Below are 72,089 nucleotides of genomic sequence, written 5' to 3' on the forward strand. Positions count from 1 at the left end.
CTTATCAATCTCTTGAACATTAGAGTTGCTATCATTGTATTCATCATCAATGTCTTCCCACTCATTCTCAGTATCCTCGAGGATCAGGGAGTTGACCACCGGAATCATTTCAGAAGCCTGAAACGGTTCACCAAGTACCTCTGGAGCAAGCTTCTCTAAGATTGGTACGATGTTGTCTGTTTCTAGCCTGTTCAGTGGTTGGTCCTCCATGGTATCCGCAACTGCGATCTCAGTTTTTATTTTGGAGTGCGCCATCTCAGAGCTCCCGCCCTTCTCAGTGTCCAGCGCGGTCTGAGCGTCCCCCCGTGACTAGCTCGTCATTCCTTCCAAACCACCGGAGTAGTGCTTCTTAGGCCTTTTCATTAAGCCCTTTGCTCCTGCAAAAAAGATCAGCGAGCAGTTCATATTGGTCTTCATCTGTCTCACCTTCCACGCCATTGCTTTCCGCATCCTCTTCGAAGTCTGCAATGATTTCTCCTGTAAAATACAACATTGCACACGGAATTATGTGTTCACTCAGGAGGTCGCCAAGTTCAGCATTGAGTTTGGCTGCCGAATGTTTGCTTAACACTCCACGCTGTGGAACTTCAGGAGGACTGAAGAAATTAAAGAACGATTCATTTGGTACAGTTTTTGTACTGTTCTGTGAGTGCTTCAACCTTTGTGCTTCGGTTTAGTTTCAATTGTTTTCAACGTGACATTTCCCCCCTTCCCCAGTCGATCTTACAGCCTGTGCGCCCCATGATTTCTGGTTCATCAAAAAATGATTCAAGCGGCCGCGAATCCATCTAATGTACTTTTGTGATCACCTCGTTTGTGAAATGCCCATTGGGCTCGAGCTTAAATTGCAGAGTGAAGCTCCTCGGCTTCTCACGCTCTGAACATTTAACATTCACACCTTGTCGGACGTAGATCAGGAGCTGCAGGAGGTAGAGGAAGCCTCAGTGGGGGAGTTGAAGGATAAGTGGGAGGAGGAGCTGGGCGAGGAGCTGGATGAGGGCTTGTGGGCCGATGCCCTGGGCAGGGTGAATTCCTCCTCATCATGTGCCAGGCTCGGATTAATCCAGTTTAAGGTGGTGCATCGGGCACATATAACGGCGGCAAGAACGAGTAGGTTTTTTGGGGTGGAAGACAGGTGCCCGAGGTGTGCGGGGAGTCCGGCGAATCATGCTCATATGTTTTGGGCATGCCCGGCTCTTAATGGATTCTGGCAGGGGTTTGCGAGGGTGATGTCTAGGACTTTGGACGCTCAGGTGAAGGCGAGCCCAGCGGTAGCGATATTTGGGGTGGCGGAGGATCCGGGAGCGCAGGAAGCGAAAGAGGCCTTTGCCTCCCTGGTAGCCCAGAGATGGATTCTGTTAATGTGGAGGGAGTTGAAACCCCCGAGTGTGGAGACCTGGGTTAGCGATATGGCGGGGTTCCTCAGCCTGGAGCGAATAAAGTTTATCTTGAGAGGGTCCTTGATGGGGTTCTCCCAGCGGTAGCAACCTTTCCTTGACTTTCTAGGGGAGCAGTAAGTGTCAGCAGCAGCAGCACTCCTGGGGGGGGAGGGGAGGGGGGTTCAGTGGGGGGGGGGGTACTGTTGATAGATATAATGTGAGTTGGGCATGGAGACAAAACCCACCTTGTTCTGTTTTTTAAAAAAAATTCTGTTGTGTAAGTAGTTTCATTGTAAGCTTTGGGCTATGTTTATTGTTATTTTCTATTACAATCTGTATTTCTATTTTTGTTATGAAAAAACGCTCATTGGAAAAACTTTTATAAAACATTTATTAAAAAAAAGCATTCACATCTTGTAGATGCTGTAATGTAGCCATCTGGGATGGGCACTTACAGAGGATCCCGGGAAATATGGCCATCTGCAAAGGACCATGGGAAATATAGTCAACCCAGGATTCAGACGCTCAGAGCTTATGTATATTGGCAACTCAGATAACTAGACGCTATCGAAACCCCCATCTACTTTGCATTCTAATGGCCCATTTCCCCAGAACAAAAGACCTGTACTCAGGTAACAGATACAGAAACAGACTCATCGGCGCCACTCCCTTTGCTCAGGGAGCCCAAAACGTCAAGGTCAATGACCGCTCAGGACACGCCCTGCCATCAAGGCACCCGCCCCTTTATTGGCCAAAATCGAAGGCAGTAATCGAAGCCTGCCGAATTATTGGGTCCAAAGCTAAGGACCGCCCAAAAGAGTGCGAAATCCCAGAAGGATAAAGAGAGACACAGCCATGTGTTCGGTCTCTCTTGGCCCTGGCGCTCGGTCTCTCTTGGCCCCGACCTACGCCTAAAACCAAGTGTAGCATCACGACCAGAAGACAAGTTCAAGACCAACAATCGCTACCAGACGGATGAGCCCAGCAGGAATGAAGTCACTTCTCCAGACCCAGCCACACAAGATCCGAACAAAGGCCTTGTTTCTCTGCATAAAGCCGGGTGCCTGAAGTTAAGTACAGATTGTTGTAATGTTTTATGTTGCATGTCGAAGTAATTCTTGTGTGTAAATAAACTATCATTGAACTTGAACTAACTAACTGGTTGTTTGGTCTTTGATCGATATCCAGTAAAACCTTGTGGTGGTATCATTTGATACCTGGCGACTCTGAAAAGCAATATCATCATTAATAACTGTCACATCAGTATCCAGTTAAAAGAGCAACATTATTGTTGTCTCCGGTGCGAATTGGCAACAGTAATATGGGCTCGCCATGCTCCTGTATCATGCCACAGTGCACATGCACGTTCTTGAAGATTGTTAACCAGAATTGCGGAATGTTCGCTGGCTCTTCCATCTCTTTGTCGGATTTGTCGTCCTCCGCCTGGATCTCTTCTAAATCATCACATGTGCACACTCTGATATCTTGTAAGGATCTGTAGTATTCAGCTGGCCACCAGTCTTCTGGGAGACACAGTCGCTTAATTAATTTCAGGGATTCACATGCATCCCTTTCCTTTTTTTAAAATAAATTTAGAGTACCCAATTATTTTTTCTTCCAATTAAGGGGCAATTTAGTGTGGCCAATCCACCTAACATCTTTGGGTTGTGGGGGTGAAACCCTCACAGACACTAGGAGAATGTGCAAACTCCACACAGACAGTGACCCAGGGCCGGAATTCGAACCCGGGTCCTCAGCGCCGTAGGCAGCAGGGCTAACCACTGCGCCACCATGCCACCCATGCATCCGCTCCTATGATGGACTCAATGTCCATGTCTATAATATAAAACAGTAACATGTACCTCATGTCGCCACGGAGATCCGAAGTTCACATTCACCGAAAGTCTCCATCTTTTTTGTTCCGTCGTACACTGGCAGTCCTGCACGATCAGCGACTTTCAGCTGCACGTTTAGCTTGTGAAAAGCAGGCTCACTGAGAAGGTTGGCCCTCGCTTACTGTCAAAGTTGCATCGTAATGATAGCTATTTAGCAACATCATCGATTTCCATCTGGTTTTGATGGTTTCCGACGAGTTCTTACTAGCTTTGTTCTTTTTTGAAATTGTGTCTTCATCTTTTTTGTTCAGACTCTTCTGGTTCTTCGATGTAATGAGATCGATGAAGAGCTGTTCGTCCGGATGTATCGCATCAACCATATTTACTTATATGGTCCATTGTAGGATGCGCAAAACACTATTTCGCAAAATGCCTAATATGGCCGCACCTGGAACAGACTATTTCAAAGGCCGGACATTGCCATGGGCCATGTCGAGTGCCACACTTTTGGCACAAGATGGCAGCTCCTGCCAGCAACTTAAACTGGCCGCCCACACTGATATGTTTCTTCATGACGTGCGTCACAGCACTAATGGCACTGGCAACTTCCTCCGAGGTGGCACCAAACTATTCCGAGCAGAATGTGCTGCTTTGCTGTGCAGCTACCTCGCTCGCCTGGCAAATCTTTATTGCTTGTTCCAATACCAAATCTTCATCCCGCAGCAACCTCTCACACAGCTCATCATTTGATACACCAAAGGCAATTTGGTGGCGGATCAGAGAAGATTTCAGGCTACTGAAGTTTCATGACTGGGCCTTCAGCCTCAAGTCAGTGACAAAACTGTTGAATGATTCACCAGGTTTTTGGGTACACGTATGGAATATGTAACTCTCAAATGTTTCATTCTTTTTGGGGGAGCAATGTTGATCAAAGTACCCAATGACTTCATCGTATCTCTTGCTATCGACTTCATTGTCAAAAGCAAAAATATTATACGTGTCAATTGCGTGTGGATCTGCTACTGTTAGTAGCAACGCTATTCGCCTTTCGTCAGTCTGCAGGCCTAGGTCTAAAACATATAATTTGGACTGCTGTTTGAAGAGTCGCCAGTTTTCGTCTACATTACCGGATTCTTAAAGCTAGTGGGGGCTTTCAGTCCGTTGAGCTCGGGTTTCAGTGTCTTTTACTGTGTTGAGTCGCCAAAGGCTGCAGTTCACCAGGTCAATCCTTCTGCCGAATTCTTAAATTTGTCACTGCCATCGTTATCTTCAAATCTTCAGCACTCTGGTACCATGTTGTGTACGGTGTTTGATGTCTAGCAAGGAACGACTTGTGACTTGTCCAAATAAAGGAACTTTATTAAATCACATGTGGTAAGATAACGATCTGATACAGAGCAATTATCATGGAGTTTCTTTATACTCCCCTGGAACTACCCCTATGCACGACTGTCCTCATGTACGTCTTGTAACCATCTGTCGATCACCGGATGTGCCCACACTTACATCTGAGTGCCTTGTCACGTGACCACTGTCTCGAGACTGCATGATGGATCTGTAACGCCACCTGCTGGTTGGAGGTCGCACCACCAGCTATCTACAATATTGCTTACAGGCATATTGCCACAGGAAACGTCTGGAGTGATGGTGGGGGAGGGTGGGGGGAGGGAGGGCTGTTGGTGAAGGAGTTGTTAAACAATAGTATTATGAAACTGGGAAAAAGTAACAGGATGAACCACTATAAATCAAAATAAAACAACCTTGGAATATAAATATCCTCAGTTTTCATTCTAGTTTGTGAATGAAAACAACTCAAAGGCAATTTGTGGAGACCAGCAATTTGTGCCCATGTCCTGCCCAATACTGCCATGAACCATTTTCTTTTGCAGTTGTAGAATTCAGCGAGAATTCTGGAGATGGCCTACTGTGGAAAAACTTGCAAATGTCAGATTAGCAGCAGGCAAATGTACCCCCCTTCGCCACCCACAACAGGATTTCAGAAAACAGGAAGGGCCCAATGACTTTGTGGCCAACATTTATCCCTGAAACACACTGCTGAAACAAGTTAACTGGTCATTTATTTCATTCCATTTGTGAAATCTGGCCGTTGGGTTTGCTACATTTCAAAAGCTACACTTGATTGTCTGTGCAGCACTTTGGGATATCGCAAGGACAGGAAAGGTCTATATACACGGGTGTCCTTTCCTTCCGGTGTGGTATCAATATGCTTCAAAGAAATGGTGAAGGAGTGTGTCATAATATGCACCCATGCACATCAGGAGGTAAAAGCAGGCAGTGACAGACACCCAGGTGAGCCAATCAACATACAGAACAGAACACGACCAATCAGCAGACAGAACATCAGAGGGGGGCTTCCAACTATAAAACACACGAGGCATCACCACTCTGCCTCTTTCCACTGGTGACAACTGTAGTGACAGTCAGGGTGTACAAATCATCCAACACCTTCTACACGTGGATCAGAGCTAGCCTGGTCTAGATAGTTAATGTCAGTTTACTTCGAGTAGTAGAGAGTCAACCCACAGGCAGCTGTGTGCTTCGTTTCTGAAGTTCAATAAATCTTATTGAACCAACGCCTACGTTTGGTGTATGCGTGACCATTTAACTGCATGGTGTTGCAGTCTGTGTTACCCCAGGGTGAATAACACGACAGAGTGAAGGTGGGGAGAAACGTCTGTTTTAACTTCAGGTGCCTGACATGTTAAAAAAAAATCTGCTGAATGGTCACCATGATCTGAAATATTAATTATCTTTCTCTCCACGGATGCTGTCTGACCTGCTGAGTATATCCAGCATTCTCCATTTCCAAATTACAAATTTTAGCTCCCAGCCTGTTTTTTAAAAAAGTGACAGCCAGAAGGCACTGCATCATTTTTTTGTTGGAGAGCAGGTTACACCAAGCAAAAGTGGAAATATACACTGAAACAGTAAAGTCCTCAGTGGCTTGGAGGGAGTGGGGGGGGGGGGGGGGCGGGGGGTGGAGAACAGAGAATGATCTAGAAATGCTGATACACAATTCTTTAAAAGCAGCATTGCAGATGGAAAAATCAATTTGGAAAAAATACAAATGACACGCAGGCTTTTATATAGAGATACTTTCTATCAGCACCCAGCTTTGGAAAGATCACAGTGGGAATACTGTATTATGTTTTACACACCATGTTGTAAATTTACTAGGATTACAGGATGAGAGATTATAGTTAACACAAAGGATATGGAAGAAAACAGAAAGCAAGGGTTGCCTTTGCTGCAGGAGGGAAAGTTAAGGATAATCTAATAGATTGTTCAAAGGACAAATCATGGCGGATCAACATTTCTGCGGGTCAGCAAATCGATAACAAGAAGCCTCGCAAAAAAAAATTAAGATCAGTACCAGAAACTTGAAAATGTTTATCATGCAAAGGATTATTAGTGTACAGAATGCATTAGTGGCTGTTGAGCTGAGTCAGTTCTGACATTGAAGGGGCGGGTGAGGAGAGGGGAGGGGTGGGGGGGAGGTGGAGGTGGTCAGATAAACGCCTGGAGGCAAATGTTGACTGGGGCTTTCCGAGGTGGGGGAGGATAGGGGATGGGATGTGGGGCAGCCGGCGCCCGCACACGATGTCCGGATAGCCTCCACTTGCCAAATTATGCACGGCTCTGTGGCTGCCAGACAGGAATGAGGGTCTCGGGATGCGGGGTGCGTTGGGGAGAGGGGTTGGGGTGTAATTGTCGCCCTAAACAACCTGCACCTCCCCCCCCCCCCCCCCAAATCTGGCTTTGGTTAGCTGTGAAGCACGGCCGTTCTTGCTGCTGGGTGCGCTGAAGTGCCCTCATTGCCCCTGCTGTACACACGTGTAGCATTGCGCAAAAGACAGAGAGAGAGAGAGTGAGGAGAGAACAGCAATATCTCTGGCAACGCTCTCAGCCCCGAGGTGGTGCAGGGGGGCTTGACAAGTATGTGGGAGGAGGCGTTGGCGTGGGAGGAGGGAAGTGTAGCAGGAGGAGGGTAATGTAGGAGGAGGGTAGTTTAGGAGGAGGAGGGTAGTGTAGGACTAGGGTAGTGCAGGAGGAGGGTGGAAGTGAAGGAGGAGGAGAGAAGTGTAGGACTAGGTTAGTGTAGTAGGAGGGATTGTGTAGGATGAGGAGGGTAGTGTAGGAGGAGGAGGATAGTGTAGGAGGAGGAGGGATTGTGTAGGATGAGGAGGGTAGTGTAGGAGGAGGAGGGTAGTGTAGGAGGAGGAGGGTAGTGTAGTAGGAGGGATTGTGTAGTATGAAGAGGGTAGTGTAGAAGGAGGAGGGAAGTGTAGGATGAGGAGGGTAGTGTAGGAGGAGGAGGGAAGTGTAGGAGGAGGAGGGTAGTGTAGGAGGAGGAAGGTAGTGCAGGAGGAGGAAGGTAGTGCAGGAGGAGGAGGGTAATGTAGGAGGAGGAAGGTAGTGCAGGAGGAGCGTAGTGTAGGAGGAGGAGGGTAGTGCAGGAGGAGGAGGGTAGTGTAGGAGGAGGAAGGTAGTGCAGGAGGTGGGTAGTGTAGGAGGAGGAAGGTAGTGCAGGAGGAGGAGGGTAGTGCAGGAGGAGGAGGGTAGTGCAGGAGGAGGAGGGTAGTGTAGGAGGAGGAAGGTAGTGCAGGAGGAGGAGGGTAGTGCAGGAGGAGGAGGGTAATGTAGGAGGAGGGAGGTAGTGCAGGAGGAGGGTAGTGTTGGCGGAGGGTAGTGTAGGATTAGGGTAGTGCAGGAGGAGGAGGGTAGTTAGGAGGGGGTAGAGGAGGAGGGGGCAGAGGATGAGGAGTGGGTAGAGGAGGAGTGGGTAGAGAAGGGTAGGGTAGGAGGAGGAGGGTAGTGTAGGAAGAGGGATTGTGTAGGATGAGGAGGGTAGTGTTGGAGGAGGATGAGGAGGGTAGAGGAGGATGAGGATGGTCGAGTAGGAGGAGGGTAGTAGAGGAGGAGGGTAGTGGGAGATGAGGAGGGTAGTGGAGGATTAGGAGGGTAGAGGAGGATGAGGATGGTCGAGTAGGAGGAGGGTAGTAGAGGAGGAGGGTAGTGGGAGATGAGGAGGGTAGTGGAGGACGATGAGGGTATTGTCGGAGGAGGGTTGTGTATGAGGAAAGTGAGATGAGGGAAAGAGCGCCTCTTCCTTTCCTTTAATACACATAAGCCATTTAATACGTCAATCATGCCACCGTTGCCGTGGCAGCGCCTGACGTCAAGTCGCCCTGCAGCTCATTGGAGGAAACCCCGTCGCGCCGGAGAAGCCGTTCAAAGAATCAGCTGTGAGGGACGGAGGGAAACAAATCCGCCCGCCCGACCCACCACAGCGCAAAACCAAAATCCGCCCGCCCGACCCACCACAGCGCAAAACCAAAATCCGCCCGCCCGACCCACCACAGCGCAAAACAAAATCCGCCCGACCCACCACAGCGCAAAACCAAAATCCGCCCGACCCACCACAGCGCAAAAACAAAATCCGCCCCGCTCCACCCACCACAGAAATAAATCCGCCCGCCCGCCCGCTCCACCCACCACAGCGCAAAAAAAAAAATAACCCACGCCCCCCCCCCTCCTCCCCGGCGTCAAGTGAGGCGAATCGCGGCGGCTCCTCCTCACTCACTCTCACTTGACTAGAGCGGCAAGAGCGGCCACCGTGCAAGAGGCTCACTCGGACGCGCCAAGGTAGAAGGGATTAATAAAGGTAGCGGCGCTTTATGCTCATTCATTCGGGGCGGGGTGGCTAAACGGAGGCTTTCGTCGGCGGCCGGGCCTCGGGAAGGAGGGGTTTTTTTTTTGTGGGGGGGGGGGGGGGGGGGGGGTGTTGGCGAGAGGAGCCCCCGCGTGTTGTGCTCCGCTGGAAGAGCCTGGGCGAGAAAGGGAGGAAGACCCTCCTCCTCCCCCCCACGACGCCCCGCCGGTCCCCCCGCAGACAGGTGGGCTCCTCTCCACTTTGATCCCTGTGAATCGGGACCCCCCTCCCCCTCCCCCTCCCCCTCCCCCCTTGACGAGGGGGGGTCTCAGTACTTCTTAATTGTGGTATTCATCCCCCCCCCCCGCCCCCCAATGGGGAAGGGACCGAGCTTCCCCCCCCCCCACATCTCTCCCCTCTGATGTATGACTGGGGGGGGGAGACATTTTATTTTCACTTCAGCTGAATAAAATTCTAACCAAATTATTCCTCTTTCTCTCCCTCCATTTTCTTTTTCCTCCCTTTTTTTTTTTGCAGACAGTGTTGAGAGCGACAGCCAGACAAGCGCACAGACAAGACGAGCCGTCTCCTTTTTCTCTCTCTCTCCCCTTCCCCACCCTCTTTTTTTTCTTCTCTCTCTCTCTCCCTCCCTCTTGTCACACACTCACACTCTCTCTCTCTCTCTCACACACACACACGCCAGGCTCTCGCTCGAACCCTCCGCCACCGACATGGACAAGAACGAGCTGGTGCAGAAAGCCAAGTTGGCCGAGCAGGCCGAGCGCTACGACGACATGGCGGCCTCGATGAAAGCGGTGACCGAGCAGGGCCTGGAGCTCTCCAACGAGGAGCGCAACCTGCTGTCGGTCGCCTACAAGAACGTGGTGGGGGCCCGGCGCTCCTCCTGGCGGGTCATCTCCAGCATCGAGCAGAAGACCGAGAGCAACGAGAAGAAGCAGCAGATGGCCCGGGAATACCGGGAGCGGATCGAGTCCGAGCTGAGGGACATCTGCAACGATGTGCTGGTGAGGAGGGAAGGGATGGTGCCGAAACCCCATGGTGGGGGGGGGAAAACATTTGCATTGCCTGCTTTTAATCTTAAAATGTTAATTACATCTCATCCAATATGATGGGGGAGGAGGAGGGGTGTGTCTGTGTGAGACTGAAGCCTTTCACCCACTTAGCTCGCATGTGTTTCTAACCATATAAAATATAAGACACAGGACATGTCGCCATTTACAACCCCTGCACTCCTGTATACATGTCTTCTTGCATGTGTCTTGGGAGGCTTGACGGTTTTGTGGCTGGGATGGGGGGGGGGGGCTGCCTGTCTTGTTAAGGGTTTTATATAAATGGTCTGGAAATGATGCAGTCTCTGTTGTTTTAAGTGCTCTCCCTCTCTCGTTTCCCTTTCTCTCCCTAAATGGAGGAAACCTGCGGTGGTCTCGGTGTGATCCTCGTCTCCAGCTTCGGCGGGGTGGGGGGGGGGGAGATGTTACAATCCTTATTATCCAGCGACCGCAGCATTTATTTGTCTCCGCTTTGACCTTGTTCCTGCCAATCTGAACAATTTAACGCTTCCTCCGAGGGATCTGCCACTGGGATCAGCTGAATCGGACCGTATTTTTTGTGGGTGTGGGGGTGGTTTTGGAGGGGGAGGAGGAGGAGGAGGCTGTGGATTTAGGTGAACGAAACGCAGCCAGATTTTTCTCTTTGGGCGTTGCCGGCAATTAATGTCGCTGCTGCCGGCCTGGGCCTTGCAGTAAACCGCCTCTGGGCCGCGATTTTAAATGCTTTGTTTCCCAATTCAAAAGTGTTTTACAAAGAGATGCCTTTTTAAAGGGGGGGGGGGGGGGCGAATTGACAACCCCTCCCTCGCCCACTGATGACGCTGAAACTTTCCCTATTTAATCGGATTGGATTTTGTAGCAGCAAAACTAGCCCCCCCGTGCTTAACTTCGCATCTTGGCCGTCTTTAATTTTCATACATTTTACTGCTTTATTGGCAGTGTTAAGTTTGGCTTTCCTTGGGCGTGTCTTTGAAGGCCGTTGATAACGATTTCTGTTAGGTGACTCTATATAGAGAGATAATAGACTACTACGGCTGGAGGATTATTACAAATCAGTAGTTGGCTTAATCTCTGCGGCTGGTTTGTAAAGGGTGGGGCAGGGAGAGGTGACTTTGCAACCACCCTGTTTCTTTATCTTTGGATTCAGGTGAACTTTTCCTTGCAGGGTTGTTGTTGCAGTGGAGAAGTGGAAAGGAATTCTTGCATCATGAGGTCATTTCCTGCTGCTTCCCTTGCACTACCCCTGCTTTCATTGTAAAGTGCATCGGTTAGTACTTGGATCCATTTCCAAGTAGCTGCATCTGCAGCATTTGGAAAGTGAGATATTTGAAGACCTAAACAACGCGTTGTCTATCTCTTTTTCTCTCTCTCTCTCACCCCCCCCCCCCCCCCCCCCCACATACCAGAAGAATTCCATCTCCCACATGGAATATGCATAATGTACCAGAGATTGATTTGGTCTGTCCTCCGAGCTGTCAGTGCAGGTTAATTAAATGTGTTTTACATTTTTTTAGAAAGATGTTTGAAGCTAATGTCAGTGCCCTTCTCTGCTACGAGTTTCTAGCTTTTAATTTCTTGCACCTCCGGTTTCTAGCGATTACTGGTGATACTGCATCAGACCTAAACCTGAATCTGCATGGATGGTCCAACAGTACATAGAACATACAGCGCAGAAGGAGGCAATTCAGCCCATCGAGTCTGCAGTCCAAAGATGTGTAGGTTAAGTGGATTGGCCATGCTAAATTGCCCTTAGTGTCCAAAATTGCCTTTAGTGTTGGGTGGGGTTACTGGGTTATGGGAATAGGGTGGAGGTGTGGACCTTGGGTAGGGTGCTCTTTCCAAGAGCCGGTGCAGACTTGATGGGCCAAATGGCCTCCTGCACTGTAAATTTTATGAATAGTCTTTCTTTAGATTTGTTTGATGTCACTAGATTTATGGCTCATTGGTCTCAGCCCACCGCGTCTGCACTGACTCACTTAAGCCCTCGCTTCAACGCTATCCCCTTAACCCAATAACCCCTTCTAACCTTTTTGGACATTAAGGGCAATTTAGGATGGCCAATCCACCTAACCTGCACTTCTTTGGACTGTGGGAGGAAGCCCACACCATTCGAATGGACTTTATTTAGATTTGTTTGATGTCAGTAGACTTATGGCTCATTGGTCTCTGCACAGTCATGCTGTACTTGCAAAAAAAATTATATGTTGTATAATCAGCATTGTACTTTTAAAAATACTTTTGGATCAAAACTAAGTGAAGTGTTAGCTGGAATAATCAAGGTTGATTTTCTATAAGTTTTTAGAAAACATCAATTTAGGATTTAGCACTTGAATGGGGATGGAAGATTTTGTGGAACTTTGTCAGTTTTTAATTTAGCCGGACTTCTAGTTAACAGTGTACTAAAAGATTTCGGCAGCAGTACCCAGGAAAACACTGCTTGGTTCTCATTAAGCAACATTGAACAAAGAAAAAAGAAAATTACAGCACAGGAACAGGCCCTTCGGCCCTCCCAGCCTGTGCCGATCCAGATCCTTTATCTAAACCTGTCACCTATTTTCCAAGGATCTACTTCCCTCTGTTCCCCGCCCGTTCATATATTTGTCTAGATGCATCTTAAATGATATCGTGCCTGCCTCTACCACCTCTGCTGGCAAAGCGTTCCAGGCACCCACCACCCTCGGCGCAAAAGCTTTCCACGCACATCTCCCTTAAACTTTCCCCCTCTCACCTTGAAATCGTGACCCCGTGTAAGTGACACCCCCATTCTTGGAAAAAGCTTGTTGCTATCCACCCTGTCCATACCTCTCATAAGTTTGTAGACCTCAATCAGGTCCCCCCTCACCCTCTGTCTTTCCAACGAAAACAATCCTAATCTACTCAACCTTTCTTCATGGCTATCCCCCTCCATACCAGGCAACATCCTGGTGAACCCCCTCTGCACCCTCTCTAAAGCATCCACATCCTTCTGGTAATGTGGCGACCAGAACTGCACGCAGTATTCCAAATGTGGCCTAACCAAAGTGCTATACAACTGTAACATGACCTGCCGACTCTTGTACTCAATACCCCGTCCGATGAAGGCAAGCATGCTGTATGCCTTCTTGACCACTATATCGACCTGCATTGCCACCTTCAGGGTACAATGGACCTGAACTCCCAGATCTCTCTGTACATCAATTTTCCCCAGGACTCTTCCATTGATCGTATAGTCCGCTCTTGAATTCAATCTTCCAAAATGCATTACCTCGCATTTGCCTGAATTGAATTCCATTTGCCATTTCTCTGCCCAACTCTCCAATCTATTTATATTTTGCTGTATTCTCTGACAGTTCTCCTCGCTATCTGCAACTCCACCAATCTTAGTATATCTGCAAACTTGCTAATCAGACTACCTATACCTTCGTCCAGATCATTTATGTATATCACAAACAACAGTGGTCCGAGCACGGATCCCTGTGGAACACCACTAGTCACCTTTCTCCATTTTGAGACACTCCCTTCCACCACTACTCGCTGTCTCCTGTTGCCCAGCCAGTTCTTTATCCATCAGCTAGTACACCATGAACCCCACACGACTTCACTTTTTCCAACAACCTGCCATGGGCAACTTTATCAAACGCCTTACTGAAGTCCATGTATATGACATCTACAGCCCTTCCCTCATCAATTAACTTTGTCACTTCCTCAAAGAATTCTATTAGGTTTGTAAGACATGACCTTCCCTGCACACAACCATGCTGCCTATCACTGATAAGTCTATTTTCTTCCAAATGTGAATAGATCCTATCCCTCAGTATCTTCTCTAACAGTTTGCCTACCACTGATGTCAACCTCACAGATCTATAATTTCCTGGATTATCCCTGCTACCCATCTTAAACAAAGGGACAACATTAGCAATTCTCCAGTCCTTTGGGACCTCATCCGTGCTCAAGGATGCTGCAAAGATATCTGTTAAGGCCCCAGCTATTTCTTTCCTCGCTTCCCTCAGTAACCTGGGATAGATCCCATCCAGACCTGGGGACTTGTCCACCTTAATGCCTTTTAGAATACCCAAAACTTCCCCCTTCCTTGTGCCGACTTGACCTAGAGTGTTTAAACATCCATCCTTCGCCTCAGCATCCATCATGTCCCTCTCCTTGGTGAATACCGATGCAAAGTACTCATTAAGAATCTCACCCATTTCCTCTGACTCCACGCATAGATTTCCTCTTTTGTCTTTGAGTGGGCCAATCCTTTCTCTAGTTACCCTCTTGCTCCTTATATACGAATAAAAGGCTTTGGGATTTTCCTCAACCCTGTTAGCCAAAGTTATTTCAGGGCCCTTTTAGCCCTCTTTCTTGCGCATTTGAGATTTATCCTACTTTCCCGATATTCCTCCAAAGCTTCATCAGATTTAAGTCGCCTAGATCTTATGTATGCTTCCTTTTTCATCTTAGCTAGTCTCTCAATTCCACCCGTCATCCATGGTTCCCTAATCTTGCCATTTCTATCCCTCATTTTCACAAGGACATGTCTGTCCTGCACTCTAATCAACCTTTCCTTAAAAGACTCCCACATTTCAAATGTGGATTTACCCTTAAACAGCTGCTCCCAATCCACATTCCCTAGCTCCTGCCAAATTTTGTTATACTTGGCCTTTCCCCAATTTAGCACGCTTTCTTTAGGACCACTCTCGTCTTTGTCCATGAGTATCCTAAAACTTACGGAATTGTGATCGCTATTCCCAAAGTAATCACCGACTGAAACTTTAACCTCCTGCCTGGGATCATTCCCCAATACCAGGTCCTGTATGGCCCCTTCCCGAGTTGGACTATTTACATACTGCTCTAAAAAAACTCTCCTAGATGCTCCTTACAAATTCTGCTCCATCTACACCTCCAACACTACATGAGTCCCATTCAATGTTGCGAAAGTTAAAATCTCCCATCACGACCACCCTATTGCTCCTACGCTTTTCTATAATCTGTCTACATATTTGTACCTCTACTTCACGCTCGCTTTTGGGAGGCCTGTACTAAAGTCCCAACAATGTTAGTGCAGCCTTCCTATTAGCTCTACCCATATTGCCTCAGTGCTTGAATCCTCCATCGTGCCCTCTTTAATCATAGCTGTGATATCATCTCTGACCAGTAATGCAATTCCTCCACCCCTTTTGCCTCCCTCTCCATCCCTCCTGAAGCATCTATACCCTGGGATATTTAGTCGCCAGTCTTGCCCTTCCCTCAACCAAGTCTCCGTAATACCAAGAACATCATATTCCCAGGTACTAATCCAAGCCCTAAGTTCATCTGCCTTACCTGCTACACTTCTCGCATTGAAACAAATGAACCTCAAACCACCTGTCCCTTTGCGTTCATCATCTCTTCCCTGTCTACTCTTCCCCTTAGTCACATTGAGTTTATTATCTAGTACCTTACTAACTTTAGTTGCTGCCTCTTTACTGACCTCTAACTTCCTAATCTGGTTCCCATCCCCCTGCCACATTAGTTTAAAACCTCCCCAACCGTGTTAGCAAAAGCACCCCCTAGGACATTGGTTCCAGTCTTGCCCAGGTGTAGACCATCTGATTTGTAATGGTCCCACCGCCCCCAGAACCGGTTCCAATGTCCCAAAAATCTGAACCCCTCCCTCCTGCACCATCTCTCAAGCCATGTATTAATTCTGACTATTCTTGAATTTCTACTGACTGTCTCGTGGCACTGGTAGCAATCCTGAGATTACTACCTTTGAGGTCCTACTTTTTAACTTATCTCCTAACTCCCTAAATTCTGGTTGTAGGACCTCATCCTGTTTTTTACCTATATCGTTATATATGGTGCCTGTATGCACCACGACAACTGGCTGTTCACCCTCCCCCTTCAGTATGTCCTGCAGCCAATCTGAGACATCCTTGACCCCTGCACCCGGGGGGCAACATACCATTCGGGAGTCTCGTTTTCGACCACAGAAACGTCCGTCTACTCCCCTTACGTTTCACATTTGGTTGTCACAATTTTATTTATTGGAGGTTTTATTAACTAAATAGTCTAGTTGTAGTAACCAAGCGACTTTGCTTAATTCTAATTTTGATCCCTCGCTACAAGCTGAGAATTCAGTGTTTCAATCTTCATATTGATGAAGTTGTAATTTAATTTTGTGTTTTCCTGCATGCTGGAGTCATTTGGTGCATTTTGAAATTGCTTACTGAAATGTATTGTGCTGTATCACTAGATGCCAGCATTTAGAGCTCTATAATTAATTTAACTCCGCTTCTGGGGAACTATTCAGTACCCTTTTTGAATTTTCCTATAGGTATTGAGTAATTTTATGATTGGTTAGTGCTTCTTTGTATAATTTATTTCAAAACTATTTACGTATAAGTTTTGGGCTTCCTCCTATTTCTGTAGGCCTCTCATTCTACTTGGTCATGTTCCACAATTCATTCTAATCATATCAGATATGTACCTCAACCCAATTTACCTGCTCTTGATCCATACTTCCGTAATAGCCTTATCTAACAAAAATCTATTTTTAGTCTGACATTTCAATTGACTCAACTTCATAACCTTTTGGCAGTAAAGTTTTCAGTTTCCACTACCTTTTTGTAAAAAGGTAGCATTTTCCAGTTCACTTAACACAATAGTAATTTGGATTTGTATTATTGAGAGAATTTTACTGTTTTAATCATGTTTGCTTGAGTTCTTTGAGCCTTACGTTGTACATGAGCTGAGTTACATTGATTTCTCCCCTGCCCCACTTCTAATTTCTCTTTCAGCATTTTACCTTTCCCCAGAAGCTGAGTATAAAGTCTTAATTGTTGACCGTTAGTGATACTGAAGCATTGACACAGCTTCTCTATCACATCGGCGGTGCTTTTACCCTGGACCATCTCTTAATGAGACGAGGCCCAGGCTCCTGGTCGAGTGAATAGTTTGTATAAACAAGATTCCACTTCTACAGTATTTAACGTTTTCAACCATGACTTTGCATAAAGACTCTGCAGCTTTTACCAACCATGCCTGCCGAGGTCCATTAAAACAATCCGGACTGATGGGCAGATCAAATTGTAAGACGCCAGTTTTGGATATTTTTGTGCCTGTGGTACAGTAGCTCTTGTTTGGAAACGCCAATTTAATTTGGTAAACTGACGGAACCAACTCTCCTTTTATGATCTATTTACCTTGCTGCACAAGCCCTGAAGTTGTAAAACTGGCCTCTTCAGAGTGCATTTATACAAAGCTTTTAATGTGGCAAAATATTCCCCAGAGCTTCACAGGACCATTGTCAAACAAGTTGGGGCAAATGAGAAATAGCTTGGTCAAAGATAGATGAGAAGAAAGAGGGTCAGAGTTGGATGAGAAGAGAGGGGCCGAGGGGTTTAGGGAAGGAATGCCAGAGGTTGGGGCTGTAAACACGGTTCCAGCAATGGAAGGAAGTAAATCTGGTTGATCAAGGCGAGAACTGAAGCACCGATCTTGAAAGGTTGTAGGACTGAAGGAGCTTGGGGTGAGGAAAGGCAAGGCCATGGAAGGATTTGAAAACCAGGATGAGCAGTTTAAAATAAAGGCCATATGACCTGGAAGATGGTGTAGATAATGGGTGAATGGTACCTGGTGCAAGTTGGGATGCATAGAATCCCTACAGTGCAGAAAAAGGCCATTTGGTCCATCGAGTCACCACATACCCTCAAAGAGCACCCAACGTAGGCGCACTCCCCCATCCTATCCCCCAAACCCCACCTAACCTTTAGACAACTAAGGGGCAATTTAGCATGGCCAATCCTGCACAGCTTTGGACTGTGGTAGTAAACTCATGCAGACACTGGGGGAATGTGCAATGTCCACAGTCACCCGGGCCGCTGTCATGCAGCGATGTTGACCACTGTGCCGCCATGAAACCCATACTAACAGAGTCTTTGGTGAATTCGGGATGCAATACAGTAAGTCTTGAATATTTGAATCGAGGTATCAAAGGGGATGTGGATTTCTGTCCGTGTGGGTCTCTTCCCCCACAACCCAAAGAGGTGCAGGGTAGCGAATTGACCACGCTAATCTGCCCCTTAATATTGTTTTTTAAAATGAGATTTCAACAGCCAATGAGCTTGGGCATGGTTTGTGGTGGATTAAGTTGGAGGTAGGAGTGGAGTAGATGGTGATATCTTGGGAGAGTTGATGCAGAGTCCGAAGTTCATCTCTGTCAAGTAGGATACCATGGTTGAGGGGCCTGGCTTAGCCAGTGGCTAGGGAAATAGGATAATTCTTGGGGTTTGGTGAGGTGCAAATGATAGCTTTGGGTTTTTTTAAGAGGTTCACTGGAAAATGTTCGTTATCGATTTGCTGATTGTTGAAGCATGCCAAATTGAGGCAGGCGATAGGTCGTAAATTAATGAGGTAGAACTAGGTGTCAGTGGCATACCCGTGGCAGCTGATGAAAATGTGTGAGGGGAAGCATGTTGGGCCATGTATAAATCTGGGTGGGAGGAAATGTGTGGCTGTTGCAAAGAAGTTGACTGCAGGTGATTCTCTGCGTATGACAACGGATGGAAATTATTAGATGAACACAATCTTACTCAATTGGATAATGGGTCAGATTTTATTTCAACCTCTTGCATTTATAGACACTTAAGGTGGAAAGCTTCCCCAAGTGCTTTATAATGTTGTATTCTCATGATATGGACACTTGTCAAAAATAAGCATGTTAGATGGGGAGGCAAAAACCTGGTTAGAGTTGGCACTCTAGAAAATCTTGATGAGTCGAGGGAGATTTGGACATGGACTTCCAGAGCTTGGGAGACCAGATGGCTGTAGGCATGGCTATCAAAAGTTTATGGAGGAGAACAACTTTCTAGAGCAGTGTTAAAATGAAGGAGACAAAGGCATGGATGTGGGTACAGGCAGCGGAGGAACCTTGGCAGGGGTAGAGGAAGGGAAGGCAATTTTATGGAGGCAGAACGATTACCTTTGTGATAGCATGTGGCATCAAAAGTTCAGCTTTGTTGGCTGGGTTGCAAACAACTTGATTCAACCCAGGAAAAGAATGGAATAGATGGCAAGTTCATAGTTTGGTGGAGCCTGACGATGGTTACTTGGGTTTGCCGAATGTTTGAACTGACACAAATAGTGGCTCATCCTAAACTGGATATTAGACAACAGTTTGGCAATAGATGCAGCAGAGTGGGCAAAAAAAAATGGTGGCGAGGTAGAGCTGAATGTTGTCACGTACACATGGAAACATGATCCCATGTTTTCACAGACCAAGATGGTGAAAAGCATTTTGGAAGGATAGATTTTTGATGATCTTGAGTGATTGGAGATGAAAAGAGAAGCAATTGTCTGAGGTACTTTTTCCATGTTTACCCAAGTAAAAGGCCTAGCAATTATAAGACAGTCAGTTTAACCTCCGGTGGGAAAGGTTTTAGAAATGATAATTTGAGACAAAATGTAACTTATTTGGACAAATGTGGAATATGATGGACAGCATTTGATAAAGTGCCGCATAACAGGCTTGTTAGCAAAGTTAAGCTCATTCAAATGTTTTTACAACAACCGTCTTAAGGTCATCATTAGACTTTTAATTCCAGATTTTTATTGCATTCCGATTTCACCGTCTGCAGTAGTGGGATTCGAACCTGGGTCCCCAGAGCATTACTCTGGGTTTCTGGATTACACATCCAATGACATACCACTGCCTCCTCGAATATATCATTTAACGTATTGATGCATACTGATACATATCAACTCCTCCTGATGTATATTAATAATCCAGACCATGGTGGACAGGGAACAATGGCAAAATTTGGACATACAAGTGCAGAGTGTGTGAAATGATTCCTTTTGGTAGGAAGAATGTGGGGAGACAGTATAAAATAGAGTACAGTTCTAACGGGTGTAGGAGCAGAGGGACCTGGGTTTATATTTGCATAAATTGGTGCCTGAGTTTGAGAATGCAATTGGTAAAGCGTTCAGATCCTGGACTTTATTAATAGGGGCATAGAGCACAAAAGCAAGGAAGTAACCTGTATAGAATACTGGTTTGCCCTCAGTTGTAGTATTGCATCCAGTTCTGGGAGAAAAGATGTGCAGGCATGAGAAAAAATTCACAATGGTTCTAGGGATGAGGCGCTTGCAATTATGTAGATGAAGTTGGGACTGTTTCTCTTGAAGCAGAAAGTAGATGGGCGATTTGATAAAGGCATTCAAAATCGCGAGAGGGCGGGTGGGTAAAAGCCGTTCCCATTGCTGGAATTAAGAACAAGAGGGTGCCGATTTTAAGTTAACTTGCCAAAGGAAGCAATGGTGACTTTTTAAAAATAAATTTAGGGTACTCAATTATTTTTTTCCCCAATTAAGGGGCAATTCAGCGTGGCCAATCCACCTAACCTGCACATCTTTGGGTTGTGGGGGTGAAACCCACGCAGACACGGAGAATGTACAAACTCCACACGGACAGTGACCCAGGGCCGGGAACCCGGGTCCTCAGTGCCATAGGCAGCAGTGCTAACCACTGTGCTGCCCTGGAAGCAACGGTGATATGAAGAAAATCTTTTTCAGGATGGTTGGGATCTGGAGTGCAATGCCTGAGTTTGGTGGAGGCAGTTCAGTCGAAGTATTTGAGAAGGAATTGGATTATTTCAAAAGGAATAATGTGCAAGGCTATGGGGAGAGTGGCACCAGATGAATTGCTCCTTCGGAGAGCCAGCATAGTCACATCAGGCCAAATGGCCTCCTGTTTGTGCTGTAATCATTCTGTCGAGTTGCAGGGAAAGTGGCACCGATTTTAGAACTTTGAAGAGGAAATGGGGGTTGGGGTAGAAGAGCAGAAGCTTGCAGACAGAGTGGCTAAGTTGGCTATTTTTCTGAACCAGGGAATGATGGTTAGACTGCAGTTTGAGAATGGTCAAGGGAACTAATTTCATAGAATTTACAGTGCAGAAGGAGGCCATTGGGCCCATCGGGTCTGCACTGGCCCTTGGAAAGAGCACCCTACTTAAGTCCACACTTCCAACCTATCCCGGTGACCCAGTAACCCACCCAACCTTTTTGGACACTTAAGGGCAATTTAGCATGGCCAATTCACCTAACCTGTACATCTTTGGACTGGGAGGAAACCGGAGCACCCGGAGGAAACCCACGCAGACACAGGGAGAACGTGCAGACTCTGCACAGACAGTGACCCAAGCCAGGAATCAAACCTGGGACCCTGGAGCTGTGAAGCAACTGTGCTAGCCACTATATCGTGCTGCCCTGGAACTAGAAGGTTAAATCATGAAAATGATGAGTTAACTTTGAGGGGAGACTTCAGTGGGGTGGGTATGATGTGCCTTTACAATGTGAGGGATGAAAGCAAGTGTCAATGGGACAGGTGATCTCAATGTCTGACAATCATGAGCTTGGATTCGGATGGGAGAATGGCTATAAACAGCAGTGGGTTAAATATAAACGTTAATTTTAGAATGGAGGTTGATGCAGATTTGGTGAGGAATGGTTAAAACCTCATTTTGGAAGTAATGTGTTGAGGTTCCAGTTTTTGGTTGTGAAACCCCATATGCAGTCTTGGGGCTGTGTAAAAGATCCCATGACACTATTTTGGAAAAGGGAATGGTTGTCCTGACTATTTATCCTTCAGCCAGCTTCCCTAAAATGCATCTCTATAACATTCTGTTGTGGGACCTTGCTATCTGTAAATGGGTGTTGTCTCCTACAACAGTAGCTCAAACATCATTGACTGACTGTAAAGCACTCTGGTACATAATGAAGTGGTGAAATATGCTATAGAAATGCAAGCTTTGTTAAAAGTTGTTCACCAGATACACTGCTGGCATGCCTGGGACCTGAAGAGTGAAGATGGGGGCCATACAATGGGAAACCCCAGAAAATGAGATAGGGAACATATTATTGTCTGTACTATAGTTTGAAAACATTGGAATGGTAAGCATATTGTGTTTTTATTTTTGTACCTGCCAATGATAAATGTGGTGCCAAAGACACCACTTGGATTTACAACTGTATGTAATCAGAGTGATGGATGGGTGAAGAAGGAAGAGGGGAGGGGACATGTTGGTAATGAGGATAATGGGAAGTGGCAAGTGGCCTTTTCAGTAATGCCGGCCATGCTGGTAGTTCAAGTGAAATCCCTTGGTCAAATGGATGGCAGTGAATATGGGTGTAAGACATTATTTGAGAAGTGGAAGATGGGGCTGTCAAATCAGAGGGCAAGATGAGTTGAGATGAAAAATAAAATAATTGAGAATTAGTATGGCTCATCACTGAAGCAAAGGGACGAAAGAGAGTGGAATATTTTAGGTTGGGATGAAAGGGGAGTATGATATTTTGGGGTGGGAATGAAGGTCAGTGGTTCACAATACATCTCCATGTTAACAAACCAAACGTCCATGAGAACTTTTATGGCTTAAGCATTAACCTGTTAGGGTCTTAAGTGAAGCCCTGTTGCTTGGTCTCAATCTAGATGTAAATGAAAACCGCCAGGGTGTTAAAAATGATCCAAAAATCGAACAACTAAATGCGATTTGTGATTGGCAGTGAAATGTAATAAGATACACTTGATATTATTTATTCTTGGGCAGAAGAAGCCAGTCTTTGCATTAATATACACATGATCCTAGAATAATTTAGTGCTGACACTTGCAAAAGTAGTATAATTTATGTCCATACAGTAAATCCATTTTCTAATATTAACACTTGTGATTGTGCTTTGCTGGAGGAGTGTATAAAATCTTAAAGGCCTGTGGGTGAATGGCTGTGCAATTTAATGTGGGGAAGTGTAATGTGCTTTGAGGATTAGGTATCCTATGGTCATCTGTGGTTATATCTACCCGTAATTTCATAACCTCTACTTATTTCTTTCCCATATGAAAGCACTAGCTCACCTTGGGAATCATTGGGTAACTTTGCAATATTTCTCCAAGTGGCTTTTTTTCATGACCTGTACAGGTTCTATCACCGCTAAGCCTGATCATATACTTGTACATCCGTGTTGAATTGGTGCAGCTTGCAATCGCAAACTGACTACTTTTCGAACTAGGGTGTCAATATGCTTAATGCTGTTGGAGGAAATCCAGTTTCCAGTTGAGGATGGCAATCAGGAACAAATTTCTTATTTTATTTTCTACTGTTTATTGCATCGCATAATAACTGGCTCATACACTTATTATGGAAATTGAGCTGAATATTGGTGTACTGCCTGACAGGTCAAGTGGAACTGTTTCCCCCTGCCCCCCCCCCCCCCCCCCCAACCCCACCGTCTATCGTGTGAGGCGCCACCCTAGTCCTTGGACTCCTCTTAGATGTTAGAGCAAAGTCCGAACAAGTGTTTCTAGTTCCATGAAACTCGGTTTAGAGCATACAATAAAATTGTGAACATAGTCTCTGTGGAAAATGCAGAGAAATGTTGGGAAGTGAAAGCACCATCCCCCAATCTAAGCAAAATGTCTAATCCTAAATTGGAAGCAGTTACTAAAATCCTGTTAAATGTCTTTTAAGTGTGTTCTGGTGCTCCAATGCAAAGGGCCGCAACAACAAATTTATAAGAGCTCCTGATTCTAGTAGTGATCCAGAACTATTACTAGACATTTGAGAACTGGAAAATAGAGCTAGCACATCCAGACATTGCTGATGCCTTCCAACAGTCAAAGTTGCATGTAAAAGTATCTTTCTCTGTTGAAAGATCCAGGGTAGCATGGCTCTCTGGTCAAATCCATTATATTTTCCCCAATTTTGTCATTTGTTTTTATTTAAACTTGGAATTTTGCTGGCTAAAGTATCCAGTTTGTCCCTTCCTGCCCTTTACTGTAACAAATAGACAGGTAAGCGATTCCACAACAAACGCCTCAGATCTAAGTTCTGCAGTCCAGCCACATCCAGTTGTGAATGGTGGTGGACAATTAAACAACTCACTGGAGGAGGGGACCATTAATATCCCCATCCTCAATAATGGAGGAGCCCAACACATAGTACAAAAGACGAGGCTGAGGCATTCGCAACAATCTTCAGTCAGACGTACCGAGTGGATGATCCATCTCGGTCTCCTCCGGAGGTCCTCGGCATCGCAGGTGTACGTCTTCAGCCAATACGATTCACTCCACGTGATATCAAGAAATGGCTGATGGCACTGGATATTAATAATAATTTTTATTATTGTCGCAAGTAGGCTTACATTAACACTGCAATAAAGTTACTGCTGAAATCCCCTAGTCGTCACACTCCAGCGCCCGTTCGGGTACACGGAAAATTCAGAATGCCCAATTCACCTAACAAGCACATCTTTTGGGACTTGTGGGGAGAGACCGGAGCACCTGGAGGAAACCCACGCAGACACGGGGAGAACGTGCAGATTCTGCACAGAAAGTGACCCGAACCGAGAATTGAATCTGGGACCCTGGCGCTATGCAGCAACAGTGCTAACCACTGCTGCCCTACCGTACTGCAAAGGCTATGGGCCTTGACATTATCCCAGCAACAGTATTTTTCTTTTTCTTAAATAAATTGAGTACCCAATTATTTTTCCCAATTAAGGGGCAATTTAGCATGGCCAATTCACCAACTTGCACATATTTGCGTTGTGGGGGTGAAACCCACGCAGACATGGGGAGAATGTGCAAACTCCACACGGACAGTGGCCCAGGGCCGGGATTCGAACCTGGGTCCTCAGCGCCGTAGGCAGCAATGCTAACCACTGTGCCACCGTGCTGCCCCCTAACAACAGTATCAAAGAATTGTGCCCAAGAACTTGCCGCACCCCTAGTCAAGTTGTTTCAGTACAGCTACAATACTGGCATGTACCGAGCTCAGGTGTGTCCTGTACACACGAAACAGGACAAATCCTACCCAGCGAATTACCGCCCCGTTAGCCTACTCCATCGTCAGCAGTGATCGGAAGGAGTCGCCAACAGTGCTATCAAGTGGCACTTACTCAGCAAAAACCTGCTCATGGGCACTCAGTTTGGGTTCCGCCCGGGTGACTCGGCTCCTGACCTCATTACAGTCTTGGTTCAAACATGGACAAAAGAGCTGAATGCCCGAGGTGAGGTGAGAGTGACTGCCCTTGACATCAAGGCAGCATTTGATTGAGTTTGCATCAAGGAGCACTGGCTAAACTTGAGTCGGTGGGAGGAGGAACTTTCCGTTGTTGGAGTCATAACCTGGCACAAAGGAAGATGGTTGTGGTGGTTGGAGGTCAATCATCTCTGCTCCAGGACATCACTGCAGGAGTTCCTCAGTGTCATATCCTAGGCCGACCATCTTCAGCTGCTTCACCAATTACTAAGACCTGGACAATATCCAGGCTTGGCCTGACAAGTGGCAAGTTACTTTCGTGCCAGGCAATGACCATCTCCAAAAGAGAGGATCTAACCACCACTCATTGACAATCGATGGCATTGCCATCGCTGAATCCCCCACTATCTACATGGGGGGGCGGGGGGGTTACCATTGATCAGAAACTGAACTGGACTAGCCACATTAATGCTGTGGCTACCAGGGTAGGTCAAAGACTAGGAATCCTATGGCGAGTAACTCTCCACCTGACACCGACACCCCCCTCCCTCTCCTCTCAAAAAACCTGTTCACCATCTACAAGGCAAGTGAGGAGTGTAATGGAATGCTGTCCACTTGCCTGGATGAGTGCAGCTCCAACAACACTCCAGACGTTCAACACCATAAGAGGACACTGCCCGCTTGATTGCCCCCCCCCCCCCCCCCTTCCACAAACATTTAAACCCTCTTCCACCAACGAACGTGGCAGCCATGTTTCGTAGCTACAAGATGCATTGCAGTGACTCACCAAGGTTCCTTAGACAAAATCTTCCAAACAACTGCCACCTAAGAAGGGTAGAGCAGCAGATACCTTGGGGACCCCACCACCTGGAGGTTCCCCTCCCAAGTAACCACCCTGACTTGGAAATATATTGCCATTCCTTCGCTGTCGCTGAGGCAACATCCTAGAACTCCCTTCCTAACAGCACAGTGGGTGTACCTACACCACCAGGCCTGCAGCGGTCCAAGAAGGCAACTCACTACCACCTTCAGAAGGACTTCTAGGGATGAGCAATAAATGCTGGCCTAACCAGTGATGCCCACATCACGTAAATTAATTAAAGAAAAATTGCCCTGTCCATTACTTGCTATTTGGCGGACAAGTAATCCTGTGTTGTAGCTTCACCAGGTCGACGCCTCCATTTTTCGGTATGCCTGATGTTGCTCCTGGCATGCTCTCCTGCACTCTTCATTGAACCAGGGTTGAAGACTTGGCTTGGTGGAGTTGGGGATATGCCAGGCCATGAGGTTACAGATTGTGGTTGAATAGAATTGTGCTGCTGCTGAGGACCCACAGCGCCTCATGGATGCCCAGCCTTTGAGTTGCTATATCTGTTTGAAGTCTATCCCATTGCCACACAACACGATGGAGGGTCTCCTCAATAGAAGACTGTCTCCACAAGGACTGTCCGGTAGTCACTTCTATTGATACTGTCATAGACAGATACACCTGCAGCAGGCCGATTGATGAGGATGAGGTCAAGTATGTTCTTCCCCCTTGGCTCCTTCACCACCTGTAGTCCCAGTCCAGCAGTTCTGCCCTTTAGGGCTCGGTCTGTGGTGATACTACCGAGCCACTCTTGGTGATGGGCATTGAAGTCCCCTACACCGAGCATAATCTGCACCCTTGCTACTCTCGGTGCTGATTCATCAACGGATGGTGGCCAATACGTGGTAATTAGCAGGACGTTTCCTCGTCCATGTTTACCCTAAAGCCATGAGACTTTATGGGAACTAGAGTCGATGTTGAGGACTCTCCTGACTATATACTATTGTGCCGCCACCTCCATAGATACATAGAAGATAGGAGCAGAAGGAGGCCTTTCGAGCCTGCTCCGCAATTCATTGCGATCATCAAACTCAAATTAGCCTAATCCTGCTTTCTCCCCATAGTCTTTGATCCCATTCTCCCCAAGTGCTATATCTAGCCGCCTCTTGAATATATTCAATGTTTTAGCATCAACTACTTCCTGTGGTAATGAATTCCACAAGCTCACTACTCTGGGTGAAGAAATTTCTCCTTATCTCTGTCTGAAATGGTTTACCCTGAATCCTCAAACTGTGACCGCTGGTTCTGGACACGCCCATCATTGGCAACATCTTCCCTTCATCTAGTCTAGTCCTGTTAAAATTTTATAAGTCTCTTGAGATCCCCCCTCATTCTTCTGAACTCCAGCGAGAACAATCACAACCTAGTCGATCTCTCCTCATATGCCAGTCCCTGGAATCAGTCTGGTAAACCTTCGCTGCACTCCTTGAGAGCAAGAACATCCTTCCTCCGAGAAGACCAAAACTGCACACCATACTCCAGGTGTGGCCGCACCAAGGCCCTGTATAATTGCAGCAACACATCCCTGCTTCTATACTCAATCTCTCGCAATGAAGGCCAACATACCATTAGCCTTCTATACCGCCTGCTGCACCTGCATGCTTGCCTTCAGCGACTTTTGCACAAGGACACCCAAGTCCCACTGCACACTCCCCTCTCCCAATTTACAACCATTCAGGTACCATTCAGGTAGTAATCCACCTTCCTGTTTTTGTATCCTAAGTGAATAACCTCACACTTATCCAAATTACACTGCATCTGTCATGGATTTGCCCACTTGCCCAACCTGTCCAGATCATGCTGTAGGATCCCTGCTTCCTCGTCACAATTCACCTTCCCACCTAACTTGGTATCATCTGCAAACTTTGAGATGTTACATTTTGTTCCCTCAATTTTGTTCCCTCATCCAAATCATTAATATATAGCTGGAGTCCCAGCACCGATCCCTGTGGTACCTCACTAGTTACTGGCTGCCAATTTGAAAAGGACCCATTAATCCCTACTCTGTTTCCTCTCTGCCAACCAGTTTTCTATCCACCTCAATACATTTCCCCCAATCCCATGCACTTTAATTTTGCACAATCTCTTATGTCAAACGCCTTCTGAAAGTCTAAATATACCACACCAACTGGCTCCCCCTTGTCAACTGTACTGGTTACATCTTCAAAGAATTCCAATTTATCAAGCATGATTTTCGTTTCATAAATCCATGCTGACTGACTGATCCTGCCACTGCTTTCTAAATGTTCCGCTGTCTCGTCCTTGATAATGGATTCAAGCATTTTCCCCCACTACCGATGTTGGGCTTACTGGTTAATAAATCCCTGCTTTCTCTCTACCTCTCTTTTTGAATATTGGAGTGATGTGAGCTACCCTCCGATCTGCAGGTACCCTCTGCAGGGACTGTCCTGCCAGTGCATCAGGTCATACCCAGGAACGGTGATAGTGGTGTCTGGGACATTGTCTAAGGTATGATTCTGTGAGTACGACTGTCGGGCTTGAGACAGCTCAACTTTTGCACAAGCCCCCAGATGTTAGTAAGGAGGATTTTGCAGGGTCTGGATTTGCCTTTGTCCTTTCAATGCCAGGTGATCCGCCGGTTTCATTCCTTTTTTGTGTTTTCGTAGCGGCTGAATACAACTGAGTGGCTTGCTAGGCCATTTCAGAGGGCATTTGAGTCAACCACATTGCTGTGGGTCTGGAGTCACATGTAGGCCAGACCAGGTAAGGATGGCAGATTTCCTTCCCTAAAGGACATTAGTGAACCAGATGGGTTTTCACAACAATCGACAATGGTTTCACGGCCATTAGAATTTTAATTCCAGATATTTTATTGAGTTTAAATTCCATCACCTGCCATTGTGGGATTCGAACCCGGGTCCCCAGATCATTATTCTGGGTTTCTGGATTACGAGTCCAGCGACAGTACCACTATGTCACCGCCTTCCCAAAGTAGGGATTGGCAATAAATGCTGGCCTAACCAGCACCGCCCACATCCCATAAATTAATTTTTTCTTTTTGTTTATTACATTTGGAGTACCCAATTCATTCTTTCCAATTAAGGGGCAATTTAACGTCTAGCCTGCAGATCTTTTTGGGTTGTGGGGGCGAAACCCACGCAAACATGGGGAGAATGTGCAAACTCCACACGGACAGTGACCCAGAGGCGGGATCAAACCTGGGACCTCGGTGCCGTGAGGCAGCAGTGCTATCCACTGTGCCACCGTGCTGCCCTATCCCATAAATGAATTTAAAAAGCTTTTTTAAATCTGCTTGCTCCCAAAATATTAAATTACCATTTTATTCACACCTGCTTTTAACTAACATGCCCTATACTAGCAGTGGTGTGATTGTGAACTATGACAACTGTTTTAGACCATTTTATCAACAGTGAGTATGCTGATGAAGTTTCATATCTTTAGTGAGTTTATTTATCTTCATTGCCATACAGTACGAAGCACATAGGCGCAATATTAAAAACAAGAACAGTAACAACGGCATCAGACAATATATACTATGTTTCAAACAAATATTTTAAATAAGTCCCAAGTCTGGGATATAGTATGATTTATAGAATGATCCTTTAGAATTAGACAACCTCATGGCGTGGCTCTTTTCACTTGTTAGTGGTAATTGATTTTACAGTCTGTCCCCTAAGATTGCGTCAAAGAAAACTGCTTTTCAGAGCTTTAACATCAAATCCAATTTGGGTAATTTTAATACATGGGTGATTAATGGGCCACTGATAGAGCTTGAAGGTTGCATTCAAGTCATTTTTCAAACTAGTTTATCTCTTTTCTCTCCTCTTCTTTCTCTTTCCCCCCCCCCCCCCCCCCCCCCCGGGCATTCCACACCACTGTAATGGCTATTGTCCTGTTATGGATATAATAAAAGTTGCAATTCTCTAATTAAGTTGGAATCAACATTTGCTTGAGGAATAATTAATTGCTCTTTACGTTGTAGAATGTGATGCAATTTGTAATGAGTTTACTTAAAGCAAATGAAATATTATTTGATCAGTGGAATTTTGAACCAGTCTGTGTTGATCAAAGAATTAAGAATCTTGTTTATAAACTCATTCAAGGTATTGGGGTAGTTTCAGTGGTACGGTTTTGAAAATAAAATTTCAAGCGGGGTGGTATAAAGAGTCTCTATGGACTGTACTCATTATCTCGCATAATATTTGATGAGAGAGGGTTTTTATCAGTTTCTATGACCAAGCTAATCCAATGCCCTTTTAAAGCGTAACAAAATAGTAAGTCTGGTGACGTTGATTCTCTTTTTTTTTTTAGAATTTAGAGTACCCAATTCATTTTTTACAATTAAGGGCAATTTAGCATGGCCAATCCACTTACTCTGCACATCTTTGGGTTATGGGGGGGGCGAAACCACGCAAACACTGAGAATGTGCAAACTCCACATGGACAGTGACCCAGGGCCGAGATCGAACCTAGGACCTCGGTGGTGTGAGGCAGCAGTGCTAACCACTGCGCCGCTGTGCTGCCTGGTTGATTTGTATTCTCAATCACCTTATTGTCACGTAGGAAGCATGCAGCACAACTTGTCAATTAAATTCCAAAATAGTATGAGCTTTATGAAACTAAAATACTGATGTAATATTCATTCTATTTAAGTGACAGTTTCTTGTCATCACACTACTTTTTGTTTTTCTGGTGTACCAGAGTTCTCTTCCTGTACTTGATGTGTTCTGACAGATTTGCAAAGATCAACTTTGCATGGCTCCGTACAGAGTTCAAACTTTCCAGTCACAACTAATGAAATGAGCTTGCAGAGGTGTCCATCGTATTGTCCATTTCTCAGTTCTGCTTTGGGACTTGTACTATATGTCTCCAAGTGCTTCAGAGATTGAACTTGATACACCAAGCTAAATAGAACTTACAAGAAATGAACAATAGCATGCCTGAAAAGTCATTCTGAGCAGGCAAAAGAAGAAAGGTAGCAGAAGAACTTGAGGGAGGAGTTCCAGTCAATAGGGTCAACAGCAGTAATAAATTAAAATTAACCTTGTGGTGGTCGTTCAGTTTTTTTTTTTGTGAAGCTATTTTGAACTCTGTTCTGAAATAAATCTGGTAAATTATTGTGCCTGTTGGGGATACCTTCAGTAAGTCTCAGAAAATCAATGTAGTATGTATTTTGGAGCAATGTAATTTAAATGCTTTCCTAACCTAATGGTTTACAGTGCTTCATGCTGGGTTGACTGCAGCGTTCTGGATGCAGTATCTTCTAAAATTTGTGGTGCCAATGTCATAACTGCTTAAAACGTAGGGAGCAGAATATTGCTGGGCATGCTTCACAGAAAAAAAAATCCAGCCATGTAAATCTGTCATGTGAAGTCTTAGATCTTTGTTTTGCATTATCCAAAGATCTCATGGCATTGTTCCTGAATGTCAGTGGTAGAGTGACAACTGTTGAATTAACCTGCACTGGCTAATGGTTGCACCATCCAGTTCTCACCGATAAATAAGCAGGATTCCTAGTAATGAACTAACAAGGAAAACTTGGATTGGGATGTTTTGTCCATTGATGGGATTGGCTTAAGAAGGAACTTGTCAACTATTGCATGGAGTCAGCTGATTAAAGTATTGTCCTTTTTATAGTGGTTCTGTATTACACTTACTATTTCCAGTTCTTTGGTTAGTACAACCTGGTCAAGTGGCAACTATTCCCCAACTTTTGGCGGAATGTTTGGCTAAGCAGTCAGTATGCAGATGCGTACTGCATCTGAAAGCATGTGGGGGACAAAATGACCTTTCACATGGCAATTAATAGCTATCCGAGGTTGTACCAAATGAGTTTGTTTCCAGCTCCCTTACATTCTTTTCTTTTCCATAGCCAACAGAGTTGTAATTATTTACTCCACCCCCCTCACCTTTTTTGATCCAGAGGAAGTCAATACAGTTTACACTTGTGCTGCGTCTTTTAGGCCAGGGTACATTAAATCGAGACTACGAAAAGCAATTTGTCCACTTGGTCAAATGTTTCCTTTGGGGATCAGAGCACCCAGTCTGTTGTGTTAGAGGAATACTGTAAACTCATTTTATAAATGACAACTGGTCAGCATTAATTTGTGTGCTTAGTATACTGGCCAGTTTTATTAAGATGACGAGTACTGCTATCTTCCATCCTCCTCTTGTCTGTCATAATTGCCCACCTCCACCTCCAATGTTTAGCAATTTTAACTTTGCAAAAGAATCCAGTAGCTTCTGTAGATAGATTCTTTGGTGTTAAATAGAGTGCATATTTTCTCTACCTTAGCCCTTCTACCTTCTAGTTCTTTCCTATCCAGATTTGATTTGCTACTGAATTATGTTTGAGTGAGATGACAGATTGATCGCGGAGGAAGAGAATGAAAGGGGTGGATTATTCAATCAGCCAATATTTTTTGTTTTGAATGGCCAATGAGTTTATACAAGTGCACATGCAGTGCAGACAACTGGTCAGGATAGTGCTTGCTTAGCTGAAATTTATCCCAATTATTCCCCCCCCCACCCACCACCACCACCACAATGCTTCTATGGTATGACAGGCTCTCCTGGTAGTAAATGGTTAATGGTTTGCACAGTACTACAGTACATCTTCAATATTGCAGTACTAAGAAAGAATTGAATGGAAAATTGATTAATCTTACAAAATTTCTCATTTCTTTATATTTGGATTCTTCATGAAATGTAGAAACCTGTGTAAAACATTGCTCTTATACGGTGCTACATTTTAATCTGTCCTGTACTTCAAATTAACAGAATCTTCTTGACAAACACTTGATTGCCAATGCCAGTTCTGCAGAGAGCAAAGTTTTCTACTTGAAAATGAAGGGAGATTACTTTCGTTACTTAGCTGAAGTGGCTTCTGGGGATGACAAGAAAGGTATGTTGAAACATGAAATTATTTAGTTGGAGTATAGATCTCGTCATACTTGTGTGACCATCGACTGGAAATATGCTCTCTAAACATTTTGCATGGAGAAGCTAATTATAACTTTCAATTTAAGAACTAATTTGTGCTCGCAAACTAAATGTTTCATGTGTTCTTTAATTTGTCTAAATTGTTAACTTGACCGATCAGTGTGGATGTGCAATGCATAAAATGTTGAAGTAAGCATTACATTTCTAATTTCCAGTCTTGTGACTTGGGGATTCTAATTCTGAGATACTTAAAAGAAGCGGGAGGAATGTGTTCTTGTGGATCCATGGCTTTCCCCCTTACATTTGTGATCTATTCCTATTAATGAGGTTAAGGTGTTTGTACTGGTTTGTCTCAATGTGGCTACTAAATGGGTATCCTGGAAAATAGTGCTGACCTGATTCTGGCAACCTCTCCCAAGCCCATCCCCCAGTGAAATGTGCTGCTTGTTGATGAATGGTTTTGCAGATATTCATTCTGCAGGACACCTGACATGTCAAACTAGATGGTGAGTTTTGGGAAGCTACTAAATTGTAGAACTTGAGATGCACAAATGTATCTTTTTCAGCTGGTATCACTAGATAACTTTCTGCACTCCCCTCAGATCCAGGCTACTGGATTGAACTTTTTGTGCCAAATTTAAGATTAAGATCAGTAAACTCAGATTAGAACTCTGGGTGTATATTGATCACTGAAAAAGTGAACCTTGTTAGAAGGAATGAATGGCCCTCTGCCAGGGCCCATTTTCTTTGGAGAGGAGGGGCATTTACTCTTTCACTTCAGGATAATTGTTGTGGCAGAGGCCCAAGCTCATGGACAGTTGGGTGAGTGGTGAGATTGTAGTTGTTAATGGTGTTGGGTTGTATTGATGACTTTAGGAAGAATGCTTGGGGGTTTTAACTTAATGCTTCAATATTTTGATATGTTTACAGTCCAGTGCTGCTAGGTCACAGTAATTTATGTGAATCTCTTCTTGAAGATTCATCATACAGCCACTTGCAGCCTCGGCCTTCGGGGACAATGAGTTTCAATTTTCTTGGCATTGAAAGCTTTTACAAAGGGGAAAGTTTGAACTAATTTGGATAAGACTGGTTGGATCATACCTAACATAAAGGAAGAAAGCTGTGGTTGTTGAAGGTCAATCATCTCTCTTGAGACATTGATGCAAGGATTCCTCCAGAGTAGATAATGCCCGGAACATCTCAGCTATATTTTATCAATGATCCTCCTCCCATCATAAAGTCAGAAGTGGGAATGTTCACATGTTCAACACCATTCGTGACAACTCCAAAGCAGTCAGTGTCCATATGCAGCAAGTGCTAGGCAACATACAGGCTTGGGCTGATGTGACAAGTAACAACTCAGGACAATTTAAAAAGAGCAACTTGTAACTCATTCCCAGTGAGTTCTCCCAGTGAGCCAGAGAAGACACAGCCAGAGTGAGACAGAACCAAGAGTGAGTTTGGGAATTTGAATCTAAGTGGGAATTCGAAGCTGGGTGGGGAGGAAGTGCTTTTTATCCCAGGTAAGTAGTTTTTCTGGTTTTTTTTCTTTTCATTGGTATAGTTATTTAATTTTTCTTCAATGTTTATTTGTTTGTTTATTTATTTATTTATTTATTTAATTTGTTTGGGAAATTGTAATTGTTGAAGTTTACCGAAGGTTTAAGACATGGCAGGAGATCTCAGACCCTTGTCATGCTCCTCGTGTGCGATGTGGAAGCCAGGGACACGTCCACTGTCCCTGGCTCCTTCCCGTGCAAGAAGTGTGTCCAGTTGCAGCTCCTGTTAGACCGTTTGATGGCTCTGGAGCTGCGGATGGACTCACTTTGGAGCATCCGCGATGCTGAGGACGTCGTGGATAGCACGTTTAGCGAGTTGGTCACACCGCAGGTGAAAGGTACTGAGGGAGATAGAAAATGGGTGACCAAAAGACAGAGCAAGAGTAGGAAGGCAGTGCAGGTGTCCCCTGTGGTCATCTCCCTGCAAAACAGATATACCGCTTTGGACACTGTTGGGGGAGATGGCTCACCAGGGGAAGGCAGCAGCAGCCAGGTTCATGGCACCGTGGCTGGCTCTGCTGCGCAGCTGGGCAGGAAGAAGAATGGCAGGGCTATAGTGATAGGGGACTCAATCGTAAGGGGAATAGACAGGCGGTTCTGCGGACGCAATCGAGACTCCAGGATGGTATGTTGCCTCCCTGGTGCGAGGGTCAAGGATGTCTCGGAGCGGCTGCAGGACATTTTTGGGTGGGGGAGGGAGGAGGGACAGCCAGCTGTCATGGTGCACATAGACACCAACGATATAGGTAAAAAAAACGGGACGAGGTCCTACAAACTGAATTCGGGGAGTTGGGAGTTAAACTTAAAAAGTAGGACCTCAAAGGTAGTAATCTCAGGATTGCTACCAGTGCCACGAGCTAGTCAGAGTAGGAATGTCAGGATAAATGGGATGAATGTGTGGCTCGAGAGATGGTGCAAGAGGGGGGGATTCAAATTCTTGGGGCATTGGAACCGGTTCTGGGGGAGGTGGAACCAGTACAAACCGGACGGTCTGCACCTGGGCAGGACTGGAACCGATGTCCTGGGGGGGGGGGGGGGGGGGGGGCGGTGTTGGCTAGAGCTGTTGGGGAGAGTTTAAACTAATGTGGTAGGGGGATGGGAACCGATGCAGGAAGTTGGAAGGTAGTAAAACAGGGACAGAAATAAAAGGCAGTAAGGGGGAAAGTGTAAGGCAGAGAAGCCATAGTCAAAAATCAAAAAGGGCAACAGTACAAGGTACGGTGACTGAGGGGAGCTCAGTGAATAGGACCAGGAATACTAAAAGGAATAAAGCGGGAAGTGAAAACATTAAAAGTTAGCGACGCGGCAGGTTGTTACATGAAGATGTGTTCAACGACAAGGAAAATTAGGAGAAAGGTTAAGAGGAAATATAACTTAGGAGAGGTTACTGATCGAGGTGTTAAGATTCAGAACAGAGGTTTAAAAAAAAGCCAACATGAGTGTACTTTACCTGAATGCTCGTAGTATTCGGAATAAGGTAAATGAGTTGATGGCGCAAATCATCGTGAATGACTGATTTAGTGGCCATTACTGAAACATGGTTAAAGGATGGTCACAACTGGAAGTTAAATATCCGAGGGTATCAAACTATTCGGAAGGACAGAGTGGATGGTAAGGGAGGTGGTGTAGCTCTGTTATTTAAGGATAACATCCGGGCAATAGTAAGGGATGACATCAGTGCTATGGAGGATAAGGTTGAATCCATTTGGGTGGAAATTAGGAATAGTAAGGCGAAAAGTCACTGATAGGAGTAGTCTATAGGCCACCAAATAGTAACATTATGGTGGGGCAGGCAATAAACAAAGAAATAACTGATGCATGTAGAAATGGTACAGCAGTTTTTAATACCAAGATGGCGCCGGAGCGAGGCGACTCTCTGCGAGCTCTCCCAAACAGATCCACTTTTTACTTAACCTATACTCGTTCTAATCTTTTAAAAATTAACTCTAAAACTAACATTATTACTTTTCTTTTATTCCCTTTTCTTCTCATGTACTTAATGATCTGTTGAGCTGCTCGCAGAAAAATACTTTTCACTGTACCTCTGTACACGTGACAATAAATAAATCCAATCCAGTTATCATGGGGGATTTTAATCTACATGTCGATTGGTTTAACCAGGTCGGTCAAGGCAGCCTTGAGGAAGAGTTTATAGAATGTATCCGCGATAGTTTCCTAGAACAGTATGTAATGGAACCTACGAGGGAACAAGCAGTCCTAGATCTGGTCCTGTGTAATGAGACGGGATTGATTCAGGATCTCATAGTTAGGGATCCTCTCGGAAGGAGCGATCACAATATGGTGGAATTTAAAATACAGATTGAGGGTGAGAAGGTAAAATCAAACACTAGTGTTTTGTGCTTAAACAAAGGAGATTACAATGGGATGAGAGAAGAACTAGCTAAGGTAGACTGGGAGCAAAGACTTTATGGTGAAACAGTTGAGGAACAGTGGAGAACCTTCCAAGTGATTTTTCACAGTGCTCAGCAAAGGTTTATACCAACAAAAAGGAAGGACGGTAGAAAGAGGGAAAATCGACCGTGGATTTCTAAGGAAATAAGGGAGAGTATCAAATTGATTGGAAAAAGCATACAAAGTAGCAAAGATTAGTGGGAGACTAGAGGACTGGGAAATCTTTAGGGGCAACAGAAAGCTACAAAAAAAGCTATAAAGAAGAGTAAGATAGATTATGAGAGTAAACTTACTCAGAATATAAAAACATAGTCAAAGTTTCTACAAATATATAAAACAAAAAAGAGTGGCTAAGGTAAATATTGGTCCTTTAGAGGATGAGAAAGAAGATTTAATAATGGGAGATGAGGAAATGGCTGAGGAACTGAACAGGTTTTTTTTTGGGTCGGTCTTCACAGTGGAAGACACAAATAACATGCCAGTGACTGATGGAAATGAGGCTATGACAGGTGAGGACCTTGAGAGGATTGATGTTACCAAGGAGGTATGATGGGCAAGCTAATGGTAGACCAGTCTCCTGGCCCTGATGGAATGCATCCCAGAGTGCTAAAAGAGATGGCTAGGGAAATTGCAAATGCACTAGTGATAATGTACCAAAATTCACTAGACTCTGGGGTGGTCCCGGCGGATTGGAAATTAGCAAAAAAAATGACACCACTATTTAAAAAAGGAGGTAGGCAAGGCCAAGGTAATGGCAATGAGAATAGAGGAATGTGTCCCGGGGGTGGTTCATGAGGACCAAACTGGGTTTGTGAAGGGGAGACAGCTGAACACTAACATACGGAGGTTGTTAGGGGTAATGATGATGGCCCCACCAGAGGGTGAAACGGAGATAGTAGTGGCGATGGATGCCGAGAAAGCATTTGATAGAGTGGAGTGGGATTATCTGTGGGAGGTGTTGAGGAGATTTGGGTTCGGAGAGGGGTATGTTAGATGGGTGCAGCTGTTGTATAGGGCCCCAGTGGCGAGCGTGGTCACGAATGGACGGGGATCGGCATATTTTCGGCTCCATAGAGGGACAAGGCAGGGATGTCCTCTGTCCCCATTACTGTTTGCACTGGCGATTGAGCCCCTGGCGATAGCGCTGAGAGGTTCCAAGGGATGGAGGGGAATACTTAGGGGAGGAGAAGAACACCGGGTATCTTTATATGCGGATGATCTGCTACTATATGTGGCGGATCCAGCGGAGGGGATGCCAGAAATAATGCGGATACTTGGGGAGTTTGGGGATTTTTCAGGGTATAAATTGAACATGGGGAAGAGTGAGCTGTTTGTGGTGCATCCAGGGGAGCAGAGTAGAGAAATAGAAGACCTACCGTTGAGGAAGGTAACAAGAGACTTTCGTTACCTGGGGATCCAGATAGCTAAGAATTGGGGCACATTGCACAGGCTAAATTTGACGCGGTTGGTGGAACAGATGGAGGAAGATTTCAAGAGATGGGATATGGTAGCATTGTCAATGGCAGGGAGGGTGCAGGCGGTTAAGATGGTGGTCCTCCCGAGATTCCTTTTTGTGTTTCAGTGTCTCCCGGTGGTGATCACGAAGGCTTTTTTCAAAAGGATAGAAAAGAGTATCATGGGTTTTGTTTGGGCCGGGAAGACTCCGAGAGTGAGGAAGGGATTCTTGCAGCGTAGTAGGGATAGGGGGGGGCTGGCACTACCGAGCCTAAGTGAGTATTATTGGGCCGCTAATATTTCAATGGTGAGTAAGTGGATGGGAGAGGAGGAAGGAGCGGCATGGAAGAGATTAGAGAGGGCGTCCTGTAGGGGGACCAGCCTGCAGGCTATGGTGACAGCCCCATTGCCGTCCTCACCAAGGAACTATACCACGAGTCCGGTGGTGGTAGCTACACTGAAGATTTGGGGACAGTGGAGACGACATAGGGGAAAGACCGGAGCACTGGGGGGGGTCCCCGATAAGAAACAACCATAGGTTTGCCCCGGGGGGAATGGATGGGGGATATGGAATGTGGCAAAGAGCAGGTATAACGCAATTGAAAGATCTATTTGTGGATGGGAAGTTTGCGAGTCTGGGAGCGCTGACCGAGAAATATGGGTTGCCCCAAGGGAATGCATTCAGGTACATGCAATTGAGGGCTTTTGCGAGGCAACAGGTGAGGGAATTCCCGCAGCTCCCGACACAAGAGGTGCAGGACAGAGTCATCTCAAAGAAATGGGTGGGGGACGGTAAGGTGTCGGATATATATAGGGAAATGAGAGACGAAGGGGAGACTATGATGGACGAACTAAAAGGGAAATGGGAAGAAGAGCTAGGGGAGGAGATTGAGGAGGGGATGTGGGCAGATGCCCTAAACAGGGTAAACTCGTCGTCCTCGTGCGCCAGGCTAAGCCTGATTCAGTTTAAGGTATTACACAGGGCACATATGACTGGAACACGGCTCAGTAAATTTTTTGGGGTGGAGGATAGGTGTGCGAGGTGCTCGAGAAGCCCAGCGAATCATACCCATATGTTTTGGTCATGCCCGGCACTACAGGGGTTTTGGATGGGGGTGACAAAGGTGCTTTTGAAAGTAGTAGGAGTCCGGGTCGAACCAAGCTGGGGGTTGGCTATACTTGGGGTTGCACAAGAGCCGGGAGTGCAGGAGGCGAAAGAGGCCGATGTTTTGGCCTTTGCGTCCCTAGTAGCCTGGCGCAGAATACTGCTAATGTGGAAAGAAGCCAAGCCCCCAGGGGTGGAGACCTGGATAAATGATATGGCGGGGTTCATAAAGTTAGAGCGGATTAAGTTCGTCCTAAGGGGGTCGGCTCAAGGGTTTACTAGGCGGTGGCAACCGTTCGTCGAATATCTTGCGGAAAGATAGATAGGGGAGAACAAAGAAGGCAGCAGCAGCGGCCCAGGACTTGGGGGGGGTGTGGCCTGAGACAAGGCAGTTGCCAATTAGGGCTAGTTTTTATTTTTTGTTATTTAATATTTATTTATTTGTTGTTGTTTTTGTTTAAATTTAAAAAGGTCATTATTATCTGTATTGTTACAATGTTGTGTAAAGGATGCACAATGTACTGTGTTGGTTGACCAAAAATTTTCAATAAAATATTATTTAAAAAAAAAAAAAAAGGAGGTAGGCAGAAAGCGGGTAATTATAGGCCAGTGAGCCTACCTTCGGTAGTAGGGAAGATGCTGCAATCTATCATCAAGGAAGAAATAGCAAGGCATCTGGATGGAAATTGTCCCATTGGGCAGATGCAGCATGGGTTCATAAAGGGCAGGTCGTGCCTAACTAATTTAGTGGAATTTTTTGAGGACATTACCAGTGCGGTAGATAACGGGGAACCAATGGATGTGGTATACCTGGATTTCCAGAAAGCCTTTTGACAAGGTGCCACACAAGGTTGCTGCATAAGATAAAGATGCATGGCATTAAGGGGAAAGTAGCAGCATGGATAGAGGATTGGTTAATTTATAGAAAGCAAAGAGTGGGGATTAATGTGTGTTTCTCTGGTTGGCAATCAGTAGCTAGTGGTGTCCCTCAGGGATCAGTGTTGGGCCCACAATTGTTCACAATTTACAGAAATGATTTGGAGCTGGGGACCAAGGGCAATGTGTCCAAGTTTGCAGACAACACTAAGATGAGTGGTAAAGCAAAAAGTGCAGAGGATACTGGAAGTCTGCAGAGGGATTTAGATGGGCTAGTGTCTGGCAGATGGAATACAATGTTGACAAATGTGAGGTTATCCATTTTGGTAGGAATAACAGCAAAAGGGATTATTATTGAAATGATAAAATATTAAAACATGCTGCTGTGCAGAGAGACCTGGGTGTGCTAGTGCATGAGTTTACAGGCGATTAAGAAGGCAAATGGAATTTTGTCCTTCATTGCTAGAGGGATGGAGTTTAAGACTAGGGAGGTTATGCTGCAATTGTGTACGGTGTTAGTGAGGCTGCACCTGGAGTATTGTGTTCAGTTTTGGTCTCCTTACTTGGGAAAGGACGTACTGGTGCTGGAGGGTGTGCAGAGGAGATTCACTAGGTTAATCCCAGAGCTGAAGGGGTTGGATTACGAGGAGAGGTTGAGTAGACTGGGACAGTACTCGTTGGAATTTAGAAGGATATGGGGGGATCTTATAGAAACATACAAAATTATGAAGGGAGTAGATAGGATAGATGCGGGCAGGTTGTTTCCACTGGCGGGTGAAAGCAGAACTAGGGGGCATAGCCTCAAAATAAGGGGAAGTAGATTTAGGACTGAGTTTAGGAGGAAGTTCTTCACCCAAAGGGTTGTGAATCTATGGAATTCCTTGCCCAGTGAAGCAGTAGAGGCTCCTTCATTAAATGTTTTTAAGATAAAGATAGTTGTTTGAAGAATAAAGGGATTAAGGGTTATGGTGATCGGGCCAGAAAGTGGAGCTGACTCCACAAAAGATCAGCCATGATCTCATTCAATGGTGGAGCAGGCTCGAGGGGCCAGATGGCCTACTCCTGCTCCTAGTTCTTATGTTCTTATTTGTGGCACAAGTGCCAAACAATGGCCATTCCCAAAAAGACAGCGTACAACCATCTCCATGACATTACCATTGAGTCTGCCAGTCAACATCCTGGAAGTGATCATTAACCAGAAACTTAATTGGACCAGCCATATATTTACTTTGGCTGCAAGAGCAGGTCAGAGAGTGGGAATTCTGCAGAGCGTAATTTTTTTTTAAAGAAATATTTTATTAAGGCATTTATACTTTTATAACATTCTAAACAACAGAGCGGTCCAGCACATGCAAAATACTCACAATAACATACCCAACTAGCACGGTAGCATTGTGGTAGCACAGTTGCTTCATAGCTCCAGGGTCCCAGGTTCGATTCCCAGCTGGGTCACTGTCTGCGGAGTCTGTACATTCTCCCTGTGTCTGCGTGGGTTTCCTCCGGGTGCTCCGGTTTCCTCCCACAGTCCAAAGATGTGCAGATTAGGTGGATTGGCCATGCTAAATTGCCCTTTGTATCCAAAAAAGGTTAAGTGGGAGTTATTGGGTTACGGGGATAGGGTAAATATGTGGGCTTGAGTAGGGTGCTCTTTGTAATGGCCGATGCAGACTCGATGAGCCGAATGGCCTCCTTCTGCACTGTAAATTCTATGTAACTCCTAGCTACCCATATATTAGCTTCCCTGTCGTTATTCTTCACTTCCATTCTCCCCCCACCCCTTCCTGCTGACGGTCAGTTTTCCTTAAAGTAGTCGATGAATGGCTGCCGTGAAAGGAGCGAACCTCTTAAGGCAAATTTAATCTGCTCTAGCCTAAGAAACCCTGCCATGTCACTGACCCACACCCCCGACTTTGCAGGCTTCGAGTCCCTCCATCCCAGTAAAATCCGTATCCAGACCACCAGGGAGGGCAAAGCCCCCCCCCACCCCACCCCCCCCCCCCCCCACCCCTCCCGGGGCTCCTGGATCTTCCAACACTCCAAATGTTGACACCTCTGGACTCTGCGTCACCCTCCCTTCCCGGCCCAAAACATATGTACATGATTCGCTGGACTTCCCTCTGCACCGCCCACATCTGTCCTCCATCTCCTCAAAGAAACTACTCATCCGGGCCACAGTCATATGAGCCCTGGGACCACCTTGAACTGGATCAAGCTGAGCCTGGCACACGACAAGGATACATTGACTCTCCTCAGGGCCTTCTCCCATAGCCTGACTTCCAACTCTTCCTCCCACCACTTCTTCACCTCCCCAATTGGGACCCCTTCCCACTCCATCAGTTCCTTATATATTTCAGAGACCCTCCTTTCCCCATCTCTTGTTTTAGACATCACCTTATCCTGTAGTCCCCTTTACAAGGAGGCGAGGGAAGCTTGGAACTTGCCTCCGGACAAAATCCAGTACCTGCAGGTACTGGAATCCATTTCCACCTGGCAGCTCAAACTCCTCCTCTAGCTCTTCCAGGCTTGGGAAAACCTCCTCAATGAAGAGATCCCCAAACTTCTCAATCCCTGCCCGCTGCCACCTCCGGAGAAAACCTGTGATTATCACAGATCGGTGACCATACTGGCACTCCCTCCAGTCTCATTTGCCTCCATTGCCCCCACACTCTTCAGGGCTGCCAGTACCACTGGACTTGTGGAGTAACAAGCCGGTGAGAACGGCAGAACTGCCGTTAACAGAGCATTCAGACTTGTGCAGTTGCAAGATGCTGCCTCCACTCGTTGCCACACCGATCCCTCCCCCACTACCCATTTCCCACTCATCTAAATATTGGCCGCCCAGTAATAGTTAATAAAGTTCGGAAAGCCAAGCCCCCCTCACCGCGCCCCAGCTCAAGAAGGACCTTCTTCACCCTTGGGGCTTTCCCAGCCCATATAAAACCAGAGATTGCCATGTCCATCTTCCTAAAAAATGCCTTGCGGATGAAGATTGGGAGACACTGAAACACAAAACAGCAATTTCAGGAGCAATGTCATCTTCAGTTTGTACCCGCCCTGCCAATGAAAGCAGGAGCACGTCCACCTACAGAAGTCCACTTTCATTTGCTCAATCACCCTGCTTAAATTTAGTTTATGAAGCTGACCCCAATCCCTTGCCACTTGAATCCCCAGGTACCTAAAACTCCTTCCCACTACTTTGAACAACATCTGCCTCGGTCTTCTCTCCTGCCCCCTTGTGTGGATCGCAAAAATCTCACTCTTGCCCATCTTCAGTTTGTGACCTGAGAACCGGCCAAATTCCTCCAGTAATCCCATAGTTCCCCAGGTCTTGTTGGGGTGGAGGTCTATTTCGCCAACCTGTGCCTCGGCTTGGCGGGGGACCTGCTGGAGTTTTTGACCCGAGCGAAGGGACCTGCTGAGGTTTTTCACTCTAGCGAAGGTGAAGTTCGAGCTGAGGAGGGGTTCTATAACTTTTGGAGTTTGTTTATCATGCACTTTTGGGAGTTGGTTACCGGATTGGGGGTGGTCAGGGTTTTTTTTGTTTCGTATTGTGAAAATGCTGAAAATCTGTCCAATAAAAATACTTTTTGAAAAAAAGTGTGATCCACTTATCTGGATGAGTGCCGACCCAACAACACCAGAAACGCGACACCATGCAAAACATAGCCCACTTGATTGGCACCCAAGTCACCACCTTCATTCACACCTTCAGTCACCAATGTACAATGACATAGTGTGTACCATCTCTACAAGAGGCACTGCAGCACCCATCAATGCTCCTCCAACAGCACCTTCCCAACCCACAACCTTTACCATTTAGAAGGGCAAAGACAGCAGACACATGGGAACACCATCACCTACAAGTTAGTCTTGAAGCCTCTCACCATCCTGACTTGGGAACTGTATTGCTGTTCCTTCACTGTACTGGGTCAAAATCCTGGAACTCTCTAACACCATTGGGTTTACCTACACCACATGGACTGCCAATGGTTCAAAAAGTGGTTCACCACTACCTTGTCGAGGGCAATTGGGAATAGGCGAAGGAAAATGTCGGCCTAGCCAGCAATGTCCATGTCCTTGTGGGGGAGGGGGGGGGATAAAAAAGTTAATTGAAAATTATTACTGCTTGTTTGGAGGAATGGGGGAGGATACAAACCCCTGTTATGTAGCAAACTGCTACATTCATGAATGTCACTGTCAAAATGGTGTGTGACTTCAGAAGTTGTATGGTCTCATTCATTAACAATTTATCCATTTGTTCAGATTTATCTTGATACCAGTATAGTGGTGTAGCAAAATACTGGAAAACAGTATGAACTCTATTTTTAGACTACTTAAAAATATTCTCAGATGGTCTGCCATTTCACATGGGAACTTTGGGAGACTGGTTTAGACCATAAGACATAGGAGCGGAAGTAAGGCCATTCGGCCCATCGAGTCCACTCCACCATTCAATCATGGCTGATTTCAACTCCATTTACCCCTCTCTCTCCATAGCCCTTAATTCCTCGAGAAATCAAGAATTTATCAACTTCTGTCTTAAAGACACTCCACGCCCTGGCCTCCACCGCCCTCTGTGGTAATGAATTCCACAGACCCACCACTCTGGCTGAAGAAATTTCTCCTCATCTCTGTTCTAAAGTGACTCCCTTTTTTATTCTAAGGCTGTGCCCCCGAGTCCTAATCTCCCCTGCTAATGGAAACCACTTCCCTACGTCCACCCTATCTAAGCCATTCATTATCTTGTAAGTTTCTATTAGATCTCCCCTCAACCTCCTAAACTCCAATGAATATTATCCCAGGATCCTCAGATGTTCATCGTATGTTAGGCCTACCATTCCTGGGATCATCCGTGTGAATCTCCGCTGGACCTGCTCAAGTGCCAGTATGTCCTTCCTGAGGTGTGGGGCCCAAAATTGCTCACAGTATTTTCTTGGTTGGTGAGATTTGCCACTGGTCTTTCATGAACAGACTCTTCCTTCAGGTATTATGTCCCAAAAGATTGTTGTAGACTATGGACTTCCATTGGATTGGCCCATGGTTATGCTTGGCAAAGTACTACAGTGGTTTGCCCATGAATAGCCTATGAATAGGAAATCACACTGCACCAGTGTCATATTAGGCTTTTTTGGTTGCTGGCAAGCCTTGCAGCTGCAAGCCAGATTCAAGTTCCACAATGTTGCAGCACTTCACTTGTAAATGTTAATGTTCTTGATGTAAAGGATCAGTCAGCATTTCAAAGCAATCCTTTGAGTACATATACATAGGTTAGAATTTGAGACCCTTTAGGTTTCTAATCTGGATTTTTTAAATTGCTGTTCCTGAGGAAACCATAACGGCTATTAATATATTTATATAGCTTTAACATGGAAAAATATATCTCAACATTTTGCAGATACAAGTAAGAAAGGGTATTAAACCAAAGAAACAACCAAATACTTAATCTGAGGTATTTTTTTAAAAGCATAATAATAATAATCGCTTGTGTTGCAAGTAGGCTTCAATGAAGTTACTGTGAAAAGCCCCGAGTCGCCACATTCCAGCGCCTGTTCGGGGAGGCTGGTACGGAATTTCAGAGACTAATCTTGGAGGAGTGACGGAAAGCAGAAAGATTCAGCGTGTGTATGACCTGAGCATGGAAATCAGTGGTGTGGTGAAGGGTGGGGCATGCAGAAGAGATCTGAATCCGGGCACAGTTCCCTGGGTGGGGCCAGGGTTGGAGGAAGTTACTAATGCTAAAGGGCAAAGTTTTAACTGGTTTGAATTTTTTTTTTCCATGATTCCTTGGTAGAACCTGGAACTAGGTCAGTGAGAATCGGGATGATGGACCACCTTAGAGTGGCAGAGTTTTGATTACACAATGGAAATCAGGAGGCAGGCGCAAGCATATGAATAATCAGTATATCAGTATGGGGGTGCCAGAGCCGAATATTAGGGTTTCAGTCCAATTGGGCTGTGGTGGAGTATGGTGGCCTTTATGATGAAGGTACTGAGACTGGAGGAATGTTCAATTTGCGGTTGAACAGATATTAAGTAAGTAGTGTACCAAAAGCAGCTTTAATCAATACAGGGTCTAAACTCTGGGTCTAATCTCTGAAGGCAACGTGCTTGACTTGCTAGGCCTGAGTATGTCTGGGGTGCAACGTTCCTTCAATTTGAACCCGTTGTCCTTATCTGAGGAGCAGACATTTGAATTTCAGGGACTAACCCAAAACTGTTCACTGGAGTGCTGCATCTTGAATGATGACTTGAGCATTCGACTAATCCACTAAAGCTTCATTTTTAAAAATTATGTATTGTTACATCTGCAGAAGGTTGCCACCACTTGGAGCTGGTCCGATGACACATGTTTCCTCTATATTGTGCAGCGCCCCAAAAGTCCCCACACAGGCCACGCACAAATCTGTCCTTTACTGGGCATTTAATTTTTGCTTGGTCGGGGTTTTTTTTTTTCTCGTGCAGGTACGCTGTTGGTGATTGTCAGCCGTACATAAATAAACATGCGCTCCATTTTATAGTGTTATATGCTCCAAAGGGTTGTGGACCAATCATAAACTTGTGCTTGATGCAGTGTGGTTGGGGCTACTCTTCAAATCTTAGGATGATTATGCACAGAAGACTGATTGTGAGCTTTGAAAAATGGATATTTGTTCCCACCTTTACTAACCTAGATCGCAAGTTTTGATGGATTGCTGGATCAAAGTATATTTTCATCGCCTTTCCCTTCCCCTTCCCAGGGCTCAACGGCAAAGGAAACTGACAACTTGCTTAACTATAGATAAAGTGATCTGCTAAATCTGGTCCGGTGATTGAAAAATGTTGATTGTGGATGTCGGTTGTGACATTTTAAACAAGTGAAGCCTTCTATCTTCAACCTTGTATTTATGATGCAGTCTTTCAACTAGGGTTTTTGGATCCTAAGTGGGCCTGTGAACAAATCCCCTTTGATCTGCACGATGATCTCTTTGCTCATTCTCTCTTTCCCCTCCCCACCTGTCTCCATGTGATTTACCAGTCAATACTAAATAGTATTTGTACATTTCACTCAATTGGGAAATAGTGTATAAAGTGTTAACCATGAGCATTTAATTTTTTGGTGTTTTGAGTACTGGGCAGTCCTAGTATGTTTGACCATGGCACAGTTATCTGAGAAGGTGCTGTGCCATAGGGGACGTCTTGGTTCATAAACCTGTACAGTGGTTCCATCGGTTGTGGATGGGTGAAACCAGTGAGCAAGTTGGGTAGAAAAACTTCTGTTGGGAAAATTGCACTCACTATGTGCTGCTCGAGATTGCTATAGTGCTGGGCAAAACTGGTCTAATCATGGTCATTGCTAGATCCATTTATTGTATTGATAGCTTCAAGGGAAGACCATGCTTAATCCAATGCTTTCTTTTACTACATTTCAATAGGCATCTGTGGAATAGAAGTGACCTTTTTGTCACTTGTGAGCTTTACAGTTAGTGTTGATAGACCTTTTGGGACATGAAGCACATGAATTTGGGATGGGTGAATAGTGATCAGGGGAAGCTCCCTGACATGCGTTCTCCCATCAAAGTGTATGATGCTGCAATAAGTTTTTGTATAATTCTGTTGCACCCTGATTGCCAACCACCAAAACAGTGAGTGCTTCAAATTTGGCTCTTCAGTCCAATAAGTAGTTCTGGTGTGGTCTACCATTGAAGCATCCCTATACTGAGATATTTGACTCTTTAGTCTTCTCTATGAGAATTATTCATATTTTTAATAGTATCCATGTTCTTCCTGTCCAAGAACTAGGCCCAGACCCCGAAGAGAAGCTAGTCTTTTTTTTAATCCTCGCCACAATGGGGAATTCAAATTGTTTATGAAAGTTTAAATTCGATTAATTAAAGTGAATAAGTAGTGAGTTTTGCTGGCCTTTCACCTCTGGGTTCATATCTGGGCTAATTTGGTTGGATTACATTTTCCTCTGGTGTGCTTTGACCAGAGTTTGAACAGTCTCTTCATGGAAGTCCCTAGTGAGCATGGGTTTGAACCATTTGTTCTAATTTGAGAATAGCAGGTATTTCAGTTGAGGCATGGGCTGGCTAGTGTGGGAAATGGTGTTGAAGTTGGGGCAGAGTAACTGTAACCTGGAACTGCATTCCTGAAATGGGAAGCATTCCATTTTCTACTTTAATGTTCCTAGTTAACAGGACTCTATAATTTCTGTAATAGTGCTCAATGAAGTGTTTCTTTAAAAGATGCAGCAGTGGGGCCATTATAGCTTGGAACCTGCTGTTTCAGTTGTTCTGTCATGCTGAGCATGTTGTACGCAGTATCTATTTTGTAAAGCATTGGTGCAGAATATAACTTTGAAATTTTAAACGTTGTTCAAATCAAATAGGTTTATTTAAATCAGCGTCTTGTTAAATATTACGATTCAAAAGGTAAATCAGAATAAACATTGACATTGCTTAAAATGTTCAGTTAAGTTGGTCTATTAATGTCTGTCTTTTATGCATGTCTTGAACTGAGCTACAGTTGTCATTGTCAATCTTTTTTTTTTTTTAGCCACTGTGGACCATTCGCAACAAGCTTACCAAGAAGCATTTGAGATCAGTAAAAAAGAGATGCAACCAACACACCCTATCCGCCTGGGACTGGCCCTCAACTTCTCAGTGTTTTATTATGAAATTCTTAACTCTCCAGAACAAGCTTGCACTCTAGCAAAGACTGTAAGTACAAACAACATTCATTTAGGCAAAAGATTTGTTACCAGAAAATTTGCATCTAACTGTATTTTTGCGTTCTAAAAGGCATTTGACGAAGCAATTGCAGAGCTTGATACACTGAATGAAGATTCCTACAAAGACAGCACATTAATAATGCAGTTATTGAGAGATAACTTGACAGTAAGTACTATCTTGGAGAAAACATTATTGTAGAAAAATGAAAAGTGGGTATCAGTACTGTAGTTTCGTTGCTGTGGTTGATCTGAACTCGTTATGGTCAGATGGTTCTTGGCTCTATGAATACTTCGGTAGGAATATATGCTGTTTTGTGGCTTGCCAATGTTAACAATACAAGGCATATTGTGTTGTGGGCTAGTACTCTGCTCCCCATAGGAAGAGTCCTTTGACCTCAATTACAGGAACATCCGTGCACTTAATACCCAGCTGAGAAATAGAATTTGCAGAAGCCTAGGATTTGATATTCGTGTCTTGTTGCAAAAGAATGGTTTGTGGTGCGTAGGCTAAGGTGACCATAACTAGCTTTTTCTTATTTTATCGATGAAGGAATGACAATCTAAATAAAAGCAAAATGGTGATAATTTGAAATAACGGCAAAGGGAAATGGGGTCTTGCAGCATTAATGGTGGGAGAAATTATAAATTAATGCCTTGAGTAGAATATGACTCTTCTGAAAGTCATCTTCAGCTCCATGTTACATTTCTCTCTCCATTGATCTTGCCAGACTAGCTGAGTGTTCCCAGCGCTTTCTGTTTTTATTGCAATCTAACATTGGTACTGTGGGCACTTTGAAATAAATTGATTTTCAAAATTGCATTATGGAGGACATGCATCCCAGAAATTAAACCCAAAAAACCTGGGCTGTGATTTATCTTGTATCTCAATAGTTATCTGTAGTGACGTTGGATTTAGATAACCACTGTAATAATTGAGATTTAATTTACTTCTAGTTGTGGACTTCAGACAACCAAGGGGAAGAGGCTGATCCTGGTGAGGGAGGAGAGAACTAAACTTCCGCCTTCTAGTTCTGTCTGCCTCATTCCTGAATCTTCACCATCAAGACTATTTGTAATCTCTGCTGTCCCACTAGTTTCTATTTTAGGTCTTTGGAGAGCTTCTGTCACTTCTGTTGGGTCTCTGTGTTTCCCATGTGGTTTGTGTTTGATAGGGGAAGAAGAGCCAATTCATATTGGGAACTCTTGTTTGTACTGTATGTTCCAGGTGGCCAATGTAAATTCAGGGTGTGGAATTTTTATACAAGTTTTAAATGTTTGGTTAGTACCCTTTGTAGCTGTGGTTTACCACAAAGCTAATGTCAAATGTTTCCTGTACTAGCAAAGAAGGATGCCCATAATTTAGCGTATGTAATGGGAAATGGCACAGATTCAGTGCGAATCGTGCAATTTCTAGAGCGTTGCTAATCTGTAGATCAAACCTGCACCATCTATTACATGTCTCAGGATTTTTGGGATAGGGCAGAGGAGGGTTAACATTCCATGAGTTGCAAGATTCACCATTGCTCATGTCTTCATTTTGCTACACAAATGACATCTGAACATTTTATTTGTATTTAAAAGAAATTATTGTCAACGTAAGAACAAATGTACAAGCAAACATGCAGTAAAATTAAATGCTTAACTTTGATAATGTATGTTTAAGAGGTAAAAACCTTCCCATGTGTTTATCTGGTAACTACCTTTTTTTGTTTTTAGTTTTTTGCTTTGTGGTCTTGATTGCCTAACACGCATGTGGCTGTGAAATAGTTAACAGGGAAGTAATGAGATATATTGCTGTATGGCTAGCTGCATTCATGTCTTCTGGACTTTTCATAAGAACACAAGCATAATTGTTATCAAGAAAATGTGTAAAGTTGATGTAAGTGGAATAAAATGTTTTATGAATGGATTTTTTTAAATTTCAATTTGATTTACTAAATTATATGCTGATACTTGTGTCTCAAGTGGAATGGAATTCACATGTAGTCTGGATGTATGAGGTTGAAAGCTTTAGAAGAATGCTCAAAACTGCTGCCTCATAAATGAAAGAATAATTGTTCAGCATAATTTCAATCTAGATTGTCAGAAAACATGTCTTATTCCTGAAACTGTTGAAACCTAATTGAATGGATGATATACTTCCATTTTAACTGTAAATAGTACATTGGCAGTGTTTCAGTATTTGCTGAAAAATCATTTCGCTGTGCACAAGTAAAACTAAAGATTATGCATCATCTGCAAATACTTCAGAATTTAAAGTGAGACAAGCTTGGCATTTGGTTGACATCTTACCAGTAGCTTTTACAGTGGTATTTTTTCTTAGTTCCCTGGTTAAACAATACCTATTTTACAATGACAACTCCAATGTACTATGTTATGATACATCAATTATCCTTTGAAAATGTTAGCATATTAAATTTTTGTTTAACCTTCATTGATTATCAAAGTTAATACAACCCATGCAGAAATGTCTGGCAGAATAAATGTATGGACCATAAGGGATCAAAAGACCAAAAATGAGAACACAATACAAAGTTGAGAGGCAGTGAAGAAGGAACCAGCTACAGAAAAAAAGTGTAACTGTTAACAGCTGTGATATGAACCAACAGTTGTTTGATTTTGACAGCAAAATCTGTACTGTCTTGTCATTTGGGGTAAAGAATAAATGTACCAAAAACAAAATTAAATATCTGGAATAGTATGAAGAACAGAAATAAGAGTTTCCAGATTGTCTTTGTATTGTCTTTGTGCTCCCCTCCATCCTATTCAGTTCCTTTTTACCGTGTTGAATGGTTGACCGTAACAGCATCTGAAGTAATTTTCTTTCAAATTGGCACTGGAAGCAAATGTTGCCCTTTTTTTGTAAGTGCTGTCCTCTTTGTTCAGGGTCTTTTTGTTTGAATTGAATGTTATATGAATACACTAAAGTTGACACTTATCCTAGAGCAATTGCGTGAGCTTGCCTCCATGGACTCTTCAAAGTCACTTGGAGCATCAAAAGTACATAGTTACATTTAGTGTGGTGTCCTGTGTTGCGAAATAATTCCCATCTAACTAATTCCATCTAACTAAAATCGTAAAGCTGCAAAGAGGGAGATACAAGGTACTGCAATTTCTTCAGTTGTGGTTACATCCATTAAAGACATGGCCCAAAAAAGTAGACTTTCTACAGCACCACTTAACAGAATATCATGATCCAGAGCTGCAATGTTGTCCATTTCATTGTTTTTCCATCTGGTAATTTAATCAATAACCTCGATAAGCCCTTTTTCAATACATGAAAAATTCACCAGTTTCATTCTATTTTAACTAACCAATACCTGAGTTGATGATTGCCCAGGTATTATTTCGATTGGACTGGGTATTATTTGAACTGGACTTCTCTGCCATGGGTGGATTGTTTTTCTGCCACTGGCTCTTGACATGCTGGCTGAACCATCCCACCTACTTTGTGCACTTCTGGAACAAATGATATGGAACCTCAATGTGCAGACTACCATGGCAGGCAACCACCACCGTGCTTCGTTCCCCAGCTCCCTCTTGGTGAAAAGACATGAAATCTAGAGAAATGAAGGTAGGTGTAGCTTTTGTTGGACAAAAAAAAATCTGCATTCTGTTGGTGTTTTCTAATGGGCAATTTAAATCCATCATTCAAAGTATACGCTGGTTTGTCTCCAAAGGAAAATGGTTGTGGTGGTTGGAGGTCATCACTGTCTGAGTTCCTCAGCATTGTTTCCTAGGCCCAACCATCTTCAGCTGCTTCATCAATTACCTCCCTCATCGTAAGGTCAGAAGTGGGGATGTTTATAGATTGTGTTCAGCCCCATTTGTGACTCAGATAGTGAAGAGGTCCATATCCATATGCAGCAAGACCTTAACAATATCCAGGCCGACAAGTTGCATGCCCCACAATTGTCAGGCAATGACAATCTACAAGAGAGGATCTAACCATTGTCCCTTGACATCAAAGGCATTGCCATTGTTGAATTCTCCACAATCAACATCCTGGGGGGGTTACCATTGATCAGAAACTGAACTGGACTAGTCCTATTAATACTGTGGCTGCTAGAGCAGGTCAAAGGCTAAGAATTCTTTGGTAAGTAACTCACCACCTGACTCCCAAAGCTTGTCCCATCTACAAGGCAGGCACAAGTTAGGAGTGTAATGAAATAACGGCACTTACCCAGATGAGTGCAGCTTCAATAACACTAGAAGCTTGACGCCATCCAGGACAAAGCAGCCCGCTTGATTACTAGCTCTTCTGCAAACATTCAAACCCTCCTCCACTAACCGTGGCAATTGTGTGTGCTATCTGCAAGGTGCACAACAGTAAATTGCCACGGTGCTTTAGGCAACGGCCACTAATATCTAGAAGAACAAGAGCAGCAAATACCTGGGTTCTCTTTGGCCCACCGCCCCAACTTAAAAATATATCGCCATTCCTTCTGGCACTGGGTCAAAATCCTGGAACTCCCTAACAGCACTGGGTGTACCTGCACCTCGGGGACTGCAGCGGTTCAAGAAGGCAGCTCACCACCACCTTCTGAAGGGCAACTAGGGATGGGCAATGCTGGTCTAACCAGCAACACACTTCACAGAAATGAATTTTTAAAAACATTGCCAATTTGCTTCTGTATTTTGTGGCTTTACACAAAAGCAATGAATCCTGTTGCCATTTTGATTGACTTACCTATTTGTGCAATGTGTGCACACTTCTGCCCTCCATTCTACATGTGTATATATAATCGAATGTGCCCCCCTTGTCTGTTAAACTAAGTTTTGCCTTTGGCATCACAACTTGACAGTCCCTCCATACCCAAGTGTCCAGTGGATAGCACATCTGTGCTTCTCTAGGTGTAGTTGGTTTCTCCCTAACGATATACTTGTGCACATTTGTAAAAAATATTCGGGTTGAAATTTTAGTGATTTTTAAAGAGCCTGGCTTTGTGACTACCCATTCTTCCTTCAGCTCTGAAAAGTCAAACGGACTTGAAAAATTAAACTGTTTCTCTCCACAGATGCTACTAGACCTAAGTTTATCCAATATATTCTGTTTTTATTTCAGACATCCAGCATCCTCCGTATTGTGATTTTATTCACCCATTCCTAATTTTTTGAAAGAGTAATGGCTTGGGGCAGTAGGTGGTACCCAAGACAATCATCTGCCTATTGTAGCCACGCTGCTTTGCCCTGCCTCAGCACATTTCTGTTTTGGGGTACTTTGGGCATTGGTGAAGCCTGTACAATTTGAATTCTTCCAGCTTTAGCTGAAACTAGTTGAAATGGATTTGAACCCTATGCTGTTGCAACAATCTGAGCATTTGCAAGATGTTTAGATCTGATCAGGTTTAGGGCCTTTATGTTGGTGGAAACTGTCTGGGTATGAGTTACCACTCCATGGTTTGACAAGCTAATGTTTGAAACTGGATATTCTGTTTCGGATCTCTACATTTGCTCTTAAACCTATACTTGAATGACTACAGAAAACTAGGGTAGCATGCTGCTAAATGCAGACCGAGGTCAGCATCATTGGGCTCTGCAACTTGGGACATAAGTTAGCCCATTACAATTATGCACTTGTGTTCTTGTCCAGCGCATACTCAGATGGGCTACTTTGGATATATTTAATCCTTTTGGGAGAGCAAGTGATTGCAGTATCTCTAGAAAGAAATTAATTACACTGATTGAATGACACCTTGTGTATTGATGACTATGGAATGGTATTTGTATGTTGTGGGCAGTAAAGTAAGGAGTAAAGGAAAATCTACATTGAGAATGGAATTCACTACCTAAACATATACTGGCAAAGGCAACACTTGCATTTTGGAAGCAATCTTTCTACTAGGCACATTTGTTCAGGACCCTTTTCGAAAGCCGCTTCCTGTGGCTTTTTTCATGACATCTTTGGCTGCTTACCTCCTCTCTCTCTCTCTCTCTCTCTCTCCCTGTTTGTCTGTCTGTAGTGAGTGGACACTAAGGGGCAATTTAGCATAGCCAATCCACCTAACCTGCAACTCAGAGGAAATGGAGTACCCGAAGGAAACCCATGTAGACACTGGGAGAATGTACAGCCTCCACGCAGGCAGCCATCCAAGGCTGGAATTGAGCCTGGGTCCCTGGCGCTGTGAGGCAGCAGTGCTAACCACTGCATCACCGGGCCGCCCTATTTTTACAAGGACTAACAAACCTTGTATTTCATTTTAGTTTCTCTTCCTTTCTTGCCACCATTCCCACAACTTACCACTTTATATCTGGCTCCCATATCTGTTCTGCCACCAATACAAAAATTTAATAAACTAATACACCACCCCAGAAAATACCATTTGAGCTATTCCCTGAATGCCTTTGACTATACATTATAATAAGCATGGGTCATAAAATCCTACAGTGCAGAAGGAGGCTGCATTGGGTCTTCACCGACCCTTTGAAAGACCGCCCTAATCCTGCAATAACACTTCAGCTTTTCACCGTGGCATTGCAACTAATGCCAGTGTGTCTCAATTGTAAATGTAAGTAAAGATCAGCCGAATTGGTGAACTGCTATCCTTCAACTGCTGAAATCGCGTGCTTGAAAACAACTTGCACTGGGTGGGCATCTTGTGCAGAAGAGCAGGCAATACCCAGAAGGAAACAACACCAACCAATGAGCAAGTTTGGACAAAGGTGGGTTTAAATGAGATGGTGGTGTGAAAGGATGCAATGCCGAGGCATTTGCGGTTGTGGCTGCGGCTGCCAATGTTAGGACTGGGGGGGGGGGGGGGGGGGGGGGGGGGGCGGGGGAGTGGTGTGGATAATTGAAGCCATGCAGGCATTTGAACGTGGATGGTTTTGTTGAATGGTCCAGTCAGATCTGATGTGTGACAAAACCATGTGTGCATTAGAAGAACTTGAACATGGAAGGTGGAGGGGGGAGGTGACCAAGGTGGGAGAAAAGTTGTGGAACAGCAACGTAAAGGTGGAGATATGGCAGTGATGAAATTGATAGTTGCAAAAGTTTGTTTTAAGATTATGTTGAAAATGGCATGGAATATTTCCAAGGATAGATGCAGAAGAATGAACTTGCAAAGGGTTAAGCCAGCAAGTGTGGAGAGTGGGGATGAGCATGGTAGCAAGGTCACGCTGGCTAAGAGGAAGGGTAAACTGGGGGAGGTCGAACTCCATGGGATTGGAGGTAGAGTGTATCTGCTTCAATGCACGGAGTAGAACGGGTAGAACAGATTAACTTAAAGCCTTGATTCGCGTGCCGAACTTGGATGTGGTTGCTGTAACAGAGACTTGGTTAAAAATGGGACAGGACTGGCAGCTAAATAGTCCAGGATATAGGTGTTTTAGGCGAGACTGGGAGGAAGGTAAAAGAGGTGGGGTAGTTGCAATACTGGTTAGGGAACATATTACAGCTGTACAGAGGGAGGACACCATGGAAAAATCAAGTAACGAGCACTGGGTGGAGCTCAGAAACAGGAAGGGGGCAGTCACTGTGATGGGGGTATACAGCAGGCCTCCCAACAGCCCACAGGAAGTTGAACAGGTATGTAAGCAGATTCTGGATAGATGTAGAAATAATAGGGTTGTTGTAGTAGGAGACTTTAATTTTCCTCATACTGACTGGAAATCCCTTGGGGCTAAGGAGCCTCAACTGGGCAGGGAATTCAATAGATTCACAACCCTTTGGGTGAAGAACTTCCTCCTAAGCTCAGTCCTATATCTACTTCCCCTTATTTTAAGGCTATGCCCCTTAGTTCTGCTTTCACCCGCCAGTGGAAACAACCTCCCCGCATCTATCCTATTGATTCCCTTCATAATTTTGTATGTTTCTAGAAGATCCCCCCCCCCCCCCCCCCCCCCCCCCGCATCCTTCTAAATTCCCACGAATACAGTCCCAGCCTACTCAACCTCTCCTCGTAATCCAACCCCTTCAGCTCTGGGATTAACCCAGTGTATCTCCGCTGCAAACCCTGCAGCACCAGTATGTCCTTTCTCAGGTAAGGAGACCAAAACGGAACATATACTCCAGGTGGGGCCTCACTAACACCTTACACAGTTGCAGCATAACCTCCCTAGCCTTAAACTCCATCCCTCTAGCAATGAAGGACAAAATTCCATTTGCCTTCTCACCTGTAAACCAACTTTTTGCGACTCATGCACTAGCACACCCAGGTCCCTCTGCACAGCAGCATGTTTTAATATTTTATCATTTAAATGATAATCCCTTTTGCTGTTATTCCCATCAAAATGGATAACCTCTCATTTGTCAACATTCGATCTGCCAGACCCTAGCCCATTCACTTGAACTATTCAAATCCCTCTGAAGACTTCCAGTATCCTCTGCACTTTTTGCTTTACCACTCCTCTTTGGTGTCATCTGCAAACTTGGACACATTGCACTTGGTCCCCAACTCCAAATTATGTCAATTGTGGGCCCAACAATGATCCCTGAGGGACACCACTAACTACTGATTGCCAACCAGAGAAACACACATTAATCCCCACTCTTTGCTTTCTACTAATTAACCAGTCCTCTATCCATGCTACTACTTTCCCCTTGATGCCATGCATCTTTATCTTATGCAGCAACCTTTTGTGTGGCACCTTGTCAAAAGGCTTTCTGGAAATCCAGGTATACCATATCCATTGGCTCCCCGTTATCTACCGCACTGGTAATGTCCTCAAAAAATTCCACTAAATTAGTTAGGCACGACCTGCCCTTTATGAACCCATGCTGCATCTGCCCAATGGGACAATTTCCATCCAGATGCCTCGCTATTTCTTCCTCGATGATAGATTGCAGCATCTTCCCTATTACCGAAGTTAAGCTCACTGGCCTATAATTACCCGCTTTCTGCCTACCTCCTTTTTTTAAATAGTGGTGTCACTTTTGCTAATTTCCAATCCACCGGGACCACCCCAGAGCCTAGTGAATTTTGGTAAATTATCACGAGTGCATTTGCAATTTCCCTAGCCATCTTGTTTAGTACCCTGGGATGCATTCCATCAGGGCCAGGAGACTTGTCTACCTTTAGCTTCATTAGCTTGCCCAACACTACCTCCTTAGTGATAACCATCGTCTCAAGGTCCTCACCTGTCATAGCCTCATTTCCATCAATCACTGGCATGTTGTTTGTGTCTTCCACTGAAGACCGACCCCAAAAACCTGTTCAGTTCCTCGGCCATTTCCTCATCTCCCATTATTAAATCTCCCTTCTCATCCTTGAAAGGACCAATGTTTATCTTAGCCACTCTTTTTTTTAATTTTATATATTTGTAGAAACTTTTACTATCTGTTTTTGAGCAAGTTTACTCTCATCTATCTTTTCTTTAGCTTTATTGGTAGATTTCTGTTGCCCCCTAAAGATTTCCCAATCGTCTAGTCTCCCACTAATCTTTGCCACTTTGTGTGCTTTTTCCTTCAATTTGATACTCGCTCTTATTTCCTTAGATTTTTTTTCTATGAATTTAGAGTACCCAATTCATTTTTTTCCAATTGAGGCACAATTTACTGTGGCCAATCCACCTACCCTGCACATCTTTGGGTTGTGGGGGCAAAACCCATGCAAACACTGGGGGAATGTGCAAACTCCTGAGAAAGAGATTGGTAAAGAGAAATGTAGGCCCCCTACAGACAGAAACAGGGGAATGCATAATAAGGGACAAAGAAATGACAGCAATTGAATACATACTTTGGTTCTGTCTTCACAAATGAGGACACGAATCAGATCCCAGAAATGTAGGAGAATGAAAGGTTTAGTGAGAGGTAACAACTGAGGGAGATCAACATTAGTAGAGAAATGGTGCTGGGAAAACTGATGGGATTGAAGGTGGATAAATTCCCAGGGCCTGAGAATCTGCATCCCAGAGTGCTTAAGGAGGTGGCTCTGGAAATAGTGGATGCATTGGTGGTCATCTTCCGGGATTCTATAGACTCTGGAACTGTCCCTGCAGATTGGAGGGTAGCTCACGTCACTCCGATATTCAAAAAGGGAGGTAGAGCGAAAGAAGGGAGGTATAGACCAGTAAGCCTAGCCTTGGTTGTGGGGAAAATGCTTGAATCCATTATCAAGGACTATATAGTGAAACATTTAGAAAGCAGTGGCAGGATCAGTCAGAGTCAGCATGGATTTCTGAAATGAAAATCATGCTTAATAAATCTGTTGGAATTCTTTGAAGATGTAACCAGTACAGTTGACAAGGGGGAGCCAGTTGAAGGCATTTGACAAGAGATTGTGCAAAATTAAAGTGCATGGGATTGGGGGAAATGTATTGAGGTGGATAGAAAACTGGTTGGCAGAGAGGAAACCGAGTAGGGATTAATGGGTGCTTTAGTGGGGAACTACTGGGATCGGTGCTGGGGCCCCAGCTATTCACAATATATATTAATGATTTGGATGAGGGAACAAAATGTAACATCTCCAAGTTTGCAGATGATACCAAATTCGGTGGGAGGGTGAATTGTGACGAGGATGCAGGGATCCTACAGCATGATCTGGACAGGTTGGGCGAGTGGGCAAATCAATGGCAGGTGCAGTATAATTTGGATAAGTGTGAGGTTATTCACTTTGGAAGCAAAAACAGCAAGGCAGATTACTACCTGGATGGTTGTAAATTGGGAGAGGGGAGTGTGCAGCGGGACCTGTGTCCTTGTGCACCATTCGTTAAAGGTAAACATGCAGGTGCAGCAGGTGTTAAAGAAGGCTAATGGCATGTTATTTCGAGGTTTTGAATACCGAAGCAGGGATGTGTTGCTGCAATTGTACAGGGCCTTGGTGAGGCTACACCTGGAGTATTGTGTGCAGTTTTGGTCTCCTTCACTGAGGAAGGATGTTCTTGCTCTTGAGGGAGTGCAGCGAAGGCTTACCAGACTGATTCCAGGGATGGCGGGACTGTCATATGAGGAGAGATTGACTATGTTTGGATTGTTCTCGCTGGAGTTCAGAAGAATGAAGGGGGATCTCTATGGAGACTTATAAAAATTCTAACAGGACTAGACAGGGCACATGCAGGGAAGATGTTACCAATGATGGGTGTGTCCAGAACCAGGGGTCACAGTCTGTGGATTCAATTTCGGACAGAGATAAGAAGACATTTCTTCATACAAGAGTGGTGAGTCTGTGGATTTCATTACCACAGGAAGTAGTTGATGCTAAAACTTTGAATATATTCAAGAGGTGGCTGGATGTAGCACTTGGGGAGAATGGGATCAAAGGCTATGGGGAGAAAGCAGAATTAGGCTATTGAGTTGGATGATCGCGATGAATTGCGGAGCAGGCTCGAAGTGCCAAAAGGCCGCCTCCTGCTCTGTATATGTATGTATCCACATGGACAGTGACTCAGAGCTGGGATCGAACCTGGGATCTCAGCGCCATGAGGCAGCAGAACTAACCACTGTCACCGTGCTGCCCTTTGTTTAAAAATAAATTTAGAGTATCCAATTTCCTTAGATATCCAACATTTGATTTTACCTCTTTCTACCTTCCTTCCTTTTTGTTGGTATAAACTTGCTGAGCACTGTGAAAAATCGTTTAGAAGGTTCTCTGCTGTTCCTCAACTGTTTTACCATAAAGTCTTTGCTCCTAGTCTACCTTAGCCAGCTCTTCCCTCATCCCATTGTAATCTCCTTTGTTTGAGCACAAAACACTAGTGTTTGATTTTACCTTCTCGCCCTCCATCTGTGTTTTAAATTTCACCATATTGTGATCACTCCTCCCTAACTATGAGATGATTAATTAATCCTAGAGAAAGAGTTTGCCCACTCAAGGACAAAGGAGGGAAATTATGTATAGAACCAGAGGAAGTAGGTGAGGTCCTTAATGAGTATTTTGCGGACTTCCGGTGACAGCGGGCGGGAGGCAGCCGCACATTGGAGGGCTCCCATTCAGAACTGCATTTTCGGGGAGTAACGCCCGGTCCGAGGGCCAGCGACGGCAGTAAAAGTTGGGAGATAGCGCAAGGAGAAGAAGGATGTTAAAAAACACCAAAAAAGCGGCTGAAAGTCCATTGGAGAGGGGAAAGGTCACCGCGGGGTCAACAAAGATGGAGGCTGGAGCACCAGGGGAGGCCGCAGTGCTTACGGCTGAAGAACTAACTAAGGTGATAGCTGCGGAATTCCAAAAGCAGTTGGCACAGATTGAGAAATGGTGAGGAAGGAGATGTGGGAGGTTTTGAACGTGCTGGTGAAGGAGGCGGTTTCCCCGGTGAAGACGGCGGTGGTGAGCGCAGTGGCGGAGGTGCGAGAGCAAGAGGAGGCGCTGAAGGAAGTGGAGGAGACGGTATTACAGCACGGTGATCAACTTGCATCGATGGGGAAGGAGATGCGCAAGGTGATGGACACGAACAAGAATCTGCGAGGAAAAATGGAAGATCTGGAAAACAGATCCAGGCGACAGAATTTGAGGGTCGTGTGGCTGCCCGAAGGAGTTGAAGGACCGAAGCCGAAGGAGTTGAAGGACCGAAGCCGACTGAGTATTTTGCCGCGACGCTGGCAAAACTACTGGGGGAGGGGGAGGACCCCTCCCAATATGAACTGGATCGGGCTCATCGGTCGTGGAGGCCTGTACCAAAGGCGAGTGAGCCGCCAAGGGCAGTGACTCTGTGCTTCTGTAGGTACAGTGTGAAGGAGAAGGTCCTGAGCTGGGCCAAGCAGAAGCAGGTGGTGCAGTGGGCTGGAGCTGGTATACGTGTATACCAGGACTTTACGGTGGAGCTGGCGAGGAGGCGGGCTGCCTTCAATCGGGTGAAAAGGGCACTACATTGGCAACATGCAGTGTGGCATTGTATATCCAGCGAAGCTGAGGGTGACTTACAAGCTCAGGGACTTTTATTTTGGAACGGCGGAAGCAGCGGAGGAGTTTGCGAAGGCAGGAGGACTGGCAGAACTGACGTTGAAGAATGGTCATGTGCCGATGTAACCTCATGACTTTATTTTTTGTATCACTGCGCGCGGGGGTAGAGGCTAAAGGAGCCAATGTTGCATATATTTGGGCAAGGGAAGGGACGGGACTTTCATTCGAAAGGAGGGCTCTTTGGGGTGTAGGTGGATATGTGGGGTTTGTGTGCTAAAAGGGGATCTTTGGGCTTTCCAAGGGCCGGGCAAGGGGGAAAGGGACCCAGGTGGGGGCCTCCACGCTGGCCGGTTTAAGCTGGCCAGTGGATGGGAGTGAGGTGGGGGGAGGGGCTGCGGCCATCGGAGCCTGGCAGAACAGGGTCTGAGTGGTCTAGCCGGGGTGGAAAGTTGGGGGGAGGGAACCGAGGTTGGGAGGAGTTTTACAAGAGGCAGTGGACGAGAGGAACTGGAGACTTTGGGGGGGGGGTTACAACTGTGGGGTATCATGCACAGTACTCTCTTAGAGGCTGGATGGCGTTGGTTGAGGGGGGTGGAGAGCCGTGTAGATTAAGGGTGACTACGGGTAATCCCTGATTCCTTTTTGTCATTTGTTTATGTAAACATGCGGGTTGAGGTTTGGGGGTTGGTGGGCGGATGGGATCATTGTTATTATGGGGATTGACATATCTTGTTGATTATTGTTTATTGTTGATGGGTGTAAATGTGGGAGAAAACGTGAAAAAGGAGGAGAATAAAAAAATTTTAAGAATAAAAAATGAGTATTTTGCATCAGTATTCACAAAGGAGAGGGACATGTTGATTGGCGGTGTCTCAGGGATGTGTAAATAATTTTGAACCGGTCGTAATTATGAGAGGAATTGTTGGGTGTGTTAAAGCATTAAGGTATACAAATCCCCAGGGCCAGGTGGCGTCTACCCTAGATTGTGAGGGAGGCAAGAGATGAAATTGCTGGGCCTCTGACAGAAATCTTTGTGTCCTCATTGGCCACAGATGAGATCCCAGAGGATTGGAGTATAGCCAATGTTGTACCGTTATTTAAGAAGGGTTGCAAGGATTATCTGGGTAATTATAGGCCAGTGAGCTTGATGCCAGTGATAGTAAAATTGTTGGAAAAGATGATCAGAGGTAGGATCTATGCACATTTGGAAGTGAATAGTCTTATTAGCGATACAGCACGAGGGAGTGGGTCTTGTTAGCGACAGACAGCACGAGGGAGTGGGTCTCATGATCGACAGACAGCACAAGGGAGGTTATGTCTCGCTAATTTGATTGAATTTTTTAGAAGATGACAAAATGATTGACATGGGAAGGGCTGTGGATTAAGGTCCCTCGTGGCAGGCTGGTGCAAAAGATTAGATCACATGGGGTCAGGGGTGAACCATCTGGATGGATCCAGAATGGCTTGGCCATAGAAGACAAGAGGGTAGCCGTGGAAGGGTGTTTTTCCGAATGGAGGTCTATAACTAGTGGTGTTTCGCAGGGATTAGTTCTGGGATCTCTGCTCTTTGTAAGATATATAAATGACTTGGAAGAAAACGTAGTGGGTCTTATTAGCAAGTTTGCGGATGATGCTAAGATTGCAGGAGTTGTGGATAGTAATGAAGATTGTCAGAGAACACAACAGGATATAGATGGGCTGCAAAATTGGGCAGAGAAATGGCAGCTGGAATTTAACCTGGACAAATGCGAGGTGATACATCGGTGGGAGCTATAAAATAAATGGCAGAACCATCAGGAGCATAAAGACACAGCGAGATCTGGGGTGCAGGTCCACAGATCCTTAAAAGTGACAGCACAGGTGGAAATGGTGGTGAAGAAAGTATATGGCATGTGTTGTGTTATGCTGCTTCGGATAACACAGGCTGCTACTTGATGCAGTCTTAACTAAAGGATGCTCCAGACTTTGAAATGAGTTCAACGTGTTTATTGAACTATTAACACAGTTCTCAAATGAGTTCGACTCTCTACTAATCTAACTGTAGTAACTCAGTCTAACTGTAACAGCTCTCATTGGCCACAGGTGAGCCACGTGCTGAGGTGTGATGCTGCTGATCAACCCTGTAACTCTCTAGATGTCTGAGTGCCTCATCCCTTTTATAGTGTTTATGTCATGCCCCCTTGTGGTGATGCCACCCGAGTGTCCTGACTGCCCATTGGTTGTGTCCTATTCTGAGTGTTCATTGGTTGCATATTTGCGTATCAAGACATCTCTCCCTCTTTTTTTTTTTTTTTTTTTTTGTAGATGTATATACATGTGAATGTGTCTGTGGAATGTGACTGACTGAGGAATACAGAACAAACAAAACAAATGCCCATAAGTCCAGTCTCTGAGGCTTGCATCTGATCCTCGTCGACCGCCGGAGAGGTGGTGGAGGGGATGACGGTGTCTTGACAGGCGAGTGAGTGGCACGACTGGTGGCCTCGTGGTTTGAGGTGTCTGGAGGTGGCAATTCGACATGGGGAAAGTGGTTGTGGGCAAGCAACTTTCGCAGTGCCCTTCGATTCCTTCGCACAATGGAGCCATCAGCCATACGCATGACGTTGGATCTGGGCGGGCCTGTCGAACAACGACAGCCGGAACAGACCACCCACCATCCAGTATCTTGATCCTGACTGTGTCTGCTGGGGATAGCGCGTCCAGATCGGTGGCATGTGCGTCATAGCCCTGCTTCTGGCTGTCGCAAAGCTGTTACATCTTCCGCAGCACCGGGAGGTGATCCAGCCATACACCTGCCCAACCTTAAAGAGTCATCCGCAGGTCCCTATTGATCAGTTGAGCTGGTGACATGCCAGTGGACAAGGGAGTCGCCCGGTACGCAAGTAGTGCAAGGTGTATGTCGGAAGCGGAGTCCGAGGCCTTGCGGGTGAGCTGCTAAACGATGTGCACCCCTTTTTCGACTTTGCCATTGGACTGCGGATAGTGCGGACTGGAGAGGACATGCCTGAAATTGTAGCAAATGTGGACCATTCTCGACTGCGGAAGCGCGGGCCATTGTCGCTCATGACTGTGTTCGGGATGCCGCTTTACACGCTTTGATGACGGTCCGTGAGGTGAGGGCCGGCAGCTTCAGCACCTCAATAGTTCAAAAAGTAATCGATGATTAAGATATAGATGCAACCATTCCCGTGGAATAGGTCAATGCCAACCTTGGACCACGGAGAGGTCTCTAGGATCATGTGGTTGGAGCGTCTCCTTGCTCTGCACTGGTTGGAACCTCTGACAGGTTTCACAGTTCAGGACCATGTCTGTGATGTCCTGATTGGTGCCGGGCCAGTAGACAGCTTGCCGGGCCCTGCGTCTGCACTTTTCTACGCCCAGGTGTCCCTCATGAATCTGCCGCAGCACCATGCTCTGGAGACGTAGCAGGATGACTATCCTGTCCAGCTTGAGCAGGATGCCGTCGATCAGCGTCGGGTCGTCCTTGATGTTGTAGTATTGAGGGCATTGCCCTTTCTGCCAGTTGCTGAGGTTGTGGATGATTCGCTCCAACAGGGGTTCTTTGGCCGTCTCATCTCGGATGAGAACGATATTCTCATCTGTTGCGGGGAGAGTGCTTGCACACAGTTGTACCTGCAATTCAATGTGCTGGATGATCTCCAGTGGTTCACAGGGTGAGTTGACAGAGCAGGACAATGCATCGGCGATGATGAGCTCCTTGCCAGGTGTGTACACCAAATTGAAATCCTACCTCCAGAGTTTGAGCAGAATTCTCTGCAAACGAGGCGTCATATATCGTTCAGGTCCTTTTGGATGATGTGGACCAGAGGCCTATGATCCGTCTCAACAGTAAATGTTGGCAAGCCGTAGACATAATCATGAAATTTGAGGATGCCAGTGAGAAGACCTAAACGCCCCTTCTCAATCTGCGCTTTTCTGGTCTCAGTGGGTGTCATTGCCCGTGACGCGTATGCTACTGGTACCCAGGATGACGTGTCATCTCTTTGAAGCAACACCGCCCCAATGCCATCCTGACTCGCATCTGTGGATATTTTGGTCTCTCGGTCTGGGTCAAAGAATGCAAGGACGGGTGCAGTGGTGAGCTTGGCTTTCAGCTCCAGCCACTCTGTTCAGTGCTCCGTCTTCCACTCAAAGGCGGTTGATTTTTTTTTCCCAACAGGTTGCGTAGGGCCGTGGTGTGTGTGGCCAAATTCGGGATGAACTTGCCAAGGAAATTGACCATTCCCAGGAAGCGCAGTATTGCCTTCTTGTCCTCGGGGACTTTCATAGCCTCGATGGCTTTAATTTTGTCTGTGTCCGGGCGCACACCGTGTTGCGAAATCTGATCGCCCAGGAACTTCAGCGTGGATATCCCAAAACACCTGTTTAGCTTGAGGCCATGTTCATGTATGAATCGGAATACTTTCTTGAGTCGCGACACATGTTCCTCTGGGGTTGTGGTCCAGATTATGATATCGTCAACGTAGCCACGAACCCCTTCTATTCCCTCCATCATCTGTTCCATGATGCGATGGAAAATCTCTGATGCCGAGATGATGCCAAATGGCGTTCGGTTGTAGCAGAATCTGCCAAAAGGCGTGTTGAAGGTGCAGAGCCTTCTGCTGGATTCTTCAAGTTGGATTTGTCAATGCTTGGGATGCATCCAATTTTGTGAAGAAGCGCGTGTGTGCCATCTCACTCGTGATTTCTTCCCTCTTCGTGATGGGGTAATGTTCCCGCATAATATTTTTGTTTTGATCCTTGGGGTCAATGCAGATGCGTAGGTCCCCCGAAGGCTTCTTTACGCACAGCATCGAGCTGACCCAGTCGGTTGGTTCAGTGACCTTGGAGATGATGCCTTTTTGTTGTAGGCGCTCTCTCAGTGGAGCAGGGACTCGTCGTGGTGCGTGGACCACTGGCTTGGCATCAGGCCGCAGCAGAATCTTGTACTCGTATGGCAGCGTGCCCATCCCACTAAATACACCTGGGTACTGGGTTAGGATGTCGTTGATGCTGGCCTGAAGATCCGAATGGGACGGCGTCGTGGTGTAGACCCTTTGAATGAGGTTCAGTTGCTTGCAGGCGTGTGCACCTAGCAGGGACGCCCTGTCTGGTTTAACAATCTCTAAGCGTAGGCTTGCTTGTGTGTGTCGGCTGGACACCTGCAGATGGCAGGACCCCAATGCCTTGATTGCGTTTCCATTGTAGTCCAGCAGTTTGCAGGCAGCTGGAAGGACTGGGGGGGGCTTCTTGATTCTCTTGAAGTCCACCTGCAAAATCAGGTTGGCGGAGGCACCTGTGTCCAGTTTGAACTGGATGGGGCAGTGTTTGACTTTCATCACTGCATGCCATTCGTCCTCTGAATCCAGGGCCAGGATTGATTGGCCACTATGTGTCCGGGGTGTTAGCACTTCATCATAATGCCCAATCGGTAAGATGATAAAGGTATTCATCATCTGATTCCGTCGCACTGCCTGGATCAGAGTCATGCATTCGGTGTTGAACACTTCTGATGCACCGCTGTCGGAATTGGGAGCACTGGCTCCTGACTGGTGGTGCAGATCTGCACAGGGCTGCATAGTGGTTTGGTTTCCCACAGTTTAAACAGCACTTGCCTCTTGCAGGGCAGTTTTTTTTAAAATGGGCGGAGCCGCAGTTCGCACACATCATGACGCTCAGGGCGTCGTTGCGGTTCTCGGACATCTGCACCTGCGCAGTGCGATTTGTGTTCCCGATCGCATTGCGCAAGGGTCGGGCCCAGGAAGAGCGTGCAAAATGGCCGGTTTCGTCAATGTGGAGGCGCTGCATCCGGGAGATGGCCTGGTCACCCTCCACCTCGTGGGAGGCTTGTTTTTCTGCCGTTTTGTACTGTGAATAGCGATTTTTAGAGTGCTCAAGCACAGTACACGTTTCAATCGCGACTGGCAGGGTCATGTGCTCGATTTTCAACAATTGCTCTCGCAGAGGATCAGAGTGAACTCCAAAAACGATTTGGTCTCTGATCATGGAGTCAGTGATATCACCGAAGTTGCAGGATTGCGCTAGCAGTCTAAGGTTAGTTAGATAGGAGTTGAAGGATTCATCTTTACTTTGCGTCCTCTGCTTGAAGATGTAGCGCTCGAAGATTTTGTTGGTGTCCACCTCGCAGTGGCTGTCAAATTTGTCCAGGATGGTTTGATACTTTGTTTTGTCCCGCCCTTCGGAAAAGTGAAAGGAGTTGAAGATCTCTATCGCATGGTCACCCGCAGTGATGAGTAGAAGAGTTATCTTCTGTGCATCTGTCGCGCCATTGAGGCCGGATGCTTCCACGTATAGTTGAAATTTCTGCTTGAATGATCGCCAGTTGGCACTAAGATTACCGGTGGTCCTGAGCTGATGAGCCTGAATCTTGTCCATTGGCCCCTGGCTGGGTTAGCACAGGGCTAAATCGCTGGCTTTTAAAGCAGACCAAGGCAGGCAGCAGCATGGTTTAATTCCCATACCAGCCTCCCTAAACAGGCGTCTGAATGTGACGACTAGGGGCTTTTCACAGTAACTTCATTTGAAGCCTACTTGTGACGAGCAATTTTCATTGTGTCTGTAATCAGTAGCTGATTGTCACGGATCGTGCAGAGTTGAACTAAATGGATTGAACAGTCACTCCTGGTATCATGTTGTGTTGTGCTGCTTCGGATAACACAGGCTGCTACTTGATGCAGTCTTAACTAAAGGATGCTCCAGACTTTGAAATGAGTTCAATGTGTTTATTGAATTATTAACACAGTTCTCAAATGAGTTCGACTCTCTGCTAATCTAACTGTAGTAACTCGGTCTAACTGTACCAGCTTGTTCTAAGCCACGTGCTGGGGTGTGATGCTGCTGATCAACCGTCTAACTTTCTAGATGACTCTGTAGAAAGAGGCAGGGTGTGAGTGCCTCATCCCTTTTTATTGTGTTTATATCATGCCCCCTTGAGGTGATGCCACCTCAGTGTCCTGACTGCCCATTGGTTGTGTCCTATTCTGAGTGTATGTTTGTATATCATGACCGCATGCTTGCCTTCATAGGATGGGGTATTGAGTATAAAAGCACGAACAGAACCATCAGGAGCATAAAGACACAGATCTGGACGTACAGGTGCACAGGTCCTTAAAAGTGGCCTAAAAAATTTTTAGACTTTTGTTTCTGAAATCCATAAGGAAGCACCTTGACTTTTGAATGTAAATGCTAAAGATCAAATAAGGCAAGTCGTTTTTTTTTTTAGGTATAATTGGCCTTGGGTATAATTGTTGAAAGCTATTGGCTTTGGAAGGAATAGGGCTGCTTTAAGGAGAGCTTCTGTTTGAACTTAGAATATCTTTGACATCTCTAATTTCTCATTTCTTTTAAAAAATGTAAACTCATTTGCCTACATTTTAAAATCTGCAGTTGGGTGCCTGCAGAAAACACAGACCGCAAAAGCTGCTTGCAATTATGTAGCATTTCTAATGTAGAATGTAACGTGCTTTGCTCTTATTTTTAAGTTTGCTCCATTTCTTAATATACTTTTTAAGAAGAAAGTACCATCCTTGCATTACAATAATCTATCCACCTGGGTCTTGAAAATTTCAACTGGTGCCACAACATTTTGGGGCGAGAGTCTCCGATGTCCTCTAGCCTAATGTGTCAGGATTTCGGGACCATTGCATCCATCATTCTATTGACTTCACATTCCTTAAACAGTGCAATGAGCTAGTTAATTATCAAAGTAGCGGAATATCTAAATGAGGGATTACTAAAAAACTGCAATGAAAAATGTGTGCTAAATACGAATCTTTCTCACATCCCAGCTGATGCCATAGGACAAGTACAATTAGTTAATTGTGTACAGTCCTGGCTGAACTCAGCCCTTGGCTCAAATGGGGTGACGACTTTTTTCTCAACAGCCTGTGCTAGCCTTCAAGAGAAGCTCGGATGATGGCCTTCACTGAGTACACAATGACATTCATCAGTGAACTTCCTGTTAACAGCTCACAGAAGAAGGATGTGATAACTGACTTGACAGTTGATGTATTTCTTGTTGTTAATAGGATAATGAAATAAATCAATAATGAAATAAATCAATAAGCTATTTCAAACACTAAAAATTATACATAACCTATTTTTAAAATGATTGGTACGTTGGCAAAATTGGAGGGCTTGGTGATTCGCACCTGGAGCGGATGGCTGCAAGAGGAAAATAACGGCTAATTTATTGAAAGAAATTATTCACTTGTACAAATTAAATAACGATCAACAAGTCAGCTGAAATTTGTTTATTATATGATGTGGGATGCCAGTGAGATTTAGTTGGCAGCTGATTTTAGTGGTTGAGCAGTGGGATAGTAATGTTGGGCTTGATTTCAGCTCTGGCCAGCATTTGGTGTTGACCATCCCAGCATAGGCACAATGATATTGCCACGCACTGCATTTCATTTTCCACAGCAAAATCTGGTCTCCGTTTGTATTTTGAAAGAAAAGTTCTACAACATTTCTTCAGAGAAATTCAATGCATTCACACTGAATTTCCTGTCCCTTCAAGCGAGAAAGAATGGGAAACCGTATCATGCCACGATAATCCATCGTACTTTACAGCCCATTAAGTACTTTTGAAGTGTAATTGTGATCCAGAGAGTATCGTCTCCTGCCCAGATATCTACTTAAATTAATGCCATGACGCAGGGGTCCTGAGAATGGAACCTTATTTCGTAAACCAGCGACTAAACTATAACCCATTCCATCAGGTACATTCTTTATGGAATGTTAACTGAATAAGCACTCTACTGAGATCAGGTACAAGCTTCAAAATCAATAGCTGGCTTATTTACGTTATAAATGTGAAATAGCAGTGTACAGTTTGACACAATGCAACCTCTGTTCATGAGATATAGCTTTTTCTTTAAACATTGTGTAAGACACAAGATCTCAATCCTTTCAAGGCTAAGCTGGCCCATGCTACAAAGACGCAGGTAGTATTTATCTAAGTAACCACCAAATAATTTAGCTTGCCCTCTGGCCGGCTTATGAGGTTCGGTTCGGCCTTTGGAGTTGTCAAACCTATCTAGTCCACTAATGTCCTTCAAAATCTTGTCTGTGCACAAATGCAGACCCACAGCATACACATGACCGCCCTGTCATATGGCCCAGGAAACCACTCAGTTTTGTCAATAGAAGCCTTGTGGCTCTGAGCCTGGATTCAAGTCCCTCTCTAGGACTTATTGAAAAGAGTGTTTGTGGTTTGGTTCAACAGGTTGACTTTCAAATGCTTCTCCCCTCTTCCCCAACGGGAAAAATGTATGTAAAGGAACGGACCAAACTATTTTCTCAAATTGTAATGGAAAAGTAAGGAACTGCAGTGATTAAAGAAAACTGCTCACTACCGCCTATTCGAGGGCAATGAGGGATGGGAAATAAATGTTGGACTTGTCAGTGTTGCATATGTCCCATGAACAAGAAAAGGATAAAAGAATTGTAGATACTATGGGCGTGATTATCCGCTCCCGCGGCGGTTGGGAGAATCGCCTGGGTCGCCAAGTATTCCCGTGACGCCGGTCCGACGCCCTCCCGCGATTCACGGAAGCGGCCAGATCGGCACAATCGCATTTTGTGCGGCGCGGTACAGTGAATCGCTCGAGACAGCCAAAATGGCGATTCTCCGGCCCAGATGGGCCGATCAGCCTGCCTAAAACAGCGGGTTCCCCCCAGCGCCATCCACGCCTGGTTGCTGCCAGCGGGAACAGCACGGGAACGCTGGTGGGGGGGGCGGATCCTGCACCGGGGGGGGAGGGGTGCGAGGGGGGATTCTGCACCGGGGGGGGGGGGCTCAAATGGGGTCTGGCCCGCGATCGGTGCCCACCGATCGTCGGGCCGACCTCTATGAAGGAGGACCTCCTTTCTTCCGCAGCCCCGCAAGATCTGTCAGACATCTTCTTGCGGGGCGGACTCAGAGGACGGCAACCACGCATGCGCGGGTGACACCAGTTATGTGGTGCCGGCCGCGTCATGTATGCGGCGCCAAGGCCTGGCACGTGTAAATGACGCGGTGCCGCTCCTAGCCCATTATCGGGCCCTGAATCGGTCGGGATAGGGGCCGTTTCGCGCCGTTGTGAACCTCGACGGCGTTCACGATGGCGCGAACACTCTGCCTCCATTTCGGAGAATCCCGCCCTATATCTATCATAGAATCCCTACAGTGTGAAGGAGGCCATTCGGCCCATCGAGTGCACCAACCCTCTGAACGAGCATCCTACCTCTGCCCACTCACCCCACCCTATCCCTGCAACCCCACCTAACTTGCACTTCTTTGAACTCCATGGCCAATCCATCTAACCTGCACGTCTTTGGATGGTGAGAGAAATCTGGAGCACCCAGAGTAAACCCGTGCAGACAAGGGGAAAACATACAAACTCCAGCAGACGGTCACCCAAGGCTGGAATCGAACCTGGGTCCCTGGCGCTG

At 45.4% G+C, this 72,089-nt stretch overlaps 1 protein-coding gene across 4 annotated transcripts; it reads left to right on the top strand.

Annotated features, from left to right (window-relative positions):
* The first annotated feature begins 8,726 nt into the window (after nucleotides 1-8,726).
* LOC140385202 (14-3-3 protein zeta/delta) lies at nucleotides 8,727-50,767 on the top strand. 4 transcript variants are annotated; one of them, XM_072467097.1, is made up of 6 exons: nucleotides 8,727-8,900; nucleotides 9,426-9,913; nucleotides 32,580-32,703; nucleotides 48,684-48,847; nucleotides 48,929-49,024; nucleotides 49,813-50,767. In XM_072467097.1, the coding sequence occupies exons 2-6, from the start codon at nucleotides 9,620-9,622 to the stop codon at nucleotides 49,870-49,872; spliced, it is 738 nt and encodes a 245-aa protein (XP_072323198.1). In that variant the 5' UTR covers nucleotides 8,727-8,900; nucleotides 9,426-9,619; the 3' UTR covers nucleotides 49,873-50,767. The 4 variants fall into 4 exon arrangements, with proteins under 4 accessions (XP_072323198.1, XP_072323200.1, XP_072323199.1 ...); XM_072467099.1 differs by having other exon boundaries at nucleotides 8,742-8,881; XM_072467098.1 differs by having other exon boundaries at nucleotides 8,750-8,900; nucleotides 9,430-9,913.
* The last annotated feature ends 21,322 nt before the right edge of the window (nucleotides 50,768-72,089 follow it).

The sequence above is a fragment of the Scyliorhinus torazame genome, chromosome 11 (assembly GCF_047496885.1).
Source record: "Scyliorhinus torazame isolate Kashiwa2021f chromosome 11, sScyTor2.1, whole genome shotgun sequence".
Classification (NCBI taxonomy): Eukaryota; Metazoa; Chordata; class Chondrichthyes; order Carcharhiniformes; family Scyliorhinidae; genus Scyliorhinus; species Scyliorhinus torazame.

What these genes read in the sequence shown, in the direction of transcription:
- LOC140385202 (XM_072467097.1), top strand. Translation starts at nt 9,620, where the DNA reads ATGGACAAGAACGAGCTGGTGCAGAAAGCCAAGTTGGCCGAGCAGGCC. An exon ending in ACATCTGCAACGATGTGCTG is followed by an intron (nt 9,914 to 32,579) that starts GTGAGGAGGGAA and finishes TCAAATTAACAG; the next exon opens with AATCTTCTTGACAAACACTT. An exon ending in TTCTGGGGATGACAAGAAAG is followed by an intron (nt 32,704 to 48,683) that starts GTATGTTGAAAC and finishes TTTTTTTTTTAG; the next exon opens with CCACTGTGGACCATTCGCAA.